General features: G+C 32.4%; 4 protein-coding genes and 2 pseudogenes across 4 annotated transcripts; 4 read left to right on the top strand and 2 right to left on the bottom strand.

Moving 5' to 3' along the window:
- Positions 1-5,085: 5,085 nt before the first annotated feature.
- On the bottom strand, positions 5,086-9,097 carry LOC140870806 (uncharacterized). Its single transcript, XM_073273207.1, has 11 exons — positions 8,878-9,097; positions 8,330-8,514; positions 8,067-8,147; positions 7,934-7,999; positions 7,135-7,233; positions 6,417-6,543; positions 6,202-6,288; positions 5,657-5,776; positions 5,510-5,574; positions 5,299-5,404; positions 5,086-5,183 (listed from the first exon to the last, which is right to left on the bottom strand). Exons 1-11 carry the CDS (start codon positions 9,017-9,019, stop codon positions 5,086-5,088), a joined length of 1,176 nt encoding a protein of 391 aa, XP_073129308.1. The 5' UTR covers positions 9,020-9,097.
- A 6,362-nt stretch (positions 9,098-15,459) lies between these two features.
- On the top strand, positions 15,460-17,866 carry LOC140870797 (probable WRKY transcription factor 14). Its single transcript, XM_073273203.1, has 3 exons — positions 15,460-15,982; positions 16,551-16,691; positions 16,860-17,866. Exons 1-3 carry the CDS (start codon positions 15,483-15,485, stop codon positions 17,488-17,490), a joined length of 1,272 nt encoding a protein of 423 aa, XP_073129304.1. The 5' UTR covers positions 15,460-15,482; the 3' UTR covers positions 17,491-17,866.
- Positions 17,867-23,887: 6,021 nt separating this feature from the next.
- Positions 23,888-24,852, bottom strand: LOC140870805 (uncharacterized). The gene is made up of 2 exons (XM_073273206.1): positions 24,199-24,852; positions 23,888-24,088 (listed from the first exon to the last, which is right to left on the bottom strand). Exons 1-2 carry the CDS (start codon positions 24,850-24,852, stop codon positions 23,888-23,890), a joined length of 855 nt encoding a protein of 284 aa, XP_073129307.1.
- Positions 24,853-27,257: 2,405 nt separating this feature from the next.
- Positions 27,258-28,816, top strand: LOC140870804 (tetrahydroberberine oxidase-like; annotated as a pseudogene).
- Positions 28,817-42,691: 13,875 nt separating this feature from the next.
- On the top strand, positions 42,692-44,401 carry LOC140870808 (tetrahydroberberine oxidase-like). Its single transcript, XM_073273209.1, has one exon. It carries the CDS (start codon positions 42,692-42,694, stop codon positions 44,399-44,401), a length of 1,710 nt encoding a protein of 569 aa, XP_073129310.1.
- Positions 44,402-45,182: 781 nt separating this feature from the next.
- Positions 45,183-46,558, top strand: LOC140870803 (tetrahydroberberine oxidase-like; annotated as a pseudogene).
- Positions 46,559-65,262: the final 18,704 nt, after the last annotated feature.

Genomic DNA, 65,262 nt, shown 5'->3' with positions numbered 1-65,262 from the left:
CATTCTTTGCAACATGTGGGACATAAGGTAAAAGAGCAGAGAACTGAGAAGCATATTCAGCAACAGATTTATTGCCTTGCACCAACAGATTAAATTCATCTTCTTTAGCAGAATAGTATGATGGTGGTGCATATTCTTGTGCAAACTGCTTACAAAATACTTCCCATGTGATCTTTTCACCAGAATCAGAAAATGTTTCTGCTGTCGTTTCCCACCAAAGTTGCGCTCGGTCTTTAAGTTGAAAAGGAACTAACTTCAGTCGAATGTCATCAGGATATTCTAATCCATTAAACATATTGTTGAGACTTTTCAACCAACTAGCAGCTTTCTCACTTCCTTCATTGCCAAAGAACTTTTGCGGACGCAACTCCTGAAATTGAGAAATTATTAAACGTATTCCTCCCATTTTCTCTGTCAATTGGGCTATTGGATCAGCCTCAGCCTGAACCGCTTTTCCTTTGTCAGGATGTACCCTTGGCTGTTGTTCCACCTCTAAATCCACATCTTTCGGAGGCTGAACAGCTGGTCGACCACGTCTTCCCCTGACAATATCATCAAGATTTCTAACATTTTCCGCTGCAGACTCTTCTACAACTTCTTTTCCTTTTCTACCTCTTCCTCCCGGTGCCATTCTACAAGACACAAGGATTTAAACATAGGCAGAAATATCTTAACAAACAGAAAACTATGATAGAAACTCAGAGTTCTAATATGAATTCATAAACGAAGTTCTAAAGCCAAGAACTACTGGTTCTAACAAATACGTTCAAAAATAAACACAACAAGTAAGTCACGTAAGAACAAGTAGTTACACACATACGCAACCATTTTGTTAGTGTCTAAACTCGAGTGTCCTAGACTCTAGTTCGAGCATATCCCAGTATACGCTCTGATACCAAATGAAAGGGCCCGTGTCCTGATTTAATATTTAATGAGCAAACAACCAGGATTAATTAATGTAAACAGCGAAAACGAGTTAAAAATTTGCGTTTGGACCTACAGAAAATTCGGCATGACCTATTCGTAAATAGAACATCCCAAAAACCTGTACAACACAACCAGCAATATACCGCACTGGCCAGGACTAAACACATGCAGAGCCGGCAAGGCTCGATCACACAAATAACAATTCAAAACAAGGTCCAAAACTATTTATACAGATACACAGGGCATCACCCCGGCAAATATAAAACTCGCTAAACTGATATATATACATATATCTGGGAACTCGACTCCACGCTCACCTCACTGGGTACCACTAGATGACGCTCCACCAGATGCGTCAAATCCCCCTGGATAACCTGCTATGGAATCACAAACAACCACAGCATAAAAAGAAAACAGAGGTCGGACCCCAGTACGACGAACTATAAAAATTACGACAAATATAACTGACATGAATAAAATCAAGTACAATGCAATGAAATGCAATGTAATGCGTGATAGGTATCAATGAAATAAGGGATACCAAAAGGAGTCCAAATAATCGTATCACAATAAACTCAGTGGCCACCCGTGCCAGGAACACAGCAGACCTCGAATCATCACTGCTAATCCATACACGTAGCATCGGAGGGTGACAGGAGCGACCCGTCCAACCTCATGCTGTCATCAGGAGTATCGTACGTAGCATCAGAGGGCGACATGAGCTACCTGTCCGTGCCTCATGCTATCTCAGGAGTGCACTAAAACAATGTCACTCGCTCCATGATGACTCAATACATCTCAAGAGATCAATATCAATAGCAATCAAAGGAGTCAAGGCTCAACGTGCCATGTAAACTTGTAAATGAGTGAATGCAATCATATAATCCACGTAAGCACATAAAACACGTTATCACTCATTACAAAATACTTAATATCATTACATGCCATTATAGGCGTCGTAATATAAACAGCTCATACGTACCTCAACCAACACTTAATTACCACAGAAATATCTCATGTAATATTCGAATACTCCAATCCTGTGAAAAACCATGTATCTCATATTAATTCCTATTCATGACCAACTATCAAATAAACGACTTTAAAATGTCGAAATATCCAAAGTAGAACAATCTGAATTTTTCGAAAATTCCTACAAATTTCGAAAATTTGCATTTATATTTTCTAGAGCATCTAAACACTCAAGTCATGAATACTCAACAATAAAATTCGAAAATTCCCAATATTCAAAATCTGGAAATTCGAAATTAATCCCAAATAAATTCTGAAAATAGCCAATACCTTCAATCGACTTCGATATAATCCCTACAACCAATAATAAATCAAATATCAATTATCGGAAGTCAATCGAATCGAAATACCCAAAATTCGAAACCCTAAATTCGAAATATACCTCAAGACTTCGAATTAAAGGTCTAAACAACCGGAAAAACACTCCTCCTAGCTCAGGCGGCGATCGGACGGCGGCTAGGGGCGGCGAAGACGGCGGCTGGTCGGAGTCGGGTTTCGACCAACGCGAGGAAATCTTACAATATTGGTATCAAAAGAAAGCTCTCGTCGCGAGGATTTCGGAACTATATTTATTTTCAAAAATCGATAACCGACGGAAAAGATACGGCAATTTGAAGAAATGAGAAAACTTGGAAACGAAAAGAAAAGAAAACGCAGGGTGATGGCGGTGGAAAGGTTGAGGAAAGAGAAGATATATATCTTATCATAATCTAATAATATACTTAATGTGTGTACTCGTTTTATTTATTCGGGGTTAAAACTTGACCCGGTTTGAGTTATTTCAACTTCTGTGTGATTTATAAATCAAATATGCAATTTAATATCGTCTATAAACCGATATTTATAAATACATATTTTAACACACAAATTAATTAATAGAGTAAAATCGGGTCCTTACATCTATGCTTAATTGCTGATCTCCAATCGACTCTACTCCAATATTAACATTCGTATCGAATAATGTATCATCATCTTCGTCATCAAAACAACTCTCAATAAATTCATCATTAACATCTTCTCCAGCATTTTCATCTTCAACCTCTGCCCAATCACTTTTATTTGTGTTTTCTTTCTCACTCATACTGTGAACAACATCAATTTGATTCAAATTCATATTATGTTCCCCCTCCACAATGTATATGTCCACTTCTCTTGAAGTTTCCAATATTTTTTCACATATTCTCTTCAAATGCTTGTCATTTTCGATCAATATAAAACCAAAATCAGTAATTGCGTAACATCTCATAGGATGCTTTACACCCCCACGTTCAGCAACTATTTTAAAGTACTGCAACATTAGCATGTTGAATTCATAATAATCGAACTTATGTATATGACCACCTACATAGGCATGAAGATCTTCAACATTGAACTTGCCTCCATAGTGAATACCCACGGTCAGTAACATTTTTGTAGGATCTGCATTTGCATAACAAATGAATTACATGAAAATAATGAACAAAACATAACCAACACAGAACATACAAGAATATTGTAGATGAATGTCACGATGAAATTCAGAATACATTCCGATGCATATGGGAGGAAATAAAAACAAAAACGTTAGAAACCCATAAAGATAAATTCCATACCATATTTAGGTGGTGGTAGATGAAGATCAGATACAGCTCGAATACGCATTTTTCGTAAAATATCGTTTCTTATCCTACAAAATTTAGAGAAGATTTTTGAGAAAGAGATGGATTTGTTTGATTGTTTCTCCCTCAAACCGGCGTGATGCTTTTGGGATGAAGGGTTCAAGTTTTCCCTCCAATAAACAGTGTTGATGTGTAAATTAAAATCTACATATGCATCTAACGTGTAAAAAAAATAATTTAAAGCCTTTTTTTAACTAAAAAAATGCCACTTCAGCAGCTAATTTTGAAATTGATACAAAAATGACCAAATACCTAAATAATTTAAAGATAGTGGATGTAAATAAAAAATGGCAAAGATATAGGATGAAAATCCAAAAGTGATAAACTTATAGGACTAATTTATCAATTTTCCCTTCATTTTATCTATATATACTTTTGAATTTTTTAATGATTACATCTTATTGACATAAAAAAATATTACAAAAAATTATTTATAAATTTTTTATTTTGATATCATATCTAGGAGTTTTACAAAAACATAATATTTTAGAATTTTTAGTATTTACTATTAAATATCATTTATATGAAAATATACAAATATATCATGATCATGTTATATATAATATATCTATTACTATTATTATGCAAGAAACTCTTAGTTGGTCTCTTGGTATGCCAAAATATTAAAAAAAATATTTTAAAAAAAACACACACACATTAAAACCGTTTCTCTCCACTATCTTTATTTCTTTTTTTTTATTTAATTATTTCTATTTAATATATAATACAATCATTTTATTTATCTATTTTCAAATTTCAAATTATTTGAAAAAAAACTAATGAAATAGGAAATACCACCTAATAGAAGAGATGGTGTTTTAACTACTTAGGGTGACTATTCTTAACAAAAAAAATATTTTTATTGCTATAAATTTGTTAAATTTTTTTATTGAAATTAAGTATAAAAAAAACTTTCGTCACACACATCGTACGTGCAAATATGCTAGTCTATATTATGTTACACGCAACATGCTTGTGCAATTCTAGAATTGGATATTTTTTTAACTGTCTCTTTTTGTGTCCGTTGGAGCAGGTTAATTTCCTGCTGAAGCACACGTACATATTCTAATTGCTAGTAATGTATCGTATATCTGGCTCAAAAATAAAAATAGTAATGCTAGATGTATACCTCGTTGTACATCTTGGTTTACATCATTTTTTATTAATTATAAAACTTTTCTTGACCAACTAGATCTTTATTTCTTATCATGGGTATTTTTGCAATTAATGAGGGAAATTAGGAAATTTTAAGTAAGAGTATAAACCAAGGTGTACACTATAAAGTGTACATCTAGCATTTTTTTTAAAAAAAAAAAGGTAATGTATCGTAAATAAACAATAATAAAGTAATTCATTGTACAAATTAAGTACAATAATCAATCTAATGAAATCTGTACTCATTTATTCATTCTGAGTGTGGCCATCATTATATTATATGGTATAAAAAATGGCAAGATTCAGAACAAGGTTACTGATACGCAGAGCTAAATTGGTCCAGGATCCTTTCGATCGTCCTTCGTGAGATGACCTTCTCGATTTCAAACACTCGCATCTCCTCTTTCAAACCTGCAGAACCATATTATATAAAATCTATGATCATCGATCGATCCCATATATATATATATATATTTTTTCATCCCAATTAAGCATGCATTGCATATATATATATATATATACTGACCTGGTTGACTTAGAACTTTAAGTGGGATTTGAGCGGCATTGGAATCCAGGAACAACAGCAGCTTCTTCAAGAGTTCCGCGGATTCAGCGCTTACCAGAATTTCCCGCTAATGTAGAGTATCAGAATAACAAGTATCAGATATGCATGCATTCAACACTACATATACGTACGTACGCTACAAATGGGGATCAGGTCATACGCTGAACCCAACCTTGAATTTCTTCCCAGGATCATAATAACCAGAAACAACCATTAATAGGCCAACTTTTTCTAAATCTGCATTCACAAGCGATATATCGTTTTGTTATAGTGAAATGAAATATCATGCAATAAATTAATTAGTTCAAGGACTACGTACTTTGGAAATGTATGATTTCTTGGGTTGACGTAGAATCATGGGACAACAGCTGGCCAATCGACATCCCGATTGAACTCATCCCGATATTTAGTGCCACCGATCTTGAACTACTGCTAGAATCTGATGTTTCAACAAACGTCACAATTAGACCGACCAAAAAACTGAAAAATATATGTAGAAGAAAAAAATATGCTTCATATCCTAGCTATAATTAATATAAACTTCACCCACTGATCGATGTATTTCTCTGTTATATATATACTGGACCCAACAATAGTGCATACAATAACCATGCAATGTACTTTTGGTAGGGTAACAATTAAGTGAAATAAAAAAAATTAGGGACGGATCCTGAATGTTATTGGAATGATTAATTAACATCATTAATTTTAATGAAGAACTATCACAATAATTTCCTTGCATAATACTCACATCTCAAATCCATCAGTTTCTGGATTGATCGAGAATGAGATTATATATAGCTAGTTAGTTTAATTAATGTGAACTGACAATTAGTTAATGGATAACCAATTAAGCTAGATAACCTGATCTGGTCAATTTCTTATACTCCTTCAACAAAATGTCTCCCACCATAAGGTTTGCTGAAGCTGAACCATAAGTTTTGTGCTTCACTGACAAAACAAACAATCGAATTAAGTGAAGGATGATTACGGAACCAGTCTCCCTGTCCAAGCTAATTAATTAATGATGTAATAGCTAGCTCATATATAAAGTTGAGATAAAGAGGACGAAATCTTACAAATTTGGTACAGCCCATTGCATCCAAATCGACCAGCTCCATCAATCAACAAAGTAGCCATGTAGTTATCTTTGGCAGTACATTGTGGGCTAGATAAGTTTCCTGTATCCATAAGTATACCTGCCAACTGCCAAGCTGATTATAAATATATATATATTGATGGGCAGATATTTTTCATAGGCTAGTGACAATGTTGCAGTAGAAATTATTATCTTCTTATTCATCCCTGAGAGAAGAAGGTAAAGATAGACTTGTGGACTATATATGACTCCGGAGAGCCTGACATATTCTAACATTGTAATGGTAATACCAAGTCTTGAATCCTAGATTTACAGGATCTTGTATGAGTTGATCATGAATATTCCTACATAAAAAGTATAGAAGAGTAGGGAGATAACTTCGAGTTCAATATTCATAATAAAAGTAAAGAAGAGTGTAGGAAAATAACTTCTCATGCATGCTTAATTAAATGAGAAGCATATATATGGAATATATAGAAACCAATACCAGCACTTATTTGCTATTTGCAAGTTATAAGATTTTGAGGGGAGACGAACGATTACTGTATCAAGATATCTTGGTAAATAAAAGAATATACAAATAGGGCCTTAAGTCTTCTGTGCCAGGAAAATTAGGGAGAACACGTACAACACTATTCAGACCTTCAAACGAAGGTACTGTATTGGACACATGTAGCTGATAGGTGAGCACAAAGTACCAGAAGTCTACTAAATCCTCGCCCAGATAATATTTCAGGTGAAGTTTGCATAAATCTTTCGGCAATAATGGCGCAGCATGAAGCATCCTGAAACAATAACTTGCTTTATTGTCATGAAACCAAAAAGAAAATTATGACGTACGGAGAAGAAATTTAGGACTGAACAATATTCATATTACTGTTAAAAAATAATCATGTCCATTGAGATGCATATAATTAATTAAAGGGTTTGAGCTTGTATCGAAAAACATAAAAAAAAAATGTTACAACAACATAGAAAAGGTAAGTTGCCATGCAATAGAAAAGACATTGTTCAGTACTTCATTGTTTATTTTTCAAGTTAGATCAGGAAGCTGGGAAAACACGATTGGAACTAATATACGTACATACAATTAAACTTTGACTATAGGAATCAAGAAAAAAAAAAAACATAATGATGGATTTATATGGTAAATACAGGGTTGCAGGCAGAATTCAGATGCACCTTTCTGAAATAGGAAGAGCATGCAATATGTATTCAGGCATTGTAAAATTGAGTCTAATATCCAGTTTACAACAGGAAACAGAGACGTACATGTATATATATATATATTTCACTATTGAGATTTAATTAATGGAATCAACATGAGAATATGAAGGATCGAACTGCACCAAAAACAGATGTAATTAAAAGAATACTCTAGCTCTCTCGTCCATAAATTCAATTGGCATATATATTAAAAACAAACCACAACAATGCCAAAAGACAGATCATGTAAAAGTATATATACTCTCTCGTCCATAAATTCAATTGGCATACAACAATATTGCCAAAAGACAGTACCTTTGAGCAATTAAATACTTCAACTATGGCTCCTTTCAGTGCCTGAAATTAACGAGAACAATTCCATTAGTTGCGAAACGTAACATGCATGTTGATATTAAAGTTTTACCTCTTGTTCGGATGGAACCGCATCACAATTGAGCAAAACTAGTTTCAGACTCCCGAATAGATCATAATATGACAAGTCAATCTGCATGGTCAATATATATTACACAAAATTAAAAGAATCAAAATCGATCAAAATCAGAAAGCCTGAAACAAAATTAATTAGCACATGCACTTGCATTGGATAGGAGTTTATCAATTAAAAAAGCCAAATTAATTAAAGGTGAAGCATTCTATCTTCAAAATTAATAGTGAATTGGAACAAACCTCATCAATAAAAATGAGGGATGACAGATCAATATGGCATGAATTAAGAAGCCACTGAAGATCAGCACAAGAATCTAAATCAGTTCTCTTCATGTTGATGATTGGCAACGTACAAAATTGGTTGCTTTTATGATTCTGATCAAGATAAAAGGCATACATGATGGTTGACGCCACGGATCCCACGTCTGCATGCCGTCATAGTTATAAAAAGCCATGATCAGTTTTTCATTTTCATTTTTCAATCCACAAAGAAAAATAGAAAAAAAATCTACATATATAACAAATATATATCATAATTAATTTCCTCGAACAAATTGATAAAGAAAGATATATACATGTCTTTTATCTTGATCTATTCTAGCTAGCTAATTAATTAAGGTAATTCTACTATGTTTGGAGGTGACTACGTACCCAAGAGCATAAAATTCTTCATATTCTCTGGAAATTAATTAGTGCATGCGGACGGTCTAGCATTGATTTTATTTTTTATTTTTTTTAAAAGAAAAAAAAAAAAGAGGCAAATTAAATTCAGTTTAAATATTAATTACCTGCAGCAAAATGTGGGCGCCCAAGTACTGCGTGCAAGAACCTTCCAGGAACACCAGCATTTACATCAGACCTCCTAGCTTTCAGATACAAATTTAGCTTGTGAACACTTTGGCATGATATTGATCCAACAACGACTTCCATAAGTGGTGAGCTGGGACGTCCATAATAATACAAAGCAGCCGAAGGAGGAAAGGGAAAATTGGATAAAATATAATCTGTTTGCCTCAATAGATCATATAATGATGTTTGCATAACTACATGAATTTGGTTAACGGACTGATCTTGGCGGGTTTCGTAATTATTATTATTATTATTATTATTATTCATGAAATTGTCTGTAAGTGGAGAGTAAGTCTTTGACCACCTTCCAGATTCAAGAACAATGTCTGAGGGTGAGGCGGCCTTTGGGCTGAAAGCTAGTATATCGGAGGCTGATGATCTGGTATTAATTATAATATTGTTTTCCTCAAAGTCAAAGGTTCTACCCTTGTGAGCATTATTAATGGCAGCTAATTCACCTCTTCGCATCCCATCAAAAAATGCGTCATCACGAGCTCTTGCATATGTTTCCTGCATGCAGTGATATATATTATGGAGGAGACGAGGAGGAGTACTTTATACATCAAATCAAATATTATAAACACAATTATTCGACATATCTATATATATATAACTTGCCTTCATATGTGTTATCCATAAACATCAAGTTATATACAAATACGAAAAATGAAATAGAAATTTGAAAGCAGATTGTTTAATTACCTTTTGAGTTGATTTCATGTTGGCAACAGCGATCGAGGATCCCTCAAATTAAGTTAGCCAAAATGTGGAGTATTTAATATTTAAGATTAAGAAAGACGAAAGAAGAATTAATTAAGGTCTGCATCTACTTGGTGAATTCCGTCTGGACAACAACGACACGGCGGATAGCCCCATGCATGCATGCAAACAATATAATATAATGCCTTCCAGGTAATTAATTAGTACTACCATTGAAGTTAATGGCATAACATAATTAATAAAGAGCAATACTATCCATATTAATACATTACAATAATTAATTATTATATATATATGGTGATCCATTGATTTTCATTATTCTTTAAAAGAGTACAAATTAAAATCCTGCAGGTAGCTAGACATATATACTTAAAAGGAACTTGGTATTGCATCGATTAGGAGAGACGATAATAAGGCGTACGTGCTTTAGATTTAGAAAAGAGAAATATATATATATAATTGATGATTCTGGGCCGGCCACCCTTTATTTATTGTTTATTAATCAGCGGCCGGTCAGACACAAACACAAATTAAAGCCCATAAGAATGAAATGATTTGATCCTTTGATAATAACAAATCAAGAGGGGTGTATTCAATTAGGAGAATTAATGAATTTTGTGGATTTTAAAAGTCTAGTGATATTTTAATCATTACTTTTATATATTTTATAAAAATTTAGTGATATTCAAAATAGACTTTACTCTATATATAGAAATCTAGTGGTATACAAAATAGAATTTTTTTGAGTTTTAAAAGTCAAGTGATATTCAAACTTGACTTTTAAAAATTCTACAAAAATCCAGTGTTATTCAAAATGTTAATGGACTTTTAATAACTCCATGAAAATTATTGACATACAAACATTAATGCTTAAGATAAAACTATAATTTGTAAAAAATAATATTTTTACATGGATCGGGTGGATCTGGTCAAGTAGATAGAATTTCCTTCTCAAAAATTAGTTCGATCGAGATGATTTCACAAGAGTTTTTGAGAGCATTTATTAATTATTATACATGCTTTGTTTCTCTCTGTATTAATTTATACAATACAACAGCTGCCCAACCATGTTTCCCCACTTGGTCCGCGACCACTAAAACCCGGTAGTGGGTTTTAGTGATGCAAAAAAAAAAAAAACCACTAAAACCCACTACCGGATTTTAGTGGTCGCGGACCAAGTGGGGAAACATGATATATATATATATATATATATATATAAAACGAAAGAAGACTACTTCCAACCTAATTTGAATGGAATCGTATCCATTCATCAAATCATATTAAAACAAGACTATATAGTTCATATTCCTTACGTGCATGTTTGTGCACTGGATGATATTATTTTTTGTTCAAGTTATCAATACTTGTATAAAATTATAAGTTATTTGGAGGCTGGATCTTTTTGGCAGGCCCAAATCATAAGTGTGGCCCAGTGGAAAAGGACAAAAAACGAGCCCAATCCGGGGTTTATGAATTATGATAAAATACTGTATAATTGTTTTTGTTTTGTTTTATTTTGTTTTGTTTTTTTATATATACATGGTTACATATACGGTTATAAGGTGCCTTTAAAATTATAAAATTATATTGAATGCACTAATGTAAAGATCTCTTTATTGGGATAATTTATAATTTCAAAGATAACTGTGGGTATAACCTTGAGTGTACATATATCATTTTTTTTAATTTTATTTTTTAGCTGAGGAGAGTGAGACCAAATCCCAAAGTTGTGACATGTATTTACATAAATTTATTTAATAAGCCGCGTGTTTATTATTTTGAGACTTAAAAAAATTATTAAATTTAAATTAAGGAAGTGTACGTACATTATATATATGAATGAATCCAATCCCCTAAATAATGGCAAAAATCGCTCCAGTGGGCGATGGAACCGTAATCCCTCACATGCCACTCCATCCTTGGGACTATACATATTTTTGAATTAATATAATTAATTCACATGCAATGTTGATCAGGAACATTTAATTTCTTCCTTTTCTTTTTATAATCTCAAACGCGTTTTTATATATTTTATTATTATTGTTTCATTATACTTAATAATAATCAAATACCCCGGCCCCTTATCTTCTCGAGAATATGATCATTATGGAATATATTAACGTTTGGTCACATGCGATTCTTCATTTATATGTAATGTGAATGGAAGAGGTTTTATGCAATTATTGCCTTAATTAAATAATACATTTAAACGGAAACTTACTGTCTGGGACATATACATACATTTGACCATATATATCTTAGCGTAATAATTATTTTATTCTTCAGAAACAATTAATTAACACGATATTACATATAAACCCCTTGGGGAAAAAAGAAGGAAAAAATACAGTGGCATTGATTTGTAAAGAAACAAAGTTGAATTTGATAAAACTGGGGATTACAGCTTAATAAAAATTAATGTGGATTAATGGTCATGACAAGTGACTTGTCTAAATTTTTTTTTAAAAAAATACATTTAATTTATATATTTCCATTTTATAATAATTATAGAAAACACACATGCATGATATGTTTTCTAACACAAGCGTTAAGTAGAAATTAAAAAAAATGTCATTGTTAAATAGAAACCGGCAAAAGACATGGCAGGTATTTGAGGTCCTGAGGAGTTGATGAAACAAAAAGAAAAATTAGAGAAATACCATTTAATGTAAATGGAATAATAATCCCTAGCTCGTCATTAATTATAATATATATGATATATGATTTGTGTAACAGTCACATGGAAGGTGGATGGTTGTGATTCCATTGTAGGACAAATAATTCTAGCAGCTAGGTGTCAGGAGAATCCCAGTGTTGATTAGTTTTTTGGTTTCATGCACGAACGTGCATGGCCTATTATTTCTTATTTATGTTTGTCTCCATTCAATTATATTATATTTATATATATAGTACAAATAAATATTAATATGGACAAATAAAAAGCTTTCGTGTGAGAAATATATTTAGTTATATCTTGTACTGATTAATTTGCATCCATCCTTAATTCTAGCTCCCATGGAATTTGCAGTTGATCATCAAAGTAACATCGATTTGGCTTCGATCGAGTCATGCGAATCCATATGCCACACTCATTTACAAGGATGGATCATACCAGCAAATATTTAACTATTTATAATATATTCAGGGGAGTCAGGGGACCAGATTCATTTATTAATTTGCAGTCATTTCATAATTACATTAATAATTTACCAAAAATATACATTTAAATATTGTGTGTGTATATATATTAATTGCCTAAGATTTCAAATATTTTGTGTCGATGTTCATGAATCCTCGCGTCCAACAAAATCTTTGGATCAAGGACACAGCTAGCTAGAGCACCTTCTGGTAAACCCTGTAACAATTTTTTTTTATGTGTATTAAAAATTTTCTATTTTTTTTTTAAAAATATTTATTATAAAATTAAAATAATTTGTCAGAACAACACCAAACAAAACTTTTTTAGAAAATCAGTTTAAACAATGATAAAGTCATTTAATCTATATGAACTTACAGTGATAATGTTCAGCATCACGTCACCGTTAATATTCAGCCTCACATCATCATTTTGCGGCACCACGTCAACACTTCGTTGAAAGAGAGCTATTTAAAAAAACACACACACACAAGTTAGTATAGTCTTAACCGATAACATGGAAAAAAAACTTGCAAGTAATATGACAAAGAAATTACTTTTCCATTCTCCAAAAAAAAATTAAATTTCCTACAATATCACAATATCTCCTTTTAACAATAAATTGTTTTATCTTGATTGTGATCATTAGCTAATAGATAACAGATAATATGAATAGAACATATTTTAAAATATCTAACGAGAGAGTTAATCTAGCTAGTACTCCTGTGTCTTCCAATATATATATATATATATATATATCTAATAAAAGTATATATCTTAATGTTGTTTACTTGGTGATTCGATTGAAACGCTCTAATTACTTGTCACTCATCCGTTGTATCATATCTACGGTTCCATTTGTACATTTATTTTAAAAACGTTTTTAGTGCTTTATAAGTAAAAAAAAAAAACTTAAAACATGTGTTCGGACTAGATCTTGTAAAATGTTTTTTTTAAAAATTTCAAAATGTGTTCTCTAACATATGAGATGTGTTTTTAGATGTTTATAGAATAGAACTATTGAAGGTTAAGATGATGAACATTACTTTTGAAATATTAAAGTGTTTTTTATAGAATAGTTGTCCAAAAATATTTTTATTCTTAAAACTAACTATTAAAACATTTTATAAAACGTGTTTTAAAAGCACCTTTTTAAACATGTTTTATAAATATTTATCTAAACGGAACCTACATTTTTTGGAATGTATATATAAAAAATATTATATTTAAACGATGCTAAAAGAGATGATAAAAATCGATTAGAAGTTCATATTGTTTGGTTCAAATGATGCGATGGGATGGTAAATCAATATATGTGCATAACATAATATAATATTTTGTAAAACTTGAATAATAGGAAACAAGGATGATGATTTTTCAAATTAATAAAAATAATAATGAAGGCACCCTTAAAAATAATAGGGCAGAACTCTGATTTCGTGGACAACGTTCATTGTCTCAAAAACATAGGTCTGGTGAATGTCTTAAATCAATAATTTAATTGGAGACTGCACATATACCCAACTTAGCTAGCAAATTCTGTTTAAAAAATAAAAAAAAAACTTAGCTAGCAAATTAGGAGAAATATTACCTTCGAAATAAGAATTGGTCGCGCAAAGTAATAAACCATGGATTAATCATGAGTTAAATTAAATCAATGAATGTAATATTATCAAATAATTAATTGTCGAAACAAGTTATAAAAAAATCAATCATCATATATAGCATAGGTAATATTATGATGTAGTAAAATAAACAAAGTTTGGAGCAAATTAATTAATAGATATATATATGGAGGTGGTGTCCCAGGACGGAAAAGGTCTGAAGCTTTGTCCGAGAATTGCGGCTACTTGCCACCCTCTTTCTTTTTCAATCACTTGTTTTCAAAAAATAAAATAAAATAAAATTGTATGAATGAACTGAAATCAATCAATGTCCAATATATATATATATATATATATATATAAAATATAAAGTTTTTTTATGGTGCCCAACACTATATGTCCACTTCATGCTCATCATGTACAAGTCAACTCATCTATTGTACCGATCAACTCATCTATTGTACATGGTGGGCATGAAGTGGACATTTAGTGTTGGACACGATAAAAGAACTCATATATATATATATATATATATATATATATATATATATATATATTCTAAGGGAATCAATATCTAACTTCGATTCATTTATATTGAAGAAAGGGAATTAATAACATCAAAAAAATTTAAATTTTGACAGACAACAAAAATTAATTAATTCCCATATAATAATAATAATAATAATAATAATAATAATAATAATAATAATTGGTTGCAGATATGAATATGGAATATAATGAAATATATATTTTATCGCCTCTAAATATAAAATGAAATTAGATTTATATAAAAGAAATTAAGAATATAGGCAAAAAAATATATATATTTGTAATTTGTTTGCGAGGGTAGATTAATAAAAGAATAAAGTAAGATAAACAGTTGCACAGATTTGACCCCTTTTGATAAAACAAAAGAAAATATATAACAAAGACTGAATATTAAAAAAACTATAGAGTTCATTGCCTGTCTTCTCTTCTTTGTTGCGTATAGGGAGGGAGCAGCTGTTACCAAAAGTCAGCGCCCCAAAAAGGCCAAATCTCATCTTCAATAACAACAGTTGCATGTATGTTTGTGTTTTGAAATATGTTCTTGAAGAGATCAATGGAAAACTATGGTACTGAAGCAGCAGCTGGAGGAGGAGATTTAACCGATATAATCCGAACCAACAAGCTGGCATCCTCAGCTCAAGAATGGCAGTTTCCAATTAATAGCAACCCCATCAACATGAACGTCTATTCGTCTGAGTATTTCGGGGATCCGTTTGCTGACATAAGAGATCCATTCCTCCATGATATTATGGATACAGCTCCCACCTTAAATAATATTTTTCATGAAGACATGAATGCTGCTGATCATGAGATATTGAAAAGACCTGCAGCTTCCTCGAATAATAATACTAATATGTTTTCGAGGATGTTGCAGATCTGTCCTGCAAATGGAAAGTTTCCATCTTCTTCTTCTTCTTTGAAAGTTCCCACCGATCAAACTGATCTGCAGCAGAATAACTCCAAGATGGAGACCACTACTGCTGCACCTCCTCTCCAGATCTCGTCTCCGCGAAATACTCCGGCCATCAAGAGAAGGTTAGCTAGCTAGGTGACTCATGACTTCTATTTTTTTCTAGTACTAGCTAGCTATTATATATGTCTCTACAGTACTTTATATATATATATTTCACATCACTGGAATATTAATCAGCTTCTTTCTGTATATTTCTAATTCAAACCTAAGCTCCCATGAAATTAATTTCCATCCATCGGTCCTGGCAATTAATATTGATAATCGATCAAACTTGGCCAAAAAAACCAAGCTAGCCAGCCTTATATATATATATATATATAGTTGATTTAATTTCTCCTGTTATATATGTCTTAATTTCCCATATATATATCCTCCATCACTTTGGGCTTTTGTCATAGAAAAAGAAGAAATTAAGGTAAGTAGTACCCAGGCCAGCGTGCAAAACTAGACATCGATCATCAATATATATAAAATTTTTTTACCCAAGTAATTATATTGCATGTGTATTAATTAGTTAGTATATATATATCCAGACAATTAGTGGTAGCTAGTACTCGATTTCCGTTTTTAGTGCCATCAGTTCGGACCCAAAAGAAAAATCTCCGAGTTAGTTTTATATATATTTATCAGGAAAAGCCAGGCAAAGAAAGTAGTTTGTATACCGGCTCCAGCACCTGCAAACAGCAGACCCACTGGAGAAATTGTTCCATCTGATCTTTGGGCATGGAGAAAGTATGGTCAGAAGCCTATTAAAGGATCCCCTTATCCAAGGTACGTACGTACATTATTTTCTTCAATTCAAAAGGGATTATATATATTCATTCTGAAACTAATTATATATATATTAATTTTCTGACGACTACACACACACAAATAAAATCTTATATATATAATTACCATCGGTCTCTTATAATACGTATAAATCCTGGTGCATGCCAGGGGTTACTATAGATGCAGTAGTTCAAAGGGTTGTTCGGCCAGGAAACAAGTGGAGAGGAGCCGAACGGACCCGAATATGCTGGTGATCACATACACTTCGGAGCATAATCATCCATGGCCCACTCAAAGAAATGCTCTTGCAGGCTCTACTAGATCTCACACATCCAAATCTACCACTTGTAGTACTTCAAAGAATAATATTCATTCATCAAACTCTCTGCCTCCTCAAAAATCTTCAAAACCTAAAGATCAAGAAAAGAAAAAAATACCTACAGATCAGGAGGAGATTATTATTTATAATCGGTCTCTATCTGCAGTACTCAATGTAAAAGAGGAGATGGATGAAGATTTCGATAATAATAATAATTTAGATCAAATGGAAGAATTCGATGAAGGATTTCCACAGAGCTACAAGCCCACCATGCCAGCTTCAGACTCCTGCACCAAATCCGATCAAGATAGTTTCTTTGTTGATATGGAGGCCACGGACCCTTTGAATCTCTTGTTCGGCGATATTATGGGACGTGAAAACAAATCTTTGGATCCATTCGCCTTCTATGATTGGGCAGGAAATAACAGTATTAACACTACCGCCACTTCCACATCTCATGCAGAAATCAGAAGGGATTGATCCTCTTCAACTATACAAACCTCACTGATATCACCACCCAACGTGAGTGCGAATTTTAATTATTTGGAGAGCTGTTTTTTTGTTGTTACTGTTTTCTATCCTTTTTTTTTTTTAACTTTAATGCATGAAATAATTATAAAAAAAAATAATCAAGCCACTGCTAGCTGGTCTCCGAGAAATTAAAATTATTATTCACATGCATGGTTAAACAAAGAAAAAACAAAAAGAAGAAAAGGTGGAGTGGGAAAATGAAGTGATGACGGGACAGAAAGCTGAGGAACAAAAGGTTAGAACAGTTGAATAAAAGTACATTCACCTGACATGACAGGAGACTTCAAGTCTTAATTTGAGTGGGATCAATTATTCATCCACACTCATCGTGATCAAGTGTATGTATATATATATATATATATATATATATATATATATATATCTTTGGTTCCTCCCCTTTCTGTTCTTTAATTATAATTTTTATCTTGTATACCTGGATCTTTGTTGTTGTGTTTTAATTTATGTACTTCCTACATTTATTTGATTAATTTGTTTGATTTATAATATACATGCATGCATGGTAACGCTAGCTCTATCGACGGAGGGTAGTCTGTAAGAAAGATGCAAATGAATTAAGTAGTTCGTTAGTTGAAATTTGATTCGCTAAAAGTTCGTTTAAGCTTATCTGATGAAACTCGTCAAGATAGAAACGAATCAAGATCAAATTTTACAATATTCGCTCGTTAGTTCGTGAACAAGTTTGTTGGTATGCTCATGAATCACCTTTTTGATGAAAAATAATAGTTTTGATTTTATTTAAAATTGTATATTTTTATTATGAAAAATATATAAAATTCTATTATTTAATAAGAATATTATATTTTTTTAATATAAAATTTAGTTTTTGATGAATATTTAAATATATGATTTATATTTAGCAAGTTTGTTTAGACTCGATGAAAGCTCAACAAAGTTCACGAGCCATGAAGATATTTGTAAAATAAAGCTCGATCTCGGTTCGATTATAAATGAGTCAAACTCAAACATTCAAAGAGTTTTGCTTGGCGCGATTACATCTCTAGCCAGTAGGGTGATTTGTTTTCACGCCGCCCTTTATATGTAAATGAAAAAATGATTTTTTGATCCATTGACATTTTTATTTTTTGGTTTTGGTTCATACTTTTCAAAAAACTTGTGTTTGTTACACCAACTTTTAATTTTCGATGATTTTAGTCTAATGGTTGATATGAAGTTTGACAAGTCAATATTTTTCAAAGACATATCATTATTTTTAATATTAAATCAATATTTTTCAGTAACACATTGATAATTGAACCAAAATATATATAATATACGAAAATAAAAACTTAATCCACTAAAACGAAACATTTAAATTTTAGTTAACTAAAACTACTCAAGCTTAAACATGTGAACGAAAAAAGGGGGAAAAAAAAAACCTATTTTGACGGTATACATCATGGCATCATACTTTATTGTGGTTGGGACTACTTTTAATTTATTGGAGACACTGTTTATAGTCATGATATATATATATGTTATGATGGGATAGAAGTCACACACATATATATCTATACATAAAAGCATGCACCTAGCTACTTCAATTTCAATCATATCATTCGCCCTTTCATTCATATCTTAAGTCATCAAACCCAAATTTCCCATCATAAGCGTTTTGCATGATCGGGACAATACTTGAATATCGATTAGTACTATTTATATTAAAGTCACTACCAACGAATTTTAAATAGAAATCCAGTCATTAATATTGACACATATTATGTATTAATTAATCTGTATCATCGCTGATCAGATCAACCAAAGAAATGTTTTTTTTGGTCATATATAATTTGTATTTTTTAAAATTTTTTGGTCATGTTAATAATATATATATATATATATATATATATATATATATATATATAATTTAATCATGAATTTTTGGAAGTCACAATATTAAAAAAATTAATTCATCATTAACAAGTTAAAAATAGAAAAATACATGAAATTAAATTATATTATCAAAACCGACAACGTTGATTGTCAAACACAAATAAACAATACATCGCCCTTAAAATTTTCAAATGAATAAGTTTTCAAAAAAAATATTCAAATGAATAATCAATATTCAATTAGATTTAACCAATTAATGCAAGCTAAAAATGATATTTACTGTTTGGAACTCGAATGAAACCTGTAACGCCCGGGATTAATTGAATTAATTCGAAAATTATTTAATTTTAATTTGAGTATATTTAATTTGAGAATTTTAGAGTTTGATTTAAATTTTAATATTCTTAAATTATTTAGGATTGAAATTGAATTAAAAAGATTTGTCGAGGATCGATTTGCAAATAAGCAAGACTTGAGGGGCCAAAGGACAAATATGCAAAATTGACCTGGACACTTGTCTTGAATATGAGTTTAAACGTGTATCATGTATGTTTCAGCAGAATATCATCTTTCTCAGCCCAAGAAATCGAGAGACTTCATCCTCTTCTTTGGAATTGATTTTCAAATTGTGATAACTTTTGATCCGTTCATCCGAATTCAATTCCGAAAAGTGTTTCGCAATCCTTGCAAGAAGGGCTATCAATTGATGTAAGTATTATATTGAGTTATATTATTTCAAAATTATGTTATGGGACAGAAGTAAGAGTTGAGCATGGTTATGAATTCTTGAGCTTCTATATATGTTTGATTGTATTGAAGGTAGATTGAAGAACGAGCGTCGTTTGCTTTCTATATGATTGTCCAGCCATTATTTCAAAATTATTATTTGATGAATTACTGATATTTGAGTGGTATAAGCTGGTAGTAGGTGTTTATGAAGTTGATTTGAATGTTAGAATTGATAGAATTTAGTTTCGGTTACCGATTTTGTACCGTTACTCCGCCAGTTTAGAATTTAAAACTGTTTTGATGGCTTATGATGGAGCTGTGAATGAAGCGAGTTATTGCTGATGTTATGAGTTATTTTTGCTGTGTTTTTAGTTTTGAAAACAGGGGATATCGAACTCGAACCTTCAGCTTCGAATCGGGATTGAATTGGGCCAAGGTTTGTGAAGTTAAGCCTTGAAGATCAAGTAGTGTTTGAGAAGATTTTTATTGAGCTTTGTGTGTGAAGATTTTGAAGAGTTGAAGAGTTTGAAAACCAAGATTGAAAGGTATAAGACAACCTTTAAAGAAAGGGCTTGCACACTCAATATGAATCTATTGAGTATTCCTTTCTAAAACCACATACTTTGTACTTCTATGTTAATAGATGCTTATATGATTACTTACTTGATCTAGTTCGTATTGTTGGTCTTGACTTGATGCGTTTGAGTTTGTTGCATTCATATTGGGCCAACTTTATTTCGAGTTTTGAGGGCTGAGTTGCCCAGATAAAATGATAGGACGTTTGGGCGTATATTGAGGAATTTAGGTGATTGAGTTGTCCCTAATGTTTAACGGTTGGGTGATTGAGTCATCCCTAACGTTTGACGATCAATATATATAGTGAACCAAAGTCCGAGAATAAACACTCAACGTCACCTCGAATGGAGAGTAGGTGGATGAGTTGAAGTGTTTCTTTTCTAGGGATCCCAAAAAGAGAACCGATACCGATATGATAACCGATTTTAAATCATGCATTGCTTTCGATTTAAATAGAGGAGTTTCTACTATTTGATTAAGTTAAATGCATGATTGTTTGAAGAGTTGATATTGATTTGATATGAGTTTATGATATTTACAGCATGTCTTGCTTGAATACAACGTTTGCAACTTGATTTATAGCATGTTGAATTAATATGCCTTAAGTTGCTTTGAATCTTAGTTGTTGAATGACTGTTAATATGCTTCAAGTTGAATTACTTGAGTTTATGCATGTTTATGTTGTTTTATACTGGGATTAAATTCTCACCGGAGTCTCTCCGGCTATTGTCTTGTTTGTATGTGTGCATGACAATAGATGGGACTGGAACGAGTCTGAAAAGACCGTGAAGAACTGAGATCGAGAGAGAATAGAGTGACGATCCGGGTTTAGATATGAGTTGCTGTCAAGTTATACCAATTTGATATGTAGTTGGGGATTTGGCTTGTATGCTATGATCTTAGCTTGTGTTGTACTAAACTCTAGTTTATGAATTTCTAGTTGACATCTTCTTATAGATGTTATGTTGTTGATAATGCTAGTTGTAGCTTGTTGAGATGTTGTGATTTGAACATAGCATAAGTATGCTAGATGGGTATGAAATGAAGCATGTTGAAACTCTTGTAAAGATCTTATTTGTATCTCTATTGCTTCATGGATTTGATTTATCTTGTGTTAATGATTTGTACAGCAGCTAAGGAGTTTGACAGCAGCAATCCAGCCCTTTCTTCTTTTTTGGACTGTTGGCCTGCGCACGGGCGAGCAGCAGCTCGCCCACGCGCAGGTCATTTTATTAAAAAAAAAATAAAATTTCGGGCTTTGGATGCTTGATTGATTGTTTGGCTTTAATTCATGAACATTGGATTATTCTTATAATTTGAGAGATTAAGAACCGGATCGTCACAAAACCTATCTAAGAAATCTTCGCAATTAGTTCACTCACTCATCGACCTTAGTCTATCAACATTATATCATCACAAAACTCGAGAAAATAACTAAAATTACAAAGGAAAAAAAAAAGATAAGGGAGTATGACTAAAATCACACAAAAACAAATATCGTAGATCAAATTCAAGTGCAATTCCATCTAAAACTCAAAATCTCTTTTTTCTCAAGAAAAGATACAAGTTTATCATTTTTAAAATTTTATTCTTTTAAGACCAATATTTGATATATGGTTTTCCATTGCAAAATTTAACACAAACCAATTCCAAGATCCAGAGTAATTAATTATTAATTATTAGTTAGTTTCTGCATGTATCTCTACCATCTCTGCTATTTTATAATAATTGATACTCTTATAAAAAACTGTTTTTGGTATGATGTGAGCACACCAAAATTTTCTTTCAGTTTTGCCCCTTGATTGCAAACAATATTTTTTTTTACTGGATCGCAGCCAAATTTTAAGTCGTGGACAACACTTTTTTTTCAAAAATATTTTCACGTTGCAACAGTTTCTCCTCTCTAATCTCATTTTCTCTTCAATTTAAAATCCAACTACCCACCCACATGCATTTTCGGAGCAACTGCAATTTCTTCTTCGAAACTAAAAACACATTTATTCTCTATTACTTTCCTGAATTTTAATTCTTTTTATTTCCCCTTTCAATTGGTTTTATTTGCTTTATATTGACAAAAAAACTATTTTGTGTTAATAATATTAATTACATCCACAAAATTTTAATATCATATATTATATTACACACGCGTGTGTTCTGTAAAGAGGTGCGAGATAGTTAAAAAAAAATAACAAATAAAGATTTAATTCTGTACAAAACGAAGTTGAATATTAAAATGTGGTGACATCTGAAGCGGTCAAAATTTCCCTTTCGGTTTTTGGCTTGGACTAGGTCTCCCGATATCCCCGCAAAAATATGGATAGTTGGTGGAGGTGTTTTATATTTCCACAATTAAATTCAATTAAACAATATAAATCAATAAATTGATTAATGAAATTAAAGTTGGTTTTTTTCTCCTTTTTTTTTTTTCAAGGCAAATCATAGCTTGAGATTGGGTTGATTGAAAGGATGAATAAGATTATTTTATGCTATACCTGAAGTACTTTTCCCCCATGATGTGGTCAAATATTAACCATTGGATCATCAAGACATATGTCAATTTCCATAAAAATATATGGGTCACATATGCATCCAGCTGCGACAAATTAAGATGCATGATCCATATTCTTATATAATTATAAATTAAGTTCAAACTTATTATATGTATTCATAAATTGTTGTAAATATTTTCACCATTAAAAATCACATATTTTAATATATGGTCTATATATTATATTATGAGACGATTAAAATTTGAACTGACGGCAGCAATATTTATATAATTGATTGATCAAGGAATTAAATGACTCGAATTAATATATTTAATGGTCCATTTATTATTCTGTCGTTTCGGTTAAATTATAGGCAGTTATAAAAAAAAACAAAAAATAGTTAATTATCAATCAATCTAATTTAATCAAGATAATAAACCAAGAATTAATGCCGGGTATAAATGATACTGTTTAATTGGTAGCCCGAATGAAACCAATCAAATTAAGAAATCTATTCCAATTTGAAGATATGATTTTTGATTGATATAACATACATGCAGTTAACCTTAATTAACCCTTGCAAAGAAGGAACTTATAAAAGCTAAGAAAAAGTGTTAGATAAAATATTCGATCCTGAAAAAATATATATAATAATCTAAAGACTAGGGAAGCAAAATAAACAAATCAAAACCATAAATAATTTAGGCATTATCTAATCCAAATTCCAAACACTGTTTATTGATTGATTCCTGCTTTTTCTCATCAATGCTCAGTGATTGGACAAATTTCAGAGGAGCCAAGCATTTCTCTCTAGAATATAGCTTCTCCTGAATCAGTGGAGATTCCACAAGACCATGCAAATATTCTTCACTTTCAACTGATTCCTCCTCAATATCACTTTCCTGCATGCAGTTAAAATTAAAGTATAATAATATTGATGATCATCCATCATGTATATATATATAATTTAACTAAAGTAATCACACCACGTGCGGTAATTATATATGCGTACCTTGTGATAATATGATTCCATTGATTGAAGAATTCCGAGTTGCGCCTGCAAAAACTTGATGTATTTGTAAGCAGCATGAAACATTTCGGCAGTGTTCATCTTGTGGGCACCTGGAATAAGCTTCCCAAGCTCCTGAGTCTTATCAGTAATTTTCCTTCTTCTCTGCCTCGCCGCAATGCTCTGCGCCGACAAGCTTTTCTTCGTACTATAAACTGGTACTGGACCAGTTGGAAAATCCGGCATCACAAATTGTTGAACCCCGGCATAAATTGCGCTGCAGGGGTATATTTCTTCATAATCGATGTATGCCGCCTTCTTTTGGCGCTTGGGGTAATACAGGCCGGATGGATTATCAAATTCTTGAAAGGGTACTAGTGGTGCTTGAGTAGTACTGATGATGGGTGCAGGGCAGTTGCTGAGATTGAGATCATGGGATATTGGAGTTAGAAAGTTTGGGATCATGAGAGAATTAATGTAGTTTTGATCTGATGATGAATAAAAGAAGCCATTATTCGGGTCGACACCACCGTTGTCGTTTGCCAAAGCAGAGAAATCTTGGAGCTCCCAACACAGCTGCTGATCATTTGTGTCTGAACTCAAGTAGTCATGTTGATCAAATGAATCCCAATTAGAGTAGTAGCTCATCAAATCCATGTGCACGCGCGTATATATCAATCCTACAACAAATTAAATTCTTTCAAATGTTAATTAAGTTGAATGAAAAGAATGCTACTAGCTAGCTATATATATATATATATATTTTTTTTCTTGGGAAAGGACAGTAAGAGAAGATGCTAATTAATTTGAGACAGTATATAGTACCTCAGCCTTTACACGAAGTTTGTGCTCAAAGACTAGAATAACAGTAGACCTATGAAAACTAACTGGGAAAAGACAGAGAGAGAGAGAGAGAAAGAGAGATTAATGAAGTTAGGGACGTGGGAATGGAGGTTATTGGAGATTAATAGTGTAAAACGGATAACTAACCCCTGAATATTAGGATATAGCTTTAGGGTTTTTGCATGTGGCGGCTAATTACACTTGTCCTTTTGACTGTTTCTTTTTCTTTTGCCCAAACAAATTTTACCACAAAAATAAAAAAAAAACAAATCGGTTAACTCCAACTCGAATAAATCGAAATCCAACCATACATCGATCCTTGTAGGTTAAAAAGGAAAATTTTATAAACCCCAAAAAATAAAATAAAAATACTAAAAAAAAACCTACTGAAACTTTCCGGTTTATAATAATAATAATAATAATAATAATAATAATATTATTATTATTATTATTATTATTATTATTATTATTATTATTATTATTTCTTTTTCCAAGGAAAAATTGTCAAATGTTTATTTAAACCGAATCAGACGGGATGTTAATTAAATTTGCCTTTAGGTTGGTGATGATCCAATGAGTTTGTGTCAAATTCAGTAATTTTATGTTTAATGGAAATCTTTTGAAACCGAATTTGATTTTTTCGAAATCGAAACCGCTCACTTGTTCCAATGCAAGGTCCGAAACCTTCGTTTTTCAGGTGGAAGAAGTTAATAGTTATCTTTCTTGTCGTTGCAATTGAGATATTTTAGATAGCTAGCTAAATAAATACTAGTTTCATATATAATCAATTAGTTTTCCTGGGAAAAAATAACATTTTAATTTGGAGAAATCCAGCCTTTATATAATTAATAATTTAATACCAATGCATGCTCTTGTGCATTTGTTACCTTTTTTTTTTACTGAGGAAAAAAGTTTGTGTCTAACATAAAATATATAATCGAGTAAATTTATTTCTATTAAAAAAAATAAGATGGGTCGGAGAGGGGGAAAATTAAAGGAGGCTAGCTAGCTATTTTTGAAAGCGTTTAGACTTTAAGGGATCGGAGACTACTACTCTTAAAATTTCAAATTTAAGATGGGTTAGAAAAATTGAATCGAGTTTGAGATAGATAAAAGTTTAATCTACGTACACACATGCATCTTGTGCATATGATTATTAGTTTAAATTAAGTTTCCATTTAAAACAAGTTTGATTCCTCCTATATATAGCTACCAACTTTTTCGGAGTTTAATGCGGTTCACCTAGCTACCAATATATATATTGTGTTAACCCAATCATTTATCTAAGGGAAAATTGCAAATTTAGTCCTGTATGTTTGTCACTTTGCGATTTTGGTCCTTTATGTTTTCACATTTCAGTTTTAGTCCTGTATGTTTCAATTTTTGGCAATTTCGGTCCTTTTTCTTCGAAAATGCTGACGTGGCACTGTACACGTCAGCTCCACATCAGCATTGAATTTGTGCCACGTCAGCGCCACATCGGAAAAAGGACTAAAATTGCCAAAAAAATAAAGATAGCGGACTAAAACTGCAATCTGAAAATATAAAGGACTAAAATCGCAAAGTGACAAACATACAGGACCAAAAAAGCAATTTTTCCTTTATCTAATGTACACCCATGAATTGAGGCTGTCGGTTCTCACATCATAAAAAAAAATTCAAATAAAGCGGACACTTTGATCTATCATCAATTATAAATTCGTTATTAGAACTGCTAATTTAACAAGTATATATCTGAAGCAAATTGGATCCTAACCACTCAAGAAATCATTTAATTATTTTATATTCTGTTAAATAAAATCATAAAATATATAAATAATACAATTAAAAAAATTTATTACAACAATATGAATTAATGTTGTACAGAACTCTAATCCTCTTGGCCATATTTTGAACAGAATAGATAATGGGAAATGGACAAATTTGGTCAAAGATTTCTTCAAATTAAATTTCAAAACCACTTGTCTTGCTAGCACATCTCAAAATTTCCCACGTAAAATAATGTGGTTAATTCCATATCATAGGCAATTTTCAATTACATAGGATAATGGTCAAGAGAGTAAACGTGACGTAATAAAATATAACGCATGATCCACAGTTCATAATACGTAAAATAACAAAATCTATAAATAGAAACCCAATATTTCTCCATCAATATAATTATTGTAAACAAGAAATGGAGTACTTAACGCACAACATCACTTTCCTCTTTTTTTCTTTTAACAAGCCTTTTGATTAGCTGTGGAGCTAATTCTTCATATAACAAAAGCCAGTTTCTTGAATGTCTTGACATAAAATTTCAAACCCTCAACTTCACAATATTCAATGTCATTTACACTCCAAACAACTCATCATACTCTTCCCTTTTGCAATCACGAAATGAACGAGCAGCAAGCACCAGCAGGCTGAGACCTGTGGCCATTATCACCCCATGGGTCGAATCCGAAATCCAAGCGGCAATCCAATGCTCCAAGAAACATGGATTTCAGCTCAGGGTCCGAAGTGGTGGCCATGATTATGAAGGGCTATCGTATGTTTCCGAGATTCCCTTTTTTATTGTGGACATGAGAAACCTGCGATCAGTATCAATAGATCAAGAAGAAAAGACTGCTTGGATTCAAGTAGGCGCTACTCTTGGGGAATTATACTACACAATTGCTGCAAAAGATAGGACTCTATCTTTTACAGCAGGAGTTTGCCCCACTGTAGGAGTGGGAGGACATTTGAGTAGTGGGGGAAACGGCATGATGTCCCGTAGACATGGTATCGCTGTGGATCACATCATTGACGCCAAACTGATCAATGCTGATGGAGAAATTTTAGACCGTAAATCCATGGGAGAGGACCTATTTTGGGCCATCAGAGGAGGCGGCGGCACTAGTTTTGGGATTTTTGTCTCTTTCAAGGTTAATCTAATCGTTGTTCCTCAAACAGTGACTGCTTTCAACGTTTCCAGGACTTTGAAACAGAATGCCACACAATTGGTACTCAAATGGCAACAAATTGCTAATAAGATTGATGAAAATATTTTACTGAGACTCTTTTTAAGGAGCATCAGGTCCCCCGTCGATGGAGAAAGGACAATACAAGCCTCTTTCAGTCTCTATACCTCGGTGGAGTTGAAGATCTCCTGCCGATCATGCAAGAAAATTTTCCTGAGTTGGGTTTGGTGAAACAAGATTGCACTGAAATGAGCTGGATAGAATCCACGCTCTATTTCGCAGGTTTTCGAAATCAATCACTTGATGTTTTGCTCGACAGAAGCCAAGGAGGAGGAATATTATATTTCAAAGGAAAGTCGGACTATGTTCAATTGCCAATTCCAGAAAATGGGCTGACAGGGATATGGGAATTCCTCAACAAAGAAGACATAAACCAGGCAGAACTTCAGTTGAGCCCATACGGGGGTCGACTAAACGACGTATCTGAATCTGAAACCCCCTTCCCCCATCGATCAGGCATCATATTCATGATCCATTATTCAGTTGCTTGGGTTGAAAATGGAAATTCAGCGCTAGAGAAGCACGCAGGTTGGATACGAAGACTGTACCGCTACATGGCTCCTTACGTTTCAAAATACCCGAGACAGACATATTTCAATTACAGGGATCTTGATATAGGAAAGAACAATCAAGGGAACACAAGCTACATGCAGGCCAGCGTCTGGGGATCCAAATACTTCAAGAACAACTTTAAGAGACTGGTGCAAATGAAAACTCAGGTGGATCCATCTAATTTTTTCAGAAACGAGCAAAGCGTCCCTCCTCTCCCCATATGAGATTCAGAAAACTACATATATATTAATTTGGATCGAGTAAAAGATTGTGTTGTTGCTGAATAAGACTCCTATAATATGTGTGCCAAAAAAGAATAAGTGGGAGTTTATTTTCATCAAAACATTGTGTATAATGCATATAAATAAATAAATAAATAAATAAAAGAAACATATTTTTTAGGAAAAATTGTCTTTTTGATCATGTTATTATATTTCAGTTTTAATCTGCTACCTTTGTTTTTTTTTTTTGGCGATTTTAGTCTTTTTTCGATGTGACGCTGATGTGATACTTAATTTTGCAGCTGATGTAGAACTGACGCATATAGCGTCACATCTGCATTTTCGATGAAAAATAACTAACAATGCCAAAAATCGAAGTATGCAAAACTAAAACTGAAATATGAAAATATAGATGACCAAAATCACGACTTACAAAATTACCGGACCAAAATTGCATTTTTTTCGTTTATTTTACTTATTAAAAAAATTAAAGGAACGTATTTCAATTAATAAAATAAATAAATAAAATATACTTGCTTGTTTGATTTGTATATAATATGAGTATCAAACAGGATATATCCAAATAATTTGGTTTGTTGGGTGTGCCATTATATATATTATTTCTCATCGATATGTAACATTAGATTCTTTACCGTATTAATTGTTGTAAAAAAATTTCAAGATTTATTTGCTAGTTAGTGCTTACAAGTTTTTTATGTATTTTATTTTGGCGCCGAAAAATGCTGACGTGACATCGGAAAATATTGACGTGTCTAGCTGCCACGTTAACAATTGTATCAAAATCACTGAAAATTAAAAGTTAGTGTACCAAACCAAAAATTTGAAAAGTTAATATAGACAAAAACTAAAAAATGAACAACTTATTGGACACAAAAAAAAAAAACATTTCTCCTTTATTTTACAAGTTCATCTTCGCATGTTAATTACACTCCAAAGGTCTTTTAGTAAGTTTAATTTACTTTTGTTCCACCCTTTCAAAATGTTGAATTTTTCCTATGATCGAGCATAATGTTTAGGGAGATTTATAATTTTTTTCTAATACATTTATTTATTTATTTTTATTAAAAACTTTTATAAGAAGGTTTTACGGGTTAACTTTGTGAGACGGATCTCGCATGACCTGAGACTCATTGAAATGCATTATTTTTTACAGTAACACTCCTATGAGACGGTCTCATCCGTGAGACAGATCAACCTTACTCATATTTATAATAATAAATAATACTTTTGACATAAAAAATAATACTTTTTAATGGATAACCCATATAAGAGCCCCGTCTAAAAAAAATTATCCTTGAGACCGTTTTATAGGAGTTTTTGTCTATTTTTAATTGTAGAAATTAATAGGTCGGATCGATTCATCCAACGGATAAAAATTCGTCAAATCATCTCTAGACTTATTCTTTGGTCATTAGTTACATCATGTTGAAAAATTTCATTCTCAGTCATAAACATGTATAGATGCTAAAAAAATTAATTAAGTTGTGTTTAAAATGGGAAAATTACAATTTTAGTTCAATAAATTAACATATAATCTTGTAACTTATCAAAATTTGATTTTCATCAAATATCTTGGATTTATTTTTGGTTTTGATATTTTTTTTATTTGATAGCGATAAATCCATCGAATATTACTTATTTACAATTTTATTTTTTGGGTATGTGTTTTTGGATTTTTACAGGATGTTGATTAATTAATTTCCCTTATGACAACTACTCAAGTCTCACCGATGTTATTGGTGGGATAGCAACATATATATGCATCCGCTGTTTTCAGAACCGGACCGGACCGACCGGGAACCAGTTCGGAACTTTACCAAAAACCGGAAAATCGGTCCAACCGATCAAAACCGGTCAAGAACTTTCGAATATTTTTAATTTTTTAGAAAATTTAAATTTTTTTTTTAAAATTTAAATTTAATATTTTTTTTATATATATAGATGATTATTTGAAATTTGTATTTCATTAAAAAAATTATTTTAATAATTATTGGTTTTTTTAAAATTAAATAATTCTTTATTTAAATAATTTAGAACTATAATTGATATTTTGAATATATTTACATATTTATTTAACTTTCAAATTATGATAAATATATATATTATATATTTGTCTATTTATATATATATTTTAGTTTTTAAAATTCAAAATATATTATTTATTATATTATATTACATAAAAGGTTTTTCGATTTGACTGTCCGGTTAAAACGGTTCGACAAATTGGACCATTTTTTTAAATATATCGGTTCGATCATCGATTTAATTATAAAAACACTGTATGCATCTTCTAGTAGAGAGAAACAGGTCGAAGAAAAATTGCGAGAGTGCTGGTCAAAATTGGCGGGTGAACTCTAAGGTCAGTCGAATTAAAGGTGCCTGCTACAGTGCCCAGTGTGCGTCTAGTCAAGTAAAGACTGATAATAATAATAATAATAATAATAATAATAATAATAATAATAATAATAATAATAATAAAACTCAAATTGAAACCTAACACGAATATATATTATACTATGATCAGTCAACTTTGGTTGGATTCCCATCAGTTTAATAATGATCACATGATGCAACAATAATTATAATCTTTTGTATTAATTCTAGCAAGGTATATAAAAGTTTAGTATAAATAAACGAATGCATATATGCGTCTGATCATGATATTACACATTAATCAATAATATTATTCCATGAAGACAATATATTATCTCTTCTTCACTACTATTTGCTTTTACTCTTTTGGTCATCTTTACGTGCTGCTCATCATCATCGGCCATGGACATGAATATCATTTTATGGAATGTCTCCAAAATGAATTCAACAACTTTACCAGCTTATTCTCCAACAGTAACTCCTCCTACAAATCGGTCCTCGAATCCTCTATCCAGAACTTAAGATCGATTCAAGTCCCAGTACTCTAATTGCAGGGAAATTAATGAGTTGGATTAGCTAGATCCGTACTTCACTTTGCCATGTTTCCCACAGACCAACCTGCACTGGAAGTGTTTGTTGCTGAGCAGAATCCAGCCCAGCTTTGTGCCTCACTTCAAAGTAAAAACTACGTGCAAGAATCCATCTCGGAAGAATGGCTGAAATCTCAGAGTCGTCCATCCCATTTCCTCACAGAGCTGGAAATCTTTACCAGATGGAGTATATACATCGTGTTTTGGGTAGAAGAAGAATAGGCTAGGGAGACAAGTACGTGAATTGGGTGAGAAAGGTTCACAGCTACATGACACCATATATACGTTTCAAAGTCCCCCAGAGCAGCTAGCGTACATCAATTATAGCTAGCTAGGGATCTTGATCTCGGAGTTAATAGTTATACTACCACAAATATAATATATACGAAGAGCTAGGCTAGAATTTGGGGACGCAAGTATTTCAACAAAAATTTCGACAGGTAATTGGTTGGAGTGAAGTCGAGAGTGGATCCAAGGAATTTCTTCAGAGACGAGCAAAGCATCCCTCCCTTCACCAACATGTGTAATGATATATAATTATACGATGATTTTTGTATATACCATTTTTAATTTAATTTAATTTAAATAGTAGATATATAGCTAGTGTAGTAGGTGCATGTGCGGCACTCTCTCGCGCGCATATATTAACTTTAATTAATGGAATATCTACATGGTTCTCATCTATATTATTAAATTCTATTACAAGATAATTTTCAATAATAACTTATGAAAATATTAAATGTTGGAATTGTGATACAAAATTTTCAACAACTTATTAATTGTGTGAAATTGCATATGAGTGGAAAGAAGTTGATAATTGATTCTTTTTAATTTTAAATTGGAGATGATAATAGATTTTTTCAAATAATATATAGAGGGAGCTGTGTAATTTTGATATCCGTCATTCTGTCTTTTATCAATAGGAGTGCATGAATTTTTTTTAAGACCCGAAATATAATTTGACATTTGTGTCATATTGACGGATCAAGTCGGTTTGTATAGTTGGATGATATGATGCATTGATCATCTATCGCAATGTGGATGTTGGAGATTTCAAGCTACTTTTAGGTGAGAATTACATTTTTATATTATTATTTGAAATTTTTTTCATTTTTGATCACGTTAAATCTGAATTTTTATTTTCAATAATAAACTTGAATGTTTTTTCTTCGTGTTTAATTCTGTTATGGTGAATTTTCATTTTTGTTCATGCAACTTGTATATTGTTCTCGTTTTTTTTTATTATTTTTTAAATTGTATTTGCTTTCATTTTCGATCATTTTTATGACCGACGAACAAAATAGATTTATATTTTTTAAAAAAAGGTCGAAAATGAAAATAACATACAAATAAAAGGACCAAAAATGAAAAAAAAAATCAAGTTACGCGGTACTACAAATAAAAATTCACCGTAACAATACAAAAAATGAACAAAAAAACATGAAAGTTACAAAATTGGAAATATCAATGTTTTCATAACCGGACCGATGTCGAACAGTTCTATCTTAAAAAAATGGTCACACCAATCGAACCGTTTTAACTGGACGGTCGCACGAAAAACTATTTATATAATATAATATATTTAAAATTCTAAAACCGCAAAAGATGTATATAAATAGACAAAAAATATATTTACCATGGCTTTAAAACTAAATAAATATATAATTATATTAAAAATATCAATTATAGTTATAAATTTTTTAAAAAATAAAATAATTAATTTTTAAAAATCTAGTATTACTAAAATAATAATTTTAATAAATTACAAATCTCAAATAATCATGTATATATATACTACTTTACGATGCACGTGTCGCGTGCTTGTAAAGTTCGTTTTTTTCCACAAAAATAAAAAAAAATTTAAAATTTAAAAAATACGAAAAAAATATAGTTTTTTCTTAAACAAATAGTAAAAAAAACGCAAATAGATATATCAATTTTGCAAAATGAGCGACATTTTCGTAAATAAAAAATATCAAAAGACACAAATTGAGTGTCATTTTGGTAAAAAAAAAAAAAAAAAAAAAAAACTAAAACATCTAATGGCTACAAAAAAGAGGAAACTATACAAAATAACTAATTTGCCTAATAATTTTGATTTTATAGAAAATTAAGTTATGATATAATAGTAATTTCAAATCAAATTTAACCAATTAATTGGAAGTTAGTTGTTAATTGGCGAGCCTCTACAATATATAATAATTCCTCCGTCCCAATTATATAATCCACGTTTTTTTGTCCCAAATATATAACCATAAACCATATGTAATAATATTTTTTCACATTCTTTTACTAATATACACATATTAACTAAACCTTAAAAAATATGCAATCATTTTTTGAATATATTAAATAGGATAAAATAATAATTTTGTATAAAATTTGTTTTTTCAATGATTTTTTCTTGATTTGTGAGAAGAAAAATTAGGACTATATAACCGGAAGATGGAATAATATAGTAAGATATAAAAAAAGTATTCAATTTAAAGTTTTTTTTAAAAAAAATTCGAAAAAAATATTAAATATTCGACAAAATGGTGCAACTAGTGGAACCGGTTGTCCGATTTTTGACCGGTTTTGATCGGTTCTGGCAAATTTTACTGTTAAAAATGTTTTTTGGGGTGTTTCGGACCGGACCTATGGTCGGTTTGGTCCGATCCGATTTTGAAACATGGGGAAATATAAATTCACCTATAATAGGCCCAAAAATAGAAAATTACAAACGATTATCATATACATGAACTTTTTTTAACCAAGGAAATCTGCATCAGTATTTGCTTATTTTTAAAATAAATAAGCTTGGTTCTTTTGGAAATTAAAATTCCTTTGTTTATAATTAGCATTTGCCATAACAGGTTTAAAATATAAAAAACTATGATAGGAAATAAGATTTCGGCACTTCAAGGTCTGTACTTACTGTAATTAAATCAATTGGTGAAAACTTATCTCCAACCAAATGTACAAGGACAAATATCTTTTTAGAACCTTGTACGGATACATTCAATCGCTTTTTCAGGAAAAAAAAAAAAAAAAAAAAAAAACATTTGCACTTCCTCATAAACAAAAAACGTGTTTTCGCATTCCCTTTGTCCATATGTTTTCCTTTGATGAATGTCGGTAAAAAAAATTAAAAAAATGATACTGATAAATAATATTTGAGCACCTACTGTTTAAAATCTGATGCTAATATATGATTTTTGCATGCTCAAACATGTATGCAGATATTGACATTTTAATAACACATTTACTTTTTTGAATACATGCAAATCGATACAAACCATTAAAAATTTGGTATTAAAATCTTATATTTGAGAATATCAAATATTTTCAATCTGATACGTACTAATATATGATTTTTGAGTACTAAACATGTATTGCAAATATTGATATTAATAAATTCGTTCAAATTTATATTCAAAAACTTCTATTTTATGTCAGATCTCAACCCAATTAACTTTTTTAAAAAATTTAATAGGTTTTATTAAGAAAAAAATTTAAATATCGAAAACCAAACCACATAATATAGCTGATACTTTCGATTCAAAATTTTGAAATATGAATGCATATATATGATCGATACATATATACATTATCTTGACATTGAATATGTCACATGCATGCATGGTCTTTCCATCATGTGCATCTAAATAAATATACATCGGGCCAATTGACAGATAAAAATTAAGTAAGCAAAAAAAAAAAAAAACCTCCACTTGTAAATATTATGTCAATCAAATATTGAACTCAACGGTAACACCTACACTAAACAAGTATACAATATTCTATGTTTTCCACACCAAACAACATAAACAGTGTTCAAAACTAATTAAGAAGATATTTGGCAGCTTATAATTAAGCTATTTTGGAGTTTATAAAATGTTTCAATTTTTTTGGTAATAATTTGGTCAAACAGTTCATAAGCGGTCAAAATATGATATTTGATAGCTTATGATCTGTTTTATAAGAAGTTGGGGCGATCTTAATTTTTTTAAATAAATTTTATTTTAAAATTTTACTTCTTCAAAATAGTCTTGTATATTTTCATATATTTCCACCATGTCCTCCACCCATTAAATATTAAATATATATATTTTTTAAATAAATTTCCAAAGAATGTCAATTTTTCTAAATTAAAATATGAAATATTTTTATTTTTTTTAATATAGGTTTAATATTTATGATAAAATTTTAATAGTATTTTTAAATAACATTCATAGTATTATACATTTTTTGGTTATAATTTTGACAGTAAAAAGAATTTCTTATAATGTCGAACATATAAACATTTTTAATTTGTTTAAAATAAGTTCATCTAAACAGTTTAACAACTTATTTTTATATATTTTAAATTCATTTGTTTACCTCCTTTACCTTTTGTTTTTTTTACCCTTTTTTTTATACACTCTAAATTTTTTTTATATTGTCAATTTTTTTTATATCAATTTTTTTTGGTTATAATTTGTCCTTCTATAATATATAACTAGTAATCGAAGCACACGCTTTGCGTGCGTACTGAAAAATTAATTATTTGAAATATAAATGATCAAAAAAATCACATTTTTTAAATACAAATCTTATAATCTCATGTTATAATTTTTTTTAAATGAATAGAAGACAAAAATGAAAAATAAAATAATCAAACATATGAAAAATGAGTAAAAATAAAAATGAAATTTTGAAAGGAAAAAGATAGATGGAAACTAAAGCCCAAAAAACTGAACAAAATTAAAATAAAATAAAATATCTATAAAAAAAATACCAAAAAAAAAATTTTACAAAAAAATTGTGCAATTATGCTAAAATTTTTCATTATAAATTATACAATAAATTACACAAGAAAATTTGAAAATATAAAAAAAAAAACTAATATATATTTTTAAAAAAATAAAAAATTATGATATAGAAAAAAGGTAAAACAAAAAAGAAAACAAAAGGTTACAAAAAATGAATTTAAAATATATAAAAACTAAAAAGAAAAAAGAAAATTGTGTTGTGGTGTGAAACGAAGCAGCAGGCCACAGTAGAGGATCGGGGTCCTAAAATTTTGATATCAACGTATTAAAATAAACAGTCAATTATTGTCACAAATAAGGTTAATAATATCTAAATTATCTGGAACAAACATTGAATAGGACGAAAGTTAATCAACAAAAATTCTCAACCTTAAATCTCGAGAAATGTACTTTACATTTTATATGGCATCAAATCACAAAAATAAAAAATCGCATAAATCCAAAGACTAAGAAAATGATAGATCGATTCTATATACTCCATCAAATTGGTGAAATAAATCGATAAATGAAATATCAATATATTAATTTCAATAACTGTATAATACAGTTGGAATTATTTCAAGTCACTTCAATATTTCAAACTTTTTATTTGAGCAAAAATCTTATTTGACTCTCGTGTTTGCATATGTACTTTGGCAAACAGAAAAAGGACAAAGACATGTAGAATCAAAACACACTTAAACATAACTAGATTAGTTCAAAAGGAAAACAACAAAAAACTTATAAAACTAACGTAGATCCATTATCACTTTAATTTATGTCTTAATCTCATGTTAATAGGAGGCAGCGGTGCTACTTTCGTTTCACTCTTTCTCGTAAAGCCATGAACCAAGAACTTATATATAACGTAGGTCCATTATATTCACACTTTGATTGGAATTAATTAAATAATTTTTTATGTACGGATGCAGGTTCTAAAAAAATTGTAAACAAATTTAATTTATTTAAAAATATAATTTCTTAATAAAATATTGAAGATGACTTTTACCTCTAATCTATGGGTACTAACCACGAGTAGAATGAAAAATGCCATATCTTTAATCGAATTAAAAATAAATAGAAAAATAATGAAATAATATTATAATAAATACATGTCTTTTTTTTTTTCATTTTTTTAGGTATTAATGAATTCTAAAATAAATTGAAGAAAAAAACATTTAACCTCCATTTCTTAAAATAAAATTTACTCTCCATTTTTTTTAAAAAAACACTAATTATATATTTAATGGAATTTAAAATAAATAGACGAATAATAGAATTTACATCCCATTTTTTGAAAAATGGACTATATATCCTTATTTGTAAAAAAAATTCTTTTGTTTGATTTCTCTTTTTTAATTTTTCCTTTTTTTGTTTATGAATTCTATCTTTATTTTTTTTAAGATGTGTTTTTATTTGATTTCTCTTTTTTTTATGGATTTTAAAATAAATCTAAGGAAAAATAAGTTTACACTCTTGCTCAAAATTTTATAGTTCTCCAATTTTTTTATAGGTCTTATGTGAAACGGTCTTATTGATTTAAATTCCTGAAATGGGTTGACCAAGTCCATTTTCGTAGTGAAAAACAATATTTTTTCATTGCTCGAGTTGAATAAGGTATCTGTTTAACAAAAATGACCCGTAAAACAACGCATAGAATTTTTGTCAAGTTAATAATATCTAAATTATCTGGAACAAACATTGAACATGACATGTTAATCAACAACAAATTCTCATCTTAAAATCTCGAGCATTGCACTTAACCTTTTATATAGCATCAAATCACAAAAAAAAAACAAAAAAAAAAAAAACTACCACATTTATAACCCCCCCCCCCCCCCCCACCCCCAAAAAAAAAAAAAATTGAGAAAATGTCTATATAGTTCATCAAATTGATCAAATAAATCAATAAATAGAATATAAATATATTAATTTGAATAACTGTATAATATAGTAGGATTTTTAATTAAGTCACTTCAACATTTCTAACTTTTTATTTAAACGAAAATCTTAATTATAACTCTCTTGTTTGCAGATTTAGACTAAAAAAACAGAGACATATAGAATCAAAATCCACTTATAGACAACAAGATTAATTCAAAAGGAAACCGAGAAAAAACTTAAACATATATGTTGAGATAATTACAATTTTGGTCTTATAATTTGCACATTTTTCATTTTTGGTCCTGTTAAAAATACTTTTGTAATTTTAGTCATGTAACTTGCATTCTTTTTTCATTTTTGGTCCTATTAACATTAATTCGCATTTTTAGTCTTGCAACTTTCATGAATTTTTCATTTTAAGTCCTGTTAACATTGAATTTAAATTTTAGTCCTGTAACTTGCATTTTTTTTCATTTTTAGTCCTGTTTGCATTGAATTTTTATTTTTTTCTTGTAACTTCTATATATTTTTTCTTAGTTATATTAACGATAAATTTATATTTAATTCCATAAATTTCATAATTTTTTATATTTTTATTTATAATATATTATGATTTAAATATTTTATTTCTTTTAAAATTTAAATGAATTAAATAACAAGAATTCAACTAAAATTATTCAAAACAATTTTACACTAAATATCATCTTATAAAATACATAATATAAATAAAACTATCAATCTAATGTGAATCATGTTTTTTGGGTTTAGTTTTGATATATAATATGACTAAAAATAAAAATATATGGAGGTTACAATATATGTTTTGTTGATTCATTTAAATAAAAATCATGTTTTGTTGATTCACTTAAATTTTAAAAGTTTTAAAATATGTAAATTATAATATATTATGAATAAAAATATAAAAAAATATAAATTCATCAATAATATGACTACAAATTAAAATATATGGAACTTACAAGATAAAAAATGAAAATTATATGTAAATTGGATTAAAAATGAAAAAAATGCAAGTTAAAGGACTAAAATTATAAATTCAATGTTAACAAGACTTAAAATGAAAATTCATGAAAGTTACAGGACTAAAAATGCGAATTCAATGTTAATAGGACCAAAAATGAAAAAAAAAAATGCAAGTTACAGAACTAAAATTACAAATTTACTTTTAACAGGACCAAAAATAAAAAAATGTGCAAATTACAATATCAAAAGTGTACTTTTCTCATCCATTGTTACTTTATGACTGAACTTCACGTCAATAGGAAGCAACGGTGCTATTCTCATATTTTTCACTATTTCCCATAAAAACCATGAACCAACCATAGATCCATTATATTCGCCCTTTGATTAGGATTAATTAAATAATTTTTTATGTACAGATGCACATATATAGGTCTAATTTCTTAATAAAAGATTGAAGAAAACGTTTGCATATAGTTTTTGGGTAATGACCACAACTAGAGTAAAGAATACTATATCTTTAATGGCAGGGGCGGAGCTTGTTTAGGCCAGCTGCCCACACTGAACCCAGGAAAAAAATGTTATATACATATATAGGTCCACAATTATTAGAGGAGTGGAGCCATTTGTTTTTTTGAAGCCCAGCCCACATGATAAGACCATATTTACCCAGGTCCAATCAATTTAATTTTAACTGGGTCTTCTATTGCAGGCTGCAACATGTTGGAATTGAGTTTTTTAATTGAAACATTCTATCTTCTTACAACGAGAACGGGAAATTGGGAATCGGATGAAAACTTCGTCGCACGACACAGGCGCACAACTGCTCTAAATTCTCATATTTCTTTGAAGATCGAAATCGACAATCTGGCCAGTTCTACGCCTATCACTTTTCTGCTTCTATTTTAGATCTTGCTTTTTTATTTAGGTGTGTAAAAATATATGTAGCCAATTTATTTTGTTTGCGATGATTCATGAGATATTAGCTTTCAAATTGAAACTCTGGTTTGGAGTTCAATCAATCAATGATTTCTTTGAGTTCCTGAACTGATTAAATGAATTTTTTTCCCCAAAAATAATAATAATCGAACACGAATTTGGTAATATTTAGTGTGTTACTAAAACAATTTGGTAATTATTAGGAATGGAATTATCAGAGTTAATGTGTTCCAGAATTTATTTGAGTTCCTGAATTTGGTAATGATTAATTGATTAGGGACTTAGTGTGTTCCTAATAATCGAACATTGGATTAATAATGGAAATATGGAATTATTAGAGTTTGATAATCTTTGGGATTTCGGCAGTAGTGTTATAATTAATCTATAATTATTTTTTTGAAGTCTAGAATTATAAATTTGTGTTGGTTTATTCTTGATATTTTATTGCACAAGCATATATATTTTTTTAAAAAAATCATTTTATTAATTGAATGTAAACATATTATATTTTTTTATTAGGAAATTAATAAATGCATATATTTTTTAAAAGAAAAGATCCAGAACCAGAAGAACAAAACATTGAAGATGTTAGAGTTGAATAATTTGATTTCTCACAACTACCGACAAATCCTGCATATTTTCATCTACACTGACATAATATTCTAGCTCCTCCCCTGTTTAATGGAATGTAAAATAAATAGATGAATAATAAATTGTTTTTACCTTCACATCTTCACGCATAAGTTATATTGAATTTAATTACATTTTAGTGGTTTTATTTTAACATTCTTCTGAACATTTTCAGTAATTAAGAGAATTTTATTTGATAAACGTGTTATCTTTTATAAATATAGAATTTATTGCACATATTTATTTGATTCATATTTGATGCGAGCGAAATAATTATCTTCCTAATCAACAAGTTATAAATTGGGAAGTCGTATGTTCTTCTGATTTCCTGTTTTCTCGGTCACTTGTAAAAGGGGAATGATATTCTAATATCCTACTCCTTTGGTCACCTGAAAAAGTCGTACGGTCTCCTTTTGGGCTGTCATCTGATTCACGAACACACGTTAGAAGCGCCGGGTGGTCACCCGGCGAAAACCCTCCGACGCTCAAGTTAGCGATCATCTCCACACAAAACAGGAGAGCAGAGAGCTTTTGTAAACTAAAGAGTCAATTACCTCAAATGGAGAGCTTTACGTGGTATTTATAGACAAAAACTGAGTTAATTTACACATTAACCCTTCTAGGCCCCAAAAATTGGTATTTAACCCTATTAATGTCTAAAAATGCAATTTAGCCCTTCAGGACTCCAAAATTAAGAAATGATCATTTAAAAATGCGACTCTTGCAAATTGACCTACGTAATTTATTTATATATTTTAAATATAATAAAAATATGCTTATACCCATCAATATTATATTATTTGAACATTTTTTATATGGTCATCGGAATTAATTTACAAAAAAATCATTTTGATATAAATAACTATCTATAATATGTGATTCTGACAAAATAGAGAAAAGTAAAAAAATTGATAAGAGGTTTAAAATTTAGTAATGAAAACATGATTGATATTGAATTTATTATACAAAAATTTTAATGGTTTTATTTTTAAATTTGTATGATAATTTTTTTTAATTAAGATAATTTTATTTGATAAATGTTTGTCATTACATGCGCTCCATTTAAGTAAATAGTGAAATAGTGATGTGAACTTTACTAAAATCTATTATTATTCTATTAATTTATTTTTATTTTTTCCCTTATGATTAGTATTTGAATAAAAAGATATATTTTCTTATACTTGAGATGATTGTTATTATGTCAAAATAACGCAACAAGCTAATTAAAAAGTGTCACATATGGATAAATGAATACATATGACTCATGGTTATGTACTTATGTTGCTTTCTATCTATTATGTTTTGCTCTGTTTAAATTAATAAATATTCCTAAATATAATGTTAATCAGACGAATTTAAATATTATTTAAATTCCGTAATAATATATTCACCCGTTTGTCACCCATGCACTTTTCTAATTTATTTAAATAACCCAACGGCCACCAACTCTAAAAAAAAAAAAACCAACCACCATGTCCCAAATTTTGTTTTGTTTTTTTTAATAATTGACAAAGGTTCGCCACCTAACTAATTATTAAATTTTGCCGACAAGGATAATAGTCGAGAGAAAACGTGACAAAATAAAATATAATTCATGATCCACATGCAGTACACAATACGTAAAATAACAAAATCTATAAATAGAAACCCAATATTGCTCCATCAATATAATTATTGCAAACAATTAAGAAATGGAGTACTTAACGCACAGCATCAATTTCCTCTTTTTTCTTTTAACAAGCCTTTTGATTAGCTCTGGGGCTAATTCTTCATCTAACAACAGCCAGTTTTTTGAATGTCTTGCCATAAAATTTCAAACCCTCAATTCCACAATATCCGATGTCATTTACACTCCAAACAACTCATCATACTCTTCCCTTTTGCAATCACTAAATGAACGAGCAGCAAGTATCAGCAAGCTGAGACCTGTGGCCATTATCACCCCATGGGTCGAATCCGAAATCCAAGCGGCAGTCCAATGCTCCAAAAAATATGGATTTCAGCTTAGGGTCCGAAGTGGTGGCCATGATTTTGAAGGGCTATCGTATATTTCCGAGATTCCCTTTTTCATTGTGGACATGAGAAACATGCGATCAATATCAATAGATGATGAAGAAAAAACTGCCTTGATTCAAGTAGGCGCTACTCTTGGGGAATTATACTACACAATTGCTGCAAAAGATAGGACTCTAGCTTTTACAATAGGAGTTTGCCCCACTGTAGGAGTGGGAGGACACTTGAGTGGCGGGGGATACGACATGATGTCCCGTAGACATGGTATCGTCGTGGATCACATCATTGACGCCAAACTGATCAATGCTGATGGAGAAATTTTAGACCGTAAATCCATGGGAGAGGACCTATTTTGGGCCATCAGAGGCGGCGGCGGCACTAGTTTTGGGATTGTTGTCTCTTTCAAGGTTAATCTAATCGTTGTTCCTCAAACAGTGACTGTTTTCAATGTTTCCAGGACCCTGGAACAAAATGCCACACAACTGGTACTCAAATGGAAACAAATTGCTGAAAATATTGATGAAAATATTTTACTGAGACTCTTTTTAAGGAGCATCAGGTCCCCTGTCGATGGAGAAAGGACAATACAAGCCTCTTTCACGTCCCTATACCTCGGTGGAGTTGAAGATCTCCTGCCAATCATGCAAGAGAATTTTTCCGAGTTGGGTTTGGTGAAACAAGATTGCACTGAAATGAGCTGGATAGAATCCACGCTCTATTTCGCAGGTTTTCAAAATCAGTCACTTTATGTTTTGCTCGACAGAAGCCAATTAGGGGGAGGAGAAATATATTTCAAAGGAAAATCGGACTTCGTTCAACTGTCAATTCCTGAAAATGGGCTGAATGGGATATGGGAATTCCTCAACAAAGAAGACATAAAACAGACAGAACTTCAGTTGAGCCCATACGGGGGTCGACTAAACGACGTCTCTGAATCTGAAACCCCCTTCCCCCATCGATCAGGCATCATATTCATGATCCATTATTTAGTAATTTGTTTCGAAGATGGAAATTCAGCGCTAGACAAGCACGTGGGTTGGATCCAAAGACTTTACCGCTACATGGCTCCTTACGTTTCAAAACACCCGAGACATGCATATTTCAATTATAGGGATCTTGATATAGGAAAGAACAATATTCAAGGGAACACAAGCTATGCGCAGGCCAGCGCCTGGGGATCCAAATACTTCAAAAACAACTTTAAGAGACTAGTGCAAGTGAAAACTCAGGTGGATCCATCTAATTTTTTTAGAAACGAGCAAAGCGTTCCTCCTCTCCCCACATTAGATTCAGAAAATATCTATCTATCACTACAAGAAAAAATGTTTATAGTGACAATCATAATTGTCATTATATTCAATATTAATTTAGTGACATTAAAGCTTTAGTAAAACCTCCAACAAATGTCCTCTAATGTCGTCTTAAGTTTGCTGACATTATGTAATGTCATTATATATATGATATTAATGTCAACTTCATAGATATCACAAAATAGTAATATGATGACAATATGAAATGTCAGGATAACTCATGCTTATATATGCCTTGTTATTATGGCAATAATTAATGACAAATTTATGTGTCTTTTAAAATCATTTGTAAGGACAACTAAAAGTGCCATGTATTTTATTTATAGTGACAATAAAAAATGTCACTAATAATAGCTTATAAAGTCAATTTAAAATGTATTGTTATGTAATTTGTGGTGACACTTATAAATGTCTTTTATACATGGACATTAAAAGTTGTCATTAATAGTTATTTATAATGACTTTTTGAAATGTCTTCATATGAGTTTTACTATGATATTTTTATGTTCATGATTTTATGTTCTATTATGACATAAAGAATTTTCATATACTATAATATCATCAGATTTAATTTCAAGATTTTCGTTCTATAATATTCACACATATAACAAATTAACATAAATACAAATAAAAAATTTTAAAATAAAAATCAAATGGCTAATCAGTCATTGACATTCATCTTGCAATCAATAATAAGCAATACTAATAAAAAATTTGCTACCTCAAAAAATATCTATACACCATCAAATATATCCAAAGTATTTAGTTTAAGAACAAATAAAAAACTAAATCCCATAAAGAAAAATATCTGCAAACTTGTAGTGTATCTTCAACCATCGCATCTTAAACAAAATCCAATATTCTTCAACCATCGTATGTTTTCGAGATTCCCTTTTTCATTGTGGACATGAGAAACCTGCGATCAATATCAATATATGATGAAGAAAAGACTGCCTGGATTCAAGTAGGCGCTACTCTTGGGGAATTATACTACACAATTGCTACAAAAGATAGGACTCTAGCTTTTACAGCAGGAGTTTGCCCCACTGTAGGAGTGGGAGGACACTCGAGTGGCGGGGGATACAACATGATGTCACGTAGACAAGGTATCGCTGTGGATCACATCATTGACGCCAAACTGATCAATGCTGATGGAGAAATTTTAGACCGTAAATCCATGGGAGAGGACCTATTTTGGGCCATCAGTGGAGGCGACGGCACTAGTTTTGGGATTGTTGTCTCTTTCAAGGTTAATCTAATCGTTGTTCCTCAAACATTGACTGTTTTCAACGTTTCCAGTACCATGGAACAGAATGCGACACAACTGGTACTCAAATGGCAACAAATTGCTGAAAATATTGATAAAAATCTTTTACTGAGACTCTTTTTAAGTAGCATCAGGTCTCCCGTCGATGGAGAAAGGACAATACAAGACTCTTTCACGTCTCTATACCTCGGTAGAGTTGAATATCTCCTGCCAATCTTGCAAGATAATTTTCCCGAGTTGGGTTTGGTGAAACAATAGATTGCACTGAAATGAGCTGGATAGAATCCATGCTCTATTTCGCAGGTTTTCGAAATTAATCACTTGATGTTTTGCTCGACAGAAGCCAATTAGGGGGATGAGGAATATATTTCAAAGGAAAGTCGGACTTCGTTCAACTGCCAATCCCAAAAAATGGGCTGAATGGGATATGAAAATTTCTCAACAAAGAAGACATAAACCAGGAAGAACTTCAGTTGAGACCATACGGGGGTCGACTAAACGACGTCTCTGAATCTGAAACCCCCTTCCCCCATCGATCAGGCATCATATTTCATGATCCATTATTTAGTAATTTGGTTCGAAGATGGAAATTCAGCGCTAGACAAGCACGTGGGTTGGATACGAAGACTCTATCGCTACATGGCTCCTTACGTTTCAAAACACTCGAGACAGACATATTTCAAATTACAGGGATCTTGATATAGGAAAGAACAAATATTCAAGGGAACACAAGCTACACGCAGGCCAACGCCTGGGGATCCAAATACTTCAAAAACGACTTTAAGAGACTGGTGCAAGTGAAAACTCAGTTGGATCCATCTAAATTTTTCAGAAACGAGCAAAGCGTTCCTCCTCTCCCCACATTAGATTCAGAAAATATCTATCTATCACTACAAAAAAAAATGCTTATAGTGACATTCATAATTGTCATTATATTCAACATTAATTTAGTGACATTAAAGCTTTAGTGACACCTCCAACAAATGTCCTCTATTCTAATGTGGTCTTATGTTTGCTAACATTATGTACGTAATGTCATTATATATATGATATTAATGTCAACTCCATAGATGTCACAAAATAATAATATGATGACAATATGAAATGTCAGAAAAACGCATGTTTTAAGGATACTTATATATGCCTTGTTATTATGGCAATAATGACAAATTTATGTGTTTTTTAAAATTATTTGTAAGGACAACTACAAGTGCCATGTATTTTATTTATAGTGACAATAAAAAATGTCACTAATAATAGCTTATAAAGTCAATTTAAAATGTCTCGTTATGTAATTTGTGGTGACACTTATAAATGTCTTTTATACTTACCTATATGGACATTAAAAGTTGTCATTAATAGTTATTTATAATGACTTTTTTAAATGTCTTCATATGAGTTTTACTATGAAATTTTTATGTGCATGGTTTTATGTTCGATTATGACATAAAAAATTTTCATATATTATAATATCATCCGATTTAATTTCAAGATTTTCATTCTATAATATTCACACATATAACAAATTAACATAAATACAAATAAAAATTTTTAAAATAAAAATCAAAGGACTAATCAATCATTGACATTCATCTTGCAATCAATAATATGCAATACTAATGAAAAATTTGCGACCTCAAAAAATATCTATACACAATCAAATATATCCAAAGTATTTAGTTTAAGAACAAATAAAAAACTAAGTCTCATAAAGAAAACATCTGCAAACTTGTAGTGTATCTTCAACCATCGCATCTTAAACAAAATCCAATATTCTTGTCGCCTACAATAAAAGATCATATATTTGTTTAAATATAATAAATAAAATATTCACAAAAATAATTAAAGAGATTAAACTTTAATTCAAACTAATGAATATCATAGCAAATGAGAAATTGACAAACTCTCGTTTATCCAAATGCAATTAATAGAAGTCTTCTTCATCAACTATCAACTGCAAATAATATTGGTTTAAAAAGACAATAACATGACGAGTATATAAATTTTTATCTTGTTATTTGAACCTTTTTTTTTATTTTATTTTTGATCATGTTAAATCTGAATTTGTATTTTCAGTAATAAACTTTCATGGTTTTTTTTCATGTTTGGTCCTGTTATGGTGAATTTTAATTTTAATTTGCTCCTGAAACTTGTATATTGTTCTCATTTTTTTAAATTCTTTAAATTGTATTTGCTTTCATTTTCGATCATTTTTATGACCGACCAACAAAATAGATTTAGATAAAAAAAAAAAAAGGTAGAAAATGAAAATAACATACAAATAAAAAAATCAAAAATGAAAAAAGATCAAATTATGGTACTACAAATGAAAATTTAACGTAACAACACATAAAAATGAACAAAAAAAACATGCAAGTTATAAAATTGGAAATATCAATGTTTTCATAACTGGACCGATGATCGAACCGTTTTATCTTAAAAAACGGTCACACCGATCAAACTGTTTTAACTGGACGGTCGCACGGACAAACAATTTGTATAATATAATATATTTAAAATTCTTAAACCCTAAAATATGTATATAAATAGACAAAAAATATATTTACAATGGCTTGAAAACTAAATAAATACATAAAAATATTAAAAATATCAATTATATTTACAATTTTTTTTAAATAATAAAATAATTAATTTTAAAAAAAATCTACAATTACTAAAATAATATTTTTAATAAAGTATAAATTCCAAATAATCATATATATACTACTATTCCGCTCCACGCAAAAGTTCGTTTTTTTAACGAAAATAAAAAAAATTAATTTTAAAAATACGAAAAAATAAAGTTTTTTTCCTAAACAAATAGTAAAAAAAACGCAAATAGATATATCAACTTTGCAAAGTTAATTAACGACATTTTCGTAAATAAAAAACATAAAAAGACCCAAATTGAGTGTCATTTTGGTAAAAATAAAATACTAAAACATCTAATGGCCAAACAAGGAGGAAGCCATAAAAAATAACTAATTTGCTTAATAATTTTGATTTTATGGAAAATGAAGTTAGGATATAATGGTAATTTTAAATCTAGTTTCAACAATTAATTGAAAGTTAGTTAATTAGTGAGTCTCTACTATATATAATACTCCCTCCGTCCCAATAGTATAGTCCACGTTTTTTTTTGTCCCAAATATAAAAGTGTTGAATCCGACATTTTGGTGATAACAAACAACAACTCATTGTATAGGAATGTGCTACCAATCTTTTGTACTTCAGGAATCTACTACAACTCCTATCGCAACCGTCTAAACCCTTCAAGTTATCTACCGGAAGCTTGTCAACCGCCTTTGTCTCTCGACCGGTTGCAGTCACAAGCCTATCGACTGGTTATTCAAACCAGCAGAGGATAAATCTCTCTACCGGAAGAAAGTCAACTGTTTATCAAGATATCTCAAGACAAATACTTGAGACAAGACGTTCTTTGCAAGATCTTTTATCAAAAGCAGAACCGGCGTATCAGAAGATCTGTTGACTCTTGCATCGAGACAACAGGTTGCACTAAAATGGCAAAAACGCAGAATGGCTACAGATAAAGCATTCAACCGTTTATACCAGTTTTGGACCCTGGAAGTTGTCTGCATTTAAAGAAGAGTACGATCTTCATGCAGAATCATCAATGCATTTATGAAGCATTAAATGTGCATTCAATGCAGCATCAGAACGTTCAAAATAAAGACGTTGATGATTGACCTATATAAAGGGAAGATTGCTCAAGACAAAATAAGAAGACAAGCAACACGAAAAATCTCAATCAACTCAATCACTTGAATACTATCAGAAGTCCTCATCTGATATACTGAAGCAATAATTGAGCACACTTACAAGATCATTCACTTGCTGCTCAAATAAACCCTCGCCTACAGTTTACATATCTGATCTTCAAGGATCATCCTAGGGTTTTCAAGCCTCTCGACCGCTCTGCAGTTTGAGAAGCTCAACCGGACTGTATTCATTATTGAAGAGACTTGAAGCTACTCTGAAAGCTTCCACCAGTCTGATAAGAACTGAGAATCTTATCTGTGTAAATCTAGGAGTTTCGGATTAGGCATTGGATAAGTCCTAAGTCTGAAGTGGGTGTATTGCAAGACGTTGTAATAACCAAAGTCTTCTAGTGAATTCCTTCCTAAGTGGAAGAAGGGGAGACGTAGAAGGATTAAGCCTTCAAACTTCCATAAATCGTGCCTCAGTCTTTACTGCATATTTATCTTACATATTGCTCATACATCGTGTTGTAACTTGCCTTTGCATCACTAAAACCTCTGAACTATTTTCGCACTATTTAAGTTGTTCAAACCGTTTTAGAAGTTGAGAAAACAGATTAAGTGAACTAAACTTCACTTGATCATTTTGAAAAGAAAGAAAATAAGTTTCATAGTGTATTCACCCCCCCCTCTACCCTCTGAATCGATCCCAACAAGTGGTATCAGAGCGGGTTCCTTTCTCAACTGCTGATCTAAAGTTTTAAAATCATGACTTCTTTCAACAAAATTCCTATGTTTTCTAAAGAAGATTATGATGAATGGAAAATTCGCATGCAGGCACATCTTGCAGCACAGGACGATGACATGCTATATGTCATAACAGACGGTCCTATCAAAATCATGAAGGTCAACCCAGCTCTAACCGATGGTGTAGGACAAATGATTGAGAAACCAAGAGCTGAGTGGACTACTGAGGACAAAAAGGCGGCCAATCTTGACAATGTGGCCCGGGACATCCTATACAAAACTCTGGATAAGAACATGTTCAGTAAAATCAAGTCATGCTCCACAGCAAAGGAGATTTGGGAGAAGCTCACTCAGCTGTGTGAAGGAAATGACCAAACCAAGGAAAACAAGCTCACTATGGCCATTCAAAAATATGACAATGCCAAAATGAAGCCAGGGGAAACCATGGCCGAATTTGATGAACGGTTTAGTAGTATCATTTGTGACCTTATTGCTTTAGGAATTATACTAACCGTGAAATTGCTGTGAAGGTTATGAGAGCTTTGCCCAAAGAATGGGAGATCAAGACAGTGGCCATGAGGGAGTCAAAAGACTTAAGCAAGGTTGAACTGCATGATCTCTTTGCAGATCTCAAAGCCTACGAGTTCGAGCTCAACATGAGGACAGAAGATGAACCATCTACCTCTCAACCAACCAAGGCCTTAACCTCAACGGTGATGCGTCCACCAATCGAGGAAGCTCCAAAGAGATCAGCTGAGCAAATCAGCAACGAAGCCATGACACTCTTTGTCAAGAAATTTGGTAGATTTATGCGTAAAAACAATTCTAAATTTAAAAATTATCATAAATCGGACCATACAGACGATGGTCCTACTTGTTTTAACTGTGGCAAGCCAGGCCACTTCATTGCAGATTGCACCAAGCCTAAGAGCAATGATCAGAAGCAAGTTTTCGAAAGAAGAAAGGGCAAGGAGGACAAGAGGATGTTTAGAAAAGGAAGAAACCAAAGGGTTCTAGTAGCAGACGAAAGCAAAAGCAAGTGGGCTGAGTCTGACTCTGACAACCCCAATACCGGAAGCTCTTCAGATGACAGCGATGATGAAAAGGTTGAATGTCTTATGGCTGACATCGAAGAAGAAGCTGAGGAGGTACTAAAAGTCCAAACGGGCGAGAAGACCACTTCTATCAAGGACACTACCTGGTACTTAGATAGTGGTTGCTCACGGCACATGACAGGGAATCCAGAACTTCTAACAGAAGTCGTGCTGTGCAAAGGACCAAAGATCAGCTTTGGAGACAACTCCAAAGGTAAAACCGTGGGTAAGGGTAATATTATCCATGGTAACATCATTATTAAAGATGTGTTGCTTGTTGACAAACTGTGCTATAATTTGATAAGTATTAGTCAACTATGTGACAATGATCATTCGGTCGAGTTTCACAAACACACTTGCATTATCAAAAATAACAAAGGTGAGACTCTTATGATCGGTGTAAGAGACCTAAACACCTACAAGGTAAACTGGTCTTGCTCACATACTTATTCACCTACTTGTCTTACTGCTCATCATGATAAACGTTGGTTGTGGCATAAGCGGTTAAATCATCTAAATTTTAAGTCCATCTCTAACTTGAGGAAGCATGATTTGGTTTCTGGTCTGCCTGAAGGAGATTTTATAAAAGACAAAGTTTGTCCTGCTTGTCAACTAGGAAAGCAGGTGAGAGCAACCTTTAAAAATAAAGGGTGTATGTCTTCCTCCAAATGCTTAGATTTACTTCACATGGACCTATTTGGTCCTATACCAGTAAGAAGCATAGGGGGAATGAGATATGCTCTTGTTGTTATAGATGACTTCTCTCGATTTACTTGGGTCATCTTTCTCTCTTCAAAAGATCAAACTGCACCTCACCTGATTAAGCTTTTTAAACGTTTGCAAAATGAACAATCCACTGTGATAGATAGAATCAGGAGTGATAGAGGGACTGAGTTTTTAAACACTGCTCTTATGACTTATCTAGATGATCAGGGAATCAAGCATGAGTTGTCAGCTGCTAGATCCCCACAGCAAAATGGGGTGGCTGAAAGAAGGAACCGTACTTTAAAAGAAGCAGCCAGAACTATGATTGCTGATTCAAATGTTTCTCAAAGTCTTTGGGCAGAAGCAGTTAACACAGCTTGCTACACTCAAACAGATCTATGATTAATAAACGATTTAACAAAACTCCATATGAGATCTGGAATGGCACAAAACCTGATATTTCATACTTCAAAATTTTTGGGTGCAAATGCTTTATCCACAACAATGGCAAAAATCATTTGACAGCCTTCGATGCCAAAGCAGACGAAGGAACTTTTATTGGTTACTCAGCCGTTAGCAGAGCTTATCGAGTGTTCAATCAAAGATCACTAACGGTAGAGGAAACCATTCATGTTGTTTTTTATGATTCTACTCTTTGTACAGAACAAACTCAAGGGAGCATAAATGATCTGAGTCATAGACTGGAAAACACAAATCTACAGGAAGAAAGTGACAGAGATCCATATCCTCAAAAGAAGGATGATCCAGTTCCCTCTATCGTGTATGATCAAACAAGGCCAGAAGAGGATCCACCGGTTGATAATGATCCTCCTGCCAAAAATGATCCAGTAAACGAGGACGTTCGTCAACCAATTGATGACAACCCTTTAGGGAATTATTTTAGGTGGAACAAAGATCATCCACCTGGGTTGGTTATAGGTGACCCTTCTGCTCCTCGAAAAACACGTGGTCAAATGATTAATGAATTCTTGCATGCAGCTTTCATATCTCAGGTAGAGCCCAAAAAGATAGATGAAGTTCTATCAGATGCCAGCTGGATTGAAGCTATGCAAGAAGAGTTGAATCAATTCACCCGCAACAATGTTTGGCATCTAGTTCCTCGACCGGAAAATCAAAATGTGATTGGAACTAGATGGGTGTTTCGTAACAAGCTCGATGAACATGGCACTGTTGTGCGTAACAAAGCTCGACTTGTTGCCCAAGGATTCAGACAAGAAGAAGGCATAGACTTTGAGGAATCATTCGCACCAGTTGCAAGACTAGAAGCAATCCGCATCTTTCTTGCCTATGCAGCTTTCAAGGACTTTAAAGTTTATCAAATGGATGTCAAGTCTGCATTCCTCAATGGTCTACTTCAAGAAGAGGTGTACGTTGAACAACCACCAGGTTTTGTCAATCCTACTCATCCTCAATATATCTATAAACTTGACAAAGCCCTCTATGGATTAAAACAAGCACCGCGTGCATGGTACGATACATTACTAAAATTTTTACTAGAACATGATTTCCAAATTGGAACGGTCGATAAGACTTTGTTTAAATTTGTAAAAGGTGATCATGTGTTACTAGTACAAATCTATGTTGATGACATTATATTTGGGTCAACTAACCCCAAGTTGTGCTCAAAGTTCTCTAAGATGATGCAGGAGAAATTTGAAATGAGCATGATGGGCGAGCTAAATTTTTTTCTTGGATTGCAAGTAAAGCAACTTGAAACTGGAATATTTATCAATCAATCCAAGTATGCCAAGGAATTGGTAAAGAAGTTTGGAATGGAACAGTGCTCAACTGTATCTACCCCCATGAGTACATCAATCAAGCTTGATAAAGATGAAGGGGGAATCCCGGTCGAGGTAACAATGTATCGAGGCCTTATTGGCTCATTGCTTTATTTGACTGCCAGTCGACCGGATATCATGTATTCAGTTTGTTTATGTGCTAGATTTCAAGCAGCACCTAAGCAATCTCATTTCATTGCCGCCAAACGAATAATTAAATATATTAAAGGAACTACTAATATGGGTCTTTGGTATCCCAAAGATTCAAATCTTAATCTTATTAGCTATTCAGATGCAGATTATGCAGGTTGTAGAATTGATCGCAAAAGTACAAGTGGCACATGTCAATTTCTTGGAGATAGACTAATTTCGTGGTCAAGTAAGAAGCAGACATCAATTGCTACCTCGACCGCCGAAGCAGAATATCTCGCTGCTGGCAGCTGTTGTGCTCAAATACTCTGGATTCAACAGCAGCTTAATGATTATGGAATCCGGTCGAGTGAAGCTCCAATTTACTGTGACAATACAAGTGCCATAGCCATCACTCACAATCCAGTGATGCACTCTAGGACAAAGCACATTGATGTCAGGCATCACTTTATCCGAGATCATGTCTTAAAGAAGGAAATCAGGCTGGAATACATCTCTACCGATCAGCAAGCAGCAGACATATTCACCAAGCCTTTACCGGACGCTAAGTTTTCATATTTTCGAAATATTCTTGGTTTAGTAGATCTAAGTTAGTATGCATGTTTTTAGGGGGAATGATTGCCAGTATGACGTTAATAGCTTAGCTGTTACATTGACATAAATTTTGGCATATCATCCGCCTTTAGCTAGTCTCTGACAGGTTCCGTACTAGCAGCTTTGTGCTTTGAACCAAATGACATTAATTGGGCGCGGTGATTATACTCTTCTAAACTTTTTGAATTTCAAAAATACTTTTCATGACGTCACCCTATGGCCCATAGGTTCCTATATATACTTCTTTACACTCGTATATCAACCTTTCACCGTTGCTAAAGCTTTCATATTGCATTAAAAGTTCTATCGTATTACTATCAAGCTTTTGCTTACTCTCTGCTCGAGTTCTTATCTACAGCTATCATGTCGATCCAAAAGACTTGCCTTGAAATCAACTTTGATTCCGTTATTGAGGCAAACAATGCAGGAATCACTGAGGTCTTCACCATGCTTGAAGCCTCTGGACTAAAGAAGTTTCTGGGAAGCAGCGCCATCTGCGATCTGCCTGTATTGAAAGAGTTCTTTGCAACCGCTCAAATCGAGCATGGGACTGTCAAATGCTTGATCCGGACAGAGTCCTACTCATTCAATCAAAAGTTTTTCGCCAGCACATTTGATCTGCCCTCCAGGGGTTTGACAAAATGCGCGGATCTTCCCGATGGTAACTGCTCATACTGGTTAAAGGAGTTCTCAACCACTGATGCTCCGATCAAACTGCCGGCTCAGAAGACATCTCTTAAAGCTCCATTCCGGCTATTGACCAACATCGTGGCCAAAAATCTTCTTGCCAAGGCTGGATCATACGACAAGGTAACGATGGAGAAATTCCAATACATGGCTTGTATTGCCTCCAAAATCAACATCAACTGGTCAGACATATTGTTCACTACCTTATGTGAAATGATCAGGGGAAAAGGGCAATCCGAGGGATTTGCTCTGCAAATTTGCCACATCTTGAGCGTCCTTGGAGTAGACTTCTCCAAGACGGAGCCTCTGCATCCCACCAAATGGCTCAACAAGTCTACAATCTTCAAGTTTCTGAACAAGAAAGAGGTTGCGGTCGACACTCTGCCTTCAACCGCAAGTGTTATTGCTGTCACTCAACCGCTTTCAACAGTTCCGGTAGCGGCCAAACCAGCCCATACCAAGAAATCTGCCAAGCGTCAACTTATCATAGAGTCTGACTCTGAAGACGAATCACGTGAGAACGTTCCACTGATTCAAGCCTTCAGCAAGTCATCTCCTTCTGTCTCCAAAGCAGCTATGTCATCCACGCCTGCAGGCGAGAAGAAGAGGCAGCACAAGAAGTTAAAGTCTCTTTCTGGACTTGCTCCTACCGTTCCAACACCAATTCTGCCAACGGTTGAGACTACTACCACTGCTGCTACTACTGCTCCACGTCCTACCAAGGGTGTGATAATCAGGGAAGGTGCCTCATCAACTCCAAAGGTCACTCTCGCTGATCCCAAGGACAAAGGGAAAGGTGTGATGATCTACTCACCTAAGGCTCAACCAGCAGCTACTGTAGAGCTCAACTTGATCATCTCTCACGTTCTCCGCACTGTCAAGCGTCACCTACAACGCTTTGACAGATGGCATCATTCCCGTACTCACCTGACGCTTGCTCAAATATTTCCTAAGTGGAAAGCTCTGAATGTTATTGAGCAAAAAATGCTTCTTTTTGCTGACACTAAAGACATCATGGAGGCTCTGGGAAGAAGACAGCTCATCGACTTGAAGCTTCGAGGAAGCCTGTTATCTCTGTTGATTAATGAGCGTGTCAAGAACTTCAAATCCAAGAGTCCTACCGCCGCCAATGACTTTGTGATTCTGACTGGACTACAGAATAGTCTACGTCAAATCACTCAACTACTTCAGCACTTCCAAGCTCTTAACAACGTAAAAACGGCAGCTTCAGCAGCTTGTTTACAGGCTTATGGACTGGAAGCACAGGTGATGATGAAGACTTTTCTTATCCAAGATCAGGGTGAAGAATACGTCTCTGCTCTTACTCTTTCAGATGGGATTCTGACCGGTCTCATCACTGCTGACCTGTTTCAGTCATCCGCTCTAGGATCGATTGTGGGAGCATCTTCATCGGTCGACCCCGCCTCAACCGCAGTCCAAGCAGTAATTCAACCGGAAGCAGCTGTGCCTGCTCACTCATCTCCAGCGACGACCGCTCACACCTCTCCCAGTCGTCCACAAGATTCTTTCGAAGTGATTGAAAAAGAGATTCCTATCACCTCTGTGACAGAAGCTCCTTGCAGCAGTGAAGCAGTAGTGCCCCCAACAGAGATACCAAGCACTATTGTATCACTTGCACCTTCAGAACAACCAATGACTGATGCTGACCCAGCACTTCAACCGTCTCCATCTACTGAAAAGTTTGTGGAAGATCTCCTAATGGATGAACCGAGTGCTGATCCTGCTACTCCACCAACCATCTTGGCTGCAGTCGAGACTCCTACATCTCCAACTGTACCACTATTGGAAGGTCCATCAGCTAGCTCACCAGCCAGATCACCAGCACCACATCATCTTGAGTCTGGCCCGGTTTCACCAAGGAATGACACACAGAGTCAAATGCTTCCGACTGATGACTCATTAATTGAAGCCATGGCCGCAGCTCTGGATCACACTTTGATAAATAGGCTTCATGAGCTCATGCAAACAGTTCGATCCTTCTCACAAGACATCACAAACTCATCCTTATCAGTTGACAATTCACGCCAGATGATGATTCGGCATTTTGAGACCGTGTCTCGAGACCTTGCTCACCTGTCCAAAGAGATCACTGCCCATCATCGCACTCAAATCAATACGCTCTCTACCGTCTCCGAACAAGTTGTCAGATCCGAAAACCGCCTTCATAGGCAGTTGAATGATCGGATGGACACTATGCAAGCTACTCTACTTGCTCAACTAGATGCAAAAATTGATACTATGCAAGCCTGCCTTGGCACTCAACTCACTGAGATCATCCTTCGACTCAACCAAGGTGATGCCAAAAGGGGGAAGAAGAGCAACGAAGAGCAGCAGAGGCAAGAAGACGTGAGGAAGAAGCCGACAGAAGAAGAAGAGAAGGCGATAGGTCAGGAGGAGCCAGTTGGTTCAAAAGATGAACAACTTATCTCTTCTTTACTTATCGCAGCTGCATCTCTTTTTTGTTTTTCTTTAGTAGGTGTAATAAGAATGCTCATTGTAATTAATGAAATTCATTCTCTCAATGAAGTTCATTGTAATGCTTTCATATTGTCCTTGGAGCACTTAAGTTTTGTCATCACCAAAAAGGGGGAAATTGTTGAATCCGACATTTTGGTGATAACAAACAACAACTCATTGTATAGGAATGTGGTACCAATCTTTTGTACTTCAGGAATCTACTACAACTCCTACCGCAACCGTCTAAACCCTTCAAGTTATCTACCGGAAGCTTGTCAACCGCCTTTGTCTCTCGACCGGTTGCAGTCACAAGCCTATCGACTGGTTATTCAAACCAGCAGATGATAAATCTCTCTACCGGAAGAAAGTCAACTGTTTATCAAGATATCTCAAGACAAATACTTGAGACAAGACGTTCTTTGCAAGATCTTTTATCAAAAGCAGAACCGGCGTATCAGAAGATCTGTTGACTCTTGCATCGAGACAACAGGTTGCACTAAAATGGCAAAAACGCAGAATGGCTACAGATAAAGCATTCGACCGTTTATACCAGTTTTGGACCCTGGAAGTTGTCTGCATTTAAAGAAGAGTACGATCTTCATGCAGAATCATCAATGCATTTATGAAGCATTAAATGTGCATTCAATGCAGCATCAGAACGTTCAAAATAAAGACGTTGATGATTGACCTATATAAAGGGAAGATTGCTCAAGACAAAATAAGAAGACAAGCAACACGAAAAATCTCAATCAACTCAATCACTTGAATACTATCAGAAGTCCTCATCTGATATACTGAAGCAATACTTGAGCACACTTACAAGATCATTCACTTGCTGCTCAAATAAACCCTCGCCTACAGTTTACATATCTGATCTTCAAGGATCATCCTAGGGTTTCCAAGCCTCTCGACCGCTCTGCAGTTTGAGAAGCTCAACCGGACTGTATTCATTATTGAAGAGACTTGAAGCTACTCTGAAAGCTTCCACCAGTCTGATAAGAACTGAGAATCTTATCTGTGTAAATCTAGGAGTTTCGGATTAGGCATTGGATAAGTCCTAAGTCTGAAGTGGGTGTATTGCAAGACGTTGTAATAACCAAAGTCTTCTAGTGAATTCCTTCCTAAGTGAAAGAAGGGGAGACGTAGAAGGATTAAGCCTTCGAACTTCCATAAATCGTGCCTCAGTCTTTACTGCATATTTATCTTACATATTGCTCATACATCGTGTTGTAACTTGCCTTTGCATCACTAAAACCTCTGAACTATTTCCGCACTATTTAAGTTGTTCAAACCGTTTTAGAAGTTGAGAAAACAGATTAAGTGAACTAAACTTCACTTGATCATTTTGAAAAGAAAGAAAATAAGTTTCAGAGTGTATTCACCCCCCCTCTACCCTCTGAACCGATCCCAACAAAAAGCATAAGCCATATTTAATAATATTTTTTTACACTTCTTTACTAATATACCCCTATAAACTACACTTAAAAATTGTGCAAAAAATACATTAAATAGGGATAAAATAGTAATTTTGTATAAATTAATTTTTCAATGTTTTTTTCTTAATTTTTGAGAAAACAAATTAGTACTATATAACCGGGACCGATGGAATAATATAGTAAGATATAAAAATTATTAAATTTAATGTTTTTTAAAAAAAAATCAAAAAAAATATGAAAAAATCGACAAACTGGTGCAACTGGTGAAACCGATTGTCCGATTCTTGACCGATTTGATCGGTTTTGGCCATTTTGACTGTTAAAAATGTTTTTGGGGTGTTCCGGACCGGACCTGTGGCCAGTTCGGTCCGATCCGGTTTTGAAACATGCGAAAATATAAATTCGCCTATAATAGGCCCAAAAATAGAAAATTACAAATAACCTCACAAAGAAATGCATTTCACCCACTATTTTAAGGGTAGGTTTTTAAAGGTGATCTAAAAGATTGAGATATTTAATAATAAATGTGGGTTCACTCTCCACATATATATTTATAAATGCACATTGTTAAATGAACTCTTAAAGGTAATCTTCACATATCTTTCTTTTAAAAAATGAGTAATATTCATTTTGATGAACGAACTATTGATAAAATGTTAAATTGATACATGAAATTTTGAAAATAGCTTAATTGGTACATGATTCAAGAAAAAACTCAAGTTTACCCTCAATCTAAATTGCAATTAAGTCCAATTACTATTATTAAAAATTGATCAGGTGCATAATTTTATTTTCAAAATTATTTATTGGTCAATTTTAAAAATATCAAATTTATTTAAAATTATACCACAATAAATAATATATTGATGAAAATATAATAAAATAAATATATTCCAACAAAGCCCATTGTTCTTGTTTTTAAATTGTTGAAGCAAATATAATCACGATTTTAGTTTTTCGAAAATCTGATTTTGTTTTGTTAAGAATTCAATAAAATATTTAAAATTAAAGATTTTTTAGATCATGAAAAAACAAACCCCATAGAAAAAATCTCAGTTATTGTATCGATTTACATGATTCTAATGATCTAAAATTTCTCTAGTTTATTTAAGAATTTTTAATTATATATATATTTTTTATTAGTGTTTGAATTTAAATATAAATAAATATTTATTTTATTATATTTTTATTGATATTAAATATTTTTTAGTCGTGTATATGATTTATTTATTGATTTTATTTTTACTTACATATAATTTTTATATCAAAATTATTTTAAAAAGGGATAATTATTTAATTTAGAAATAAAAAATATCATTTTATTATATTTATTAATATTTTAAAATATATTATATTTGAAAAAATAATTTATTGATGAGTAAAATATAAATATATTATAAAAATAGTAAGATCATACTTATTTCTTATAATTTTTAATTAGTATAAATTTATTTTTATATTTTTAATGATTAAAAATTACTTTAAAAAATAAAATGAGAATTTTTTTAGTTATGATAGGATCTGATGGGGGGAGTTCAAATGTTCTTTCACCCCTAGATGAGATCGGTTCTGGGGTGTGAAACTGATTGATAAACTGATTTTTCGATATTACTGTAGCAGTTGACCCTCGAAACTCTTAGTTTGGTTCAGTTGCGGTTAGTCAACTGAACACCTCTCTTCTCGTGTGTCGATGTTAATTTGCAAACAAATGTATTGTGCGGAATGATGTCAACTAACATATTAAAATTAGTAATTCAATGGATTGATCGGAGCAGTAAGTAAGTAAGAATGCACAACTGAAAGTAAGATGTCACTGAGGTTTGTTTCTGTATGTTCGTAGATTTCAAAGACTCTTACGTAACTCCTTCTTCCACCTCGAAAGGATTCACTCTAGAAGACGTTGATTATTACAATCTACTTGCGACAGCCCATTCCTAGTGTGACGACCTCAAATTCTTTACTTAAAATAATGAATTAATTAAAATAACTGACTACTTTTTATTTTAAAAAGAAATAATACAATATATGGAGTAGGGGATATCACCCACAAATATAAAAATTTAATTAAAAACGGCTGGCATGAAAACATTAACTTTATTCAAACTCCAACTTCAAAAGCTGTAACAGTTATAATAAAATTCCCAGAAAATTTAAAATGTAAACTGACACACATGAAAGTACTGGCAAACTAATAAAATATTTAAGCTTTTTCAAAAACCCTCCACAATAAAAATAAATAAACTGTTCCATCAAAAGCATCATGTTGCGGAAACTGCATGGTCATGATTTGCGCCGCCACAAGACCACCGCACCCGTCAGACAGCACCACCTACTCCTTATCATTACCTGCATCGATAAAGTCTAGTGAGCCTAATGGCTCAGCAAGAAATATCCGGATATAGCAAGGATACATAACTCTATAAACTTTAAACGTGTACTTTAAAACATCAACTTTAATACTTTGAAACCCTTAAAACCTCAAGCATGCAAACACAAGCACACAATCCTCAACCTTTATCTTTAAACTTTCAAACTCGTCGCAAAAGAGACGCATCAACCTTTACTTTACCTCAACATAATACAAACACATCGCAAAAAAATATAACTCGACACATAACAAACACATCACGAATGAATACACCTCACCTCAACCTCAAAAAAATATTTATTTTCTTTCGACCTGTGGCTCAAAAACTTTCCTTAACTTTCATTATAGTCGCTTGATCACGCATTATACAAGGATATCCAGGATGGAGGGGCATCATGACTCAAAGAGCCTATATCCAAACTCCGTCAACCTCAAGTGGAGGGGCATCATGACTCAATGGCCTACATCCACACTCCGTCTTCCTCTTGGGAGGGACATCATGACCAAGGAGCCTACATCCACACTCCGTCAACCTCAACCTCAATAGTAACTTTATCACAAGTCATAAAATATTTTTTTCACTTCTCATCTTTCCTCAAAAAAATTCAGTACACAACACACACACAAAAACACACCCACACATACTATTTTACAAATTAATATAACCACACGACCCAAATATATATATAAATGTATTATGCATACTGTACATACAAATATAATAAATATACACTCACGCACACTAAAATATATATATATATATATATATATATATATTTTAGTGTGCGTGAGTGTATATTTATTATATTTGTATGTACAGTATGCATAATACATTTATATATATATATATATATATATATATATATATATAAATTCCAAAACCACAACACACACCTCACAACAATTCACACACAGATCCGTCAACACACACAACCCTACACGTGATCTCACACACACACACACACACACACTCACACGACACACACACACACACACACGCACACACACAAACAATAAACACACACACAACACCCCAAATACGTGTACTGTTCACGTATACAGTACGTATAAGTGAACAGTACACGTATTTTACTGTTCATCAATACGAAATATATATATTTATTTTTTTAAAATTAAAAACACCTACCCAATCCTTTAATCTTTCATGTACATGAACATTTATCAAGAATACTTATACTTTTCATCAAAAATACATCAAATACACTTTGAAAAATATATGACAATATCGATGAGTCAAAATAACGGATTAAGACTTGCCTCTTTTTGAAGAACGGTTGATCTGAAAAGCATTTTTCGGATCAGAGATAGGCCGGAACACGATCGGAAGCCGGAAATCAGCCCTAGCCGCCCTCTCTTCTCACATTTTCTCCCCCTTTTTCTATTCTTCTGGCTTCCTTCTCTATTCTACTGACTACACGCCATTCTTTCTTTTTATTTTAACTAAATTATCTAATTAAAACACTAATAAACTCCTTAATTACTAAATAAACAAATTAATTACCTAATATCTATACTAACACACGCACCAACCATAAATAAATATAAATACATATACGTATATAATATATTAATAAATATATATAAAAGCTTATCAATCCCAATTAATCTCAATATTTACTAATTGGTAAAATACATTCTCAGTCCAAAAATTATAAAATTCTCCTACGACTTAACTTTTAATTTAATTAGTGCCCGGTCTATTACTAAATAAATATAAAAATAACCTTTGCTACTTAAATCCTAAAATTACTAAAATATTACCTTTTTTTATCGTGTCCGGGTATCTCTTCACCTGAAAGCCTCCAATCGTCGTCCTCTAAAACTTTAAAAATCTTAAAATTCATCAGACGTCAGAAATAAAATAATTTACTTCTAACACATAAAATTAACTAAAAAAATAACTCAAATAATTTAAAACATCACATGTAATATCATGCATGTGGTCTGGTCAGTCAGTGGATTTCCTGGACGTTACACCTAGACTAGAACTTACACACAATCGTCTATCCCAGAACTCCTAAACTACAAAAACTCAGCCCTCGAATGATTCTTGTTACAACGAGGTTTGCTGCACCTCAACTGATAAATTACAGATACAACACTTGAGTTACAACTCAACATGTAACGCCCAGAAATTCGTCACGTAAATTCGCATGCATAACTAGGAGATTTAATAATTTTAGAATAATGTGAAAATGTGTTAAATTAATTTTATATGTTATTATGTGAATTATATGATTTACTGGCATGTTTTAAATATTTTTTCGGCATTTAAATCGGTATGATGTGATTTATAAATTTATTTGAGAAAGTTTATTTTATGATCGCGTAGGCGGGACCGTGGACGGACGAGATGTTAGTTTTCACCCAAAATATTTTATGAGATTTTTAGGAGCCTTAAAATATTTTTTTAAGGTAAGATTTTAAAAAAATTATGGTATTTATATATATGTATATTTATATGTCCGTTTTTACCCAAAATAAGTCATTTTAATGACTTTTATTAAGCTTTAAAAATCCAATTATTTATAATTTCGGGATTTACTTAGTTTTAACAAATTAGAATGTATTTTTTTAAAAGTTTAAAATTTGAGTATTTAATTATCCTAATTATCTATTTATTTATTAAACCTAGATTATCTTAAAAATCTACCCTAATCCTCCTACCTCCATTCACGTTTTCTTGCTAGCCGCCTCCTCAATCTTCTCCCACTCCCTTCATCGTTCCTTCAACAGAAAACCCACCCCATAGCCGATCGTTAAAAGTTTTTGGAGTTTTTGGAAGATCCGTTCGTCCCGGCGAGCCCGATACGTGTCGTTTACGTCGTTTCGTCTAAATAATTCTCAAAGCACGTTTCGAATCCATTCTTGAACACCATTTAAATCATATACACTTGTTTTCTAAGCATGAATGATCTGTTAATGTATGAGTTTTTCAGATTTGCAAGAGATTTTTCATAATTCATGCATAACCCACGTTTTTGAGGATGATGGCTCGGTTTTGACATGATTCTTCATGCATGGCTGTTCAAGTCTGCTGCCTACTGTTAGGGGGTCAACCTAGGGTCCCTTAGGGTCAGTTTCGGTGGGTGGAAAGGGTCTGTAGTGGCTGGATTCAGGCATGGAAGCCGCTGGTATAGGGCTGTGCGCGCAGGGAGTTTGGCTTGAGTTCAAGGCCCTTGGCCGAGCCATGCAAGGCTTGGCTCGAGCCAGGCCTGGTCCTGGGGTCACCCCTGAACCATGGGATGGTTCAGGTGTCAGAGCTCCGGCCGGTGGTGGCCGGAGCAGGGCATAAAAGGCTAGGGGGCGTGGCTGTGCGATCTGCGCAGCAGGTCCGGGAAGTAGGGGACGGCTGGGTTCTTGCATAGATTGAGGTTGGGTTTGGCTTGGTCTAGGTGGACCGGCAAGACCCTGGGGAGGTCCTGCCAGCGGCGCTCCGGCCGGGGGTGGCCGGAGCTGGGCTGTAGAAGGGGGGAAAGGGGCTGCACGTGAGGTGGAGAGGTGAGAAAGCCTTGGTACGGTTGTGCCTTGGGTTGAGCGGGCCGGACACGAGTTTTGGGTCCGGGTCAGGTCTAAATTTTAATGGGTCAAATTATTTTGGTTCGGGTCCGAAATATATTATTTGGGCTCAGTTATTTTTATTTTAATTAATTAAGAGTTTAAGTTAATAAATTATGGGTTGGGCTCGATTAATTAATTAATTAGACTAATTTAATAGGCTTTAATAATTATTGAGGTGAGCCCACTAATTTGTCATGGACCGTGTGATCCATGAGAATTATTGGGTCAAGCTGTGTCGGGTTTAATAATTTTATCGGTCTAATTTATAAGTTAAATGGTTAGTTAATAATTTTATTAATTTAATTTTAAGTTA

This window comes from Henckelia pumila, unplaced genomic scaffold, assembly GCF_033568475.1.
Source record: "Henckelia pumila isolate YLH828 unplaced genomic scaffold, ASM3356847v2 CTG_254, whole genome shotgun sequence".
NCBI lineage: Eukaryota > Viridiplantae > Streptophyta > Magnoliopsida > Lamiales > Gesneriaceae > Henckelia > Henckelia pumila.
Note: the sequence above shows the minus strand (reverse complement) of the source record. Positions and strands in the feature narration are given on the sequence as shown.

What these genes read in the sequence shown, in the direction of transcription:
- LOC140870808 (XM_073273209.1), top strand. Translation starts at nt 42,692, where the DNA reads ATGGAGTACTTAACGCACAGCATCAATTTCCTCTTTTTTCTTTTAACA.
- LOC140870797 (XM_073273203.1), top strand. Translation starts at nt 15,483, where the DNA reads ATGTTCTTGAAGAGATCAATGGAAAACTATGGTACTGAAGCAGCAGCT. An exon ending in ACTCCGGCCATCAAGAGAAG is followed by an intron (nt 15,983 to 16,550) that starts GTTAGCTAGCTA and finishes TATATTTATCAG; the next exon opens with GAAAAGCCAGGCAAAGAAAG. An exon ending in AAAGGATCCCCTTATCCAAG is followed by an intron (nt 16,692 to 16,859) that starts GTACGTACGTAC and finishes GGTGCATGCCAG; the next exon opens with GGGTTACTATAGATGCAGTA.
- LOC140870806 (XM_073273207.1), bottom strand. Translation starts at nt 9,019, where the DNA reads ATGGAAGTCGTTGTTGGATCAATATCATGCCAAAGTGTTCACAAGCTA. An exon ending in CAATGGGCTGTACCAAATTT is followed by an intron (nt 6,289 to 6,416) that starts GTAAGATTTCGT and finishes TTGTTTTGTCAG; the next exon opens with TGAAGCACAAAACTTATGGT. An exon ending in ATCCTGGGAAGAAATTCAAG is followed by an intron (nt 5,405 to 5,509) that starts GTTGGGTTCAGC and finishes ACTCTACATTAG; the next exon opens with CGGGAAATTCTGGTAAGCGC.
- LOC140870805 (XM_073273206.1), bottom strand. Translation starts at nt 24,852, where the DNA reads ATGGATTTGATGAGCTACTACTCTAATTGGGATTCATTTGATCAACAT. An exon ending in TGGAATCATATTATCACAAG is followed by an intron (nt 24,089 to 24,198) that starts GTACGCATATAT and finishes AACTGCATGCAG; the next exon opens with GAAAGTGATATTGAGGAGGA.